Source organism: Chenopodium quinoa, unplaced genomic scaffold (assembly GCF_001683475.1).
Source record: "Chenopodium quinoa cultivar QQ74 unplaced genomic scaffold, ASM168347v1, whole genome shotgun sequence".
Taxonomy (NCBI): domain Eukaryota; kingdom Viridiplantae; phylum Streptophyta; class Magnoliopsida; order Caryophyllales; family Amaranthaceae; genus Chenopodium; species Chenopodium quinoa.
This window is the reverse complement of record NW_018744268.1, coordinates 2,935,701-3,007,789: the sequence shown is the minus strand read 5'-3', so window position 1 is coordinate 3,007,789 and position 72,089 is coordinate 2,935,701. Positions and strand designations below refer to the sequence as shown.

The 72,089-nt window shown below is 43.7% G+C and overlaps 1 long non-coding RNA gene across 1 annotated transcript; it reads right to left on the bottom strand.

The window, feature by feature from the left end:
- Positions 1–53,214: 53,214 nt before the first annotated feature.
- On the bottom strand, positions 53,215–55,464 carry LOC110694879. Its single transcript, XR_002505961.1, has 2 exons — positions 54,713–55,464; positions 53,215–53,604 (listed from the first exon to the last, which is right to left on the bottom strand). It is a non-coding gene; the product is annotated as an uncharacterized LOC110694879 (long non-coding RNA).
- Positions 55,465–72,089: the final 16,625 nt, after the last annotated feature.

The following is a 72,089-nucleotide window of genomic DNA, read 5'->3' as shown; positions in this document are numbered from 1 at the left end:
GTTTATTCGACTTGAGCTTTTCCCTTTCTCTCTAATTGGACGTGCCTTAGAGTGGATAGATAAGGAGGTGAAGCCAAACTCTTTGAGAACATGGGATGAAGTGATTAAGGAGTTTCTATCTCGGTTCTATCCACAAAAGAAGACGGCCGAAGCAAGAGCTCTTATTTAAAGCTTCAAGCAAAATCTGAATGAAAGTCTTTATGAGGCATGGAAAAGGTGTAAGGAGTACCAAAGAGAGTGCCCACACCATGGGATTCCTACCTATCAAATCATCCAAATCTTTTACGGTGGTTTAAGCCCCAAAAGCAAGTCTTGCTTGGATACCGGTGCCAGTGCCAAAGGCCCTATCATGAACAAAACGGAGGATGAAGTGGTGGACTTAATTGAATATGTAGTGAGATATCACATGGATTGGCAAGAAAGTGAGAGATAGTCAACAAGAAAAAGTGGTTCAACGGTTTATTCAATCGATCATCTCAATGCCATCAAAAATTTGTCCTCACAAATCTCAAACTTGGGAAAGGAGATGACTCAATTAAGGCAAAGATTGAGAGTTCTTCTTCACAAGCACCAATTTTTCCCTCCCCTAATAAGGGGATAGGTACATCTTCTAACTCTGCTCCTCCTTCAACTTCAACTAATATGCCATATGGATGTGTGTTTTGTGATGTATGTGGGTCATATGACCATGATTCTTCTAATTGTCCACATGCATTTGAGAATTGTGATGATGTTGATAATAATCATTATGAGATAGTGAATTTTGTTTCAAATAACAGCAATGAACAAAGATTTGATGGTCTCAGAAACTTTGGGAATAGAATTGCTCACCAACAAGGGAATTTTGATAATTATAACAATGGTGGTTATAGAAACCAAGGAAATCAAAATTTTTGAGGGAACTATAATACTCAAGGCTATAGTAATCAAAACCAAGGCAAAGGGTATGGAAACCAAATCCAAGGTCAAGACTATGGTAACCAATACTAAAACAATGGCCAAAATCAAAACCGGGGTAAATGGAGCAACCAAAATCGGGGGAGTTTTCAAAACAACAATCAAAGGGGACCCCCCTCCCGGATTTGCTCTAAAACTCAAGGTAATGGTGAGAATTTCTATGATCAACTTGCATCTTCTAATACTACCTTAGAAGAGATAAACAAGAACCAAACTAAAATTTTGAACACTTACATGTCGGTAAGTGATAAAAAGTTCAATGAGATGATGATTGTAGGCGACGTTCGAAGTGCGCCCACGTTAAAGAATGTGTGATAATGTTTGGCACTCATAGGAAGTGGGAATTGACATAATACGATTAGGGGCAAAGCAAAGTAGGGAGCCGCCAACAAGTTAAGGAACTTGTAAACCGTTCACGGATCATAAAATGCAACCACAAATAAAAGGAAAAAGATAGGCAACAACGATTGACCCGTGAAGGTTACACCCCATTCATAACCCATGAGATTACTAACTTCATATGATTTGGAACCACGAAAGGAGGATCGGGGATGATGGTACGAAGTGAGTCATGGAGTCACATTTGCTCGTATTGGCTTCTTCTCGATTCTTATTGTGAAAAGTGATTCCTCCGATCCCAAAGGCATGCAAACAAAGATTCAATTTGCTCCAAACTATAATTACGCTAAATTGGTTGAATATTAATGCAACACATAATTCTAATTATTAGTGATCACTTGATTAACAACAAGATTAAAAAGGAACCTAAGCCGGTTGTCTAAATTATCTTATTAGTTGTGATTTTCAATTACATATTCCCTTTAAACATGTAATATGGTGATCATAAAATAAAATAGAATCAACATTAATATTGGAAGCAATTTAACAATACATTGTTAGTCAAATTAAATACTACCTTCGTTTCTTTTTAGTTGACACGTTTTCCTTTTAGGAAGTTTTTTTAGTTGACACGTTTTCTTTTGGGGTAAATTTTTTACCATGCATTTATAAACTACCCCACATGCTTTTTCATTCTCTCTCACTCTCTCTCCTCTCCTTAATATATGTGCCTAAATCAAACACGTTAACTAAATAGAAACGGAGGAAGTATAAATTAACCTAATCATGATACTAGCAATATAAAAATAAAATAAGTAATTAGTTTAATTAATTACTCACATTACATGATTTGGGTATTTTTACCCAGCCAGCTAGCCTAATCCGAGCCAACCACGTGTCCCTAAGAGGAGCGCCCATCTGGCCCTTCCAGATGGCGACACGTGGCAGGCAGATTAGGCCCCCTGGGAATGGTGGCTTTCAAGGCCCAAATCCCAAGGGCCGTGCAAAAGCGGCGTGCCCTTTCCTTGGGCACAAAACCCTAGAAGGGGCACAACTTCTTAGAGCCCTATAAATAGGGAACATTACCCTCATTTATGGGGATCAGATTTTAAGGACAACTTTTATGACCTAACCTTGATTGAATACCAATCATTGGCAGAACTGTCACTCCTAAGAAACAGTACACTTGAGCTTGGAATCAAAGCAGATAACTTTATTTCCGCACGTTTTACTCTGAATACTTTACTAACTTAATCTTTGGAGGCGAACCACCAACCATCCGGCGGTTCGTTTGCTTTGCAGGTATAGGCGCCCTTAGCTGAATCCAGTCTTAGTGTTGTAACTCTCCCAAGGGAAAAAAACCCCCGAAACATTTGGTGCCGTCTGTGGGGAGAGTACCTCTGAGATGGCTTCACAAGTCCCTGTACCGAATCCTGAGACCAATCGGCCTCTAGAAAACATAGTGGTCCAAACGGACCATGACTTAGGGGACGACGCTGACGCTGAAACCTATGTGGATCCTAACAGGTCCCTTATCTCTAGACGCATCCGCGGTGAGGAAAAGCGGGAGCGTCACACTGATCAGGTGGGGCCAAGCAAAACTGCTGGTCAGCCAAAAAAGCCCTCGGGGCGGACGGGTGATCCTTCCCAGGCGTCTGGATCAACTCCCGTCACTCGAGATGAACTCATGAAACTCCTGAGCAGTCTCAGGGGTGAAATCAAATAACTTGCTTCCAAGAAGTCGCCTACTCCTAGAAAGGAGCAGTCGGCCAAGAAGCCAGCTTAAGCTGGCAAACAGAAGTCGGTCAGGGACCGCGAGCCGACTCCTCATCCTGCTCTTACGGAGAAGGCTCGGCCCCAATTCGACCTCACCAGCCTCCGTTTCCCAGAAACGAGCATAAGAAAAGCCATCCGGCACATACAGCCGGATGGTAGCAAGAAAACATTCTCTAATGCTCGACATTACATTGAGCAGAAGAAAACCCAGCTATCAAAGTCGGCTTCAACGTCGACCTACCATGATAGCTTTCAAAATACCTCTGCGAGGTATTCCCAGTCTGTACATGAGACTCCAGCAAGCAGCCCACGGGTTCAGTCTAGCCCTCATGTGATCTAGTCGGCCCAGTACATTGCTCCGCCATTGTACCAGTTGCCTACTTTGCCTTACATGCAGCCTGCCCTCTTTGGAGGCCAGGCGGCATACGGCTATCAGCCGATGGACTGGCAGCTCAGGTTGCAACACCTTGGAGATCAACCCTCTGCCTTCTCTAGGGAAATAACCAAAGCCGAATAGTCGTCCAAGGTTAAAAATGTTCTGGTTGGAACCTATGATGGGACCTCCAACCCTGAAGACCACCTGCTAGCATACACCCACCTCATGTATTTACAAGGGTTGGATAATGCCGCATGGTGTTGTTGTTTTCCAGCCACCTTGAAGGGCATAGCCCAACAGTGGTTCGGCAATCTGCCGACTGGTTGTATCAATAGCTTCAAGACGCTTGCGTTCTTATTCGCTTCAAACTTCTCTATGAACATCCCTGCCAAAAAGACAAGCCTTGATTTGGGCAATGTACAACAGGGAGATAGAGAAGGCCTGCGTTCCTATGTCAAGCGGTTCAATCTGGTACGAATCCAGATTCATGGGCTGTCTGATGAGGTCGCCTTCACAAACTTCTTTAAGGGTCTGAAGGACGGGTCTACTTTTAAGTATGAACTCGTCCGCAAACAAATTTTCACTCTGCAGGGAGCCTTACAAGAGGCGGAAGCCTATATACAGGAGACCGAACTCTGCTCCTCCAATAAGCAGTTGGACCCTAAGAAGTCCGACCGGCAGAAGGAGAGTCGGCCTGCTCAGCCGTCTCCAAAGCCAGAAGAGAGCAAAAAGAAAAAACAAATCTGGGCCACTGATAACTCTGATCAACCGGCCTAGAAGAAGAAAAAAGAGTGGAAATCGTACGTTCCAAGGTACGAGTTCCACAAGGACTGATGCTCCATCCTCTTGGAAATCAAGGATCGGCTGACTCTTGAGAAGCCAACCCCTATGAAAGGTTCCGCTAAAAATCGGAACAAAAACAAGCATTGCCATTTCCATGAGGATGTCGGCCATGACACGAACGACTGCTTCAGTCTCAAGCGGGAGCTCGATCGTCTGGCCGACAAGGGACAACTGAAGTCCTATGTGAAGTCCAAAGTGACTTCCAAGGTAAATCCGGGGCAGTCCAAGAAGAAGACTCCCCAGCCTGCTGTGAGTGCCAAAACTGATGAAGATCCAGTATACACAATCGCAGGCGGATTTGCCAGGGGTGGCCCGACCATTCGGGGCACCAAGGACCATCTGAGAAAGATGGTCAACTCTGTTGAAGAAGGAGAGGCGGCAGGCACATCCGCCTTCCCTAAAGTTGTCATCACCGAGCAAGACAGAGGCAAAGTTCGTTGGCCGCATGATGACCCTGTGGTCATTGAATGCAAGGTGGCCAACCAACTGGTTGGTCGAATTTTGATCGACACAGGAAGCTCCTCGTACGTCATCAACCTCAAATGCTTATCCAATCTCAAATACAAACCGGATAGCATGATGGAGGTCTCTCACACCCTTGTTGGGTTTGGTGGAGGACTTGCGCGCCCAGTCGGACGAATTGACTTACCCGTCCGCCTGGGAACAGGGGAGACGGTCGGCACATGACCATCCGTTTCCTAGTGGTTAAAGACCTCATAGATTATAGCCTCATCTTTGGCCGACCCACTCTAAATGAGTGTAAGGCCGTCATCATCCCTGCTCTCATGCTACTCAAGTATGAGAAGGATGATAGAACAGTCGGTTCCCTCAATGGGGACCAGAAGATGGCTCGAGAGTGTTATCTCTCGGACGTCAAGCCCACGGCCGCAGCATCCGGCCGGGGCAAGCAGACAATCAACCTCGACGATGTCGAGGAAGAACAGACGGCCCCACCAGCTGGAAAGAAAAAAAAGACTGATCAGCTGGTGGTGGTCAAAAAAGAAAAACAATAGCAATCACTAATCGGGGAACGGTCAGATGATCTCTGCCCCTAGCCTGTTGGCGAACACATTGATATCCCTCTAGACGATAGTCGCCCGGAGCGGACGGTTATGGTGGGGACGGTTGCATTTGCTAAGCTGGGTGAGAGCCTGCACCAGCTGTTGAGAGAATTCAAAGACATCTTTGCCTTTGAAGTGGAAGAGATGTCAGGCATCAACCCGGATCTCGCTGTCCACAAACTTGCCGTGGATCCTAAAAAGAAGCCCATCCGGCAAAAGAAAAGAAACCATGGCGAGGAAAGAAGTCAGGCAGCAGCCGCCGAAGTTAAAAGCTGCTAGACACCAAGTTCATTCGGCCGTTCAATTTCCCTGAGTGGGTAGCTAACGTTGTGTTAGTAAAAAAAGTCGAATGGAACTTGGCGCATGTGTGTTGTTTACACTGACCTCAACAAGGCATGTCCAAAGGATAGCTATCCACTGCCTAAGATCGACAGTCTGGTCGATTCAACAGCCGGACATGCCCAAATGAGTTTTATGGACGCCTATTCAAGTTTCCATCAGATACCCCTGTGGAAAAAAGATCAAGAAAATACGGCATTCGTCACTGATCAGGGGTTGTTCTGTTATACAGTGATGCCGTTTGGTTTGAAGAATACGCCTGCTACTTTCCAACGAATGATTAATACGGTCTTCATTAATTAAATCGGAAGGAATGTAGAGGCGTACATAGACGACATGATAGTCAAACCTAAACAACAGGCGGATCATCTTGCTGATCTCCGAGAAACATTCGCCACACTCAGGCGGCACAAGGTCATGCTAAAACCAAAAAAAGTGTGTCTTTGGTGTTGAGTCTGGAAAGTTTCCCGGATTTTTGATTGACCTAAGGGGAATAGAGGCCAACCCTGAGAAAATACAGGCGGTAATTGACATGCAGTCGCCCCGTACTGTGAAGGAAGTGCAAAAGTTAATAGGTTGCCTGGCGGCCTTGGGGAGATTCCTTAGTCGGTTAGGTGACAAGTGTCTCTACTTCTTCCAGGCAATAAAAAAGAAGACAAACTTTGAATGGGGGACGATGCATAGGCGGCCTTCAAAGCTGAAAACTCATCTGCACTCTTTGCCGAGGCTTGTTAGCCCTTTGCCAAAAAAGAAGCTCTCTATGTATTTAGCCGTCTCTGATCATGCCCTTAGTGCCGTTCTCTTAGCTAAAAGAGATGACATCCAGTTCTTGGTGTATTTCATTAGCCATGTTCTTAGGAACGTAGAGCTTCGGTACCCCATGGTTGAAAAATTTGGCCTTGCCCTTTACATGGCTGTCAAGAAGATAAAACCCTACTTCTTGGCGCATGCGGTAGAGGTTTATACTAACCAACCGATCAAGCAGCCACTTACAACCTTGGAGTCTTCTGGACGAATGCTTAAACGGGCGATTGAAATGCAAGGATTAGAAATCACTTACGAACCAAAGAAGGAAATAAAGGGGTAAGCATTCGCCGACTTTATTGTTGAAATGACAAGGCCGGTTGCACCGGACAATATTGACCAGGTTTGGAAAGTGTATGTGGACGGTAGCTCCACTACGAACGACTGTGGTGCAGGGATTATCTATCAATCTCCTGAGGGAGATAAGTACGAATATGCATTACGGTTCAAGTTCCAGGTCTCTAACAATGAGGCCGAATATGAGGCCCTGCTAGCCGGCATTCGGTATTGCAAGGCGACAGGGGCAAAGAAAATTGTCGCCTGCTCTGATTCTCAACTGGTCGTACTCCAGGTCAATGGAACGTACGAAGCCACTCATCCGGCCATGATAAAATATTTGCAGGCGGTCAAAGATGAAGTCGGGACACTTGAGGAGTTTAATCTAACTCAAGTACCCAGATCTTCAAACAATCAGGCGGATGCTCTGTCAAAACTGGCATCATCCGCCTCTTGTAAAACACCTCGGTCAGTTTTCTAGGAGGTCATGGAAAAGAGAAGCATATCTAATGAAGACTCCATTGGAATTCTTGATCGAAGCTCTACCTAGATGGACAACATCCGGGCCTATCTTGCAGACGGCACGCTCCCCGATTCACCCCAAGAGGCAGCTGTTCTGAAGAAGAAAGCGACAAACTTCGAGCTGAGACAAGGAGAACTCTTCAAAACTGGTTTTTTGAAACCCCTGTTGAAGTGTGTAACCCCAGAGAAGGGTAAATAAGTCCTCGAAGATTTACATGCGGGTTTCTGCGCCTCCCATATAGGCAGCAGGTCCCTAGCTGCCAAGGCTAGGCGGCTCTATTTTTGGCCTACTCTGGAGTCGGATGCCATGGAAATGGTCAGAAAATGTGACATTTGCCAAAAGTTTGGCAAGCTCATCCATCGTCCGACCACAGACTTGACGGCCATCCACAGCCCAATACCCTTTGCCAAATGGGGCATGGACATACTTGGTCCTTACACAGCAGCACCAGGTGGCAAGCGCTACATATTGGTAGTTGTGGATTACTTTACCAAGTGGGTAGAGGCGGATGCGGTAAAAAACATCAAGACCAAAGATGTCATCTCCTTCATATGAAGGAATGTTATCACTCGTTTCGGGGTGGCTATGTCTATGGTTTTTGACAACGGACCTTTGTTTGAGACGCCTCAGCTCAAGACTTGGTTGGGAGACCTTGGGGTCTCAAGTTTCTTTGCATCAGTCGGCCGACCCCAAGCAAATGGCCTGGTCGAAGCTTTTAACAAGTTAATCTTAGACGGGATCAAAAAGAAAATAGAAAGGGCTGGTGGCCTTTGGGCGGATGAATTACCACACGTCCTCTGGGCCATCAGAACAACCGCCAAAGGGGCAACTGGAGAAACCCCATTCCTCATGGTGTATGGTGCAGAAGCTGTCCTGCCCATTGAACACTATGAGCTGACTCTTCGAGTCATGTTATATGACGAAGAGGTAAACTTGGAGGCCATGCGGCTGGCATTGGACTCACTTCCAGAGCGCAGGGGCAATGCTGCCTTGCGCCATGAGATTTACCATCTAAGAATGACTCAGGCCTACAAAAAAAGAGTACACAAGCGTCCTCTCAAAGTGGGGGACTTTGTGCTACGGAAAATGGAGGCAGTCGGTAGGGCGAATGAGCAGGGAAAGCTAACCCCAAATTGGGAAGGCCCTTACTGAATCTATGATGAAGTTAGAGACGGCACCTACCGACTGGAAGAACCAGACGGTAGGCGTCTGCCTAGAACTTGGAATGTAGACAACTTAAAAAAGTACTACTTGAATTTTTGTAATAACTTCAAAGTTCTGATTAATGAGAATATGCCTTCATTTCCCAAACTTGTCTTCTTGCTAAATTTTGTAAATTATGCTAGCGTCGCCTGTACAAAGTACAGACGACCACCCTATTTTTTAGCGTCTGTCCCAACAGTAGATGCCCCATTCCGTCTGAAGGAGCCGACTGCACCAAAGCAGACGACCCTACTGATTTATTTTCTAGTTAAGTCCAACACTTAACAGCTATTTACCATTTTTATAGAGGCCAATGGCCGGATATTAATAAAACAATAGAGGCTGACGGCTACAGTCTGCTCCAACATGAGTATGACCAGCTACTCCAACATGGGATAGATAACCAACGATGTCCATTCGGGCGATTCGTCGAGGAGAAGCATCTCCCATTTGGGTGGCACATTGCTCTACTAATACATCAAACGGCCCTACCAAATGCTAAAAACGCAATCGCGGTCGTTTGAATAAATCGAAAGTGAAATCTAAAAGGCCAAAAGTCTTTTGAATTGTTCTAGTACAATTGAAAGAGGTCACTGTTTCATGATTAGAGGCTATCAAGGCATAAGGCCGGATGCGCTTGTTTTTGCTCTGGGGCAAGGCAGGCGGAGAACTCTTTCTAAATAAAAAAAAAAGCTAAGTCCAAAAACTTAGCATTATGCGTATACAAGGCTTATGGCCGAATGCGCCTGTTCTGCCTTGGGGCAAACCAGGCGGGATATTTTCTCTAAACAAATAAGCTAAGTTAAAACTTAGCATCTAATTTTAACGAGGCCTATGGCTGAATGAGATTAAAGAATCGGCTACTCTGCATGGCCGTCTGTCGCTTGATTTGGGGCAATCACCATAGTGATTGATTGGCTTAGAAACCATGCATACTCTTCTAAGTTTCAATAATTTCTAAGTCAATCAATCCAATCAACTGAAACCAATCGACATCCGCCCAGGGGCAAGAACATTCGCATACTATACGGGCTAAAATTCTATGCATAAAAATAAGCTTTGAAAATTTTTTAAAGCATGCATAAACACCAATATAAATAAAACCGGCCGAATGACCGGATGCTTCATAAAAAATAAACAATCGTCGAAATTGACGACTGCAAAGAGTTAACTGGCAAAGATACATTTTTACTCGGCACGCAGGCCGAAAGATCAGATAAATGGCCATTCGGCCGCAGAAAGAAATTATAAAAAGCTTAAGGGGCAGGGGAGTTATCAACATTGGCAGCCGCATCATCTCCTGCCGGCTGCTCAACATTTTCATCATCCTCCCCGTCTCCCTGATCGTCCCCAGAAGAGCCTGATGAGGAGTCGGACTCTTCGTTCTCAGCAGCAGCCTTGTTCGCCTCCTCTTGAGATTGGCGAAGAAGTTCAGCATTGAAATCCTCGTTAGCTTGATTAAACTTGGATTTCTAGGTGCTATAGTCAGCACCCGGCTGTACCACCTCCCATGCCATCCGCATGATGGCCTCATAGTCCTCCATCATTTGTTTGACAAGGGCCTCCTTCTCCTCCTCAGCTCGGGACTTGAACTTGGCCTTCACCTGCTTCTCCTGGTTCGTCAGGCGCACCTCTAGGCGGCCAACCCGCTCCTTGGCCCTCTCGGCCTCTTTCTTGGCCTCTTGCATAGGCTCAAGCTTTTCCTTAAGACCTTTAATTTTGGCCTTAAGTTCAATGATTTTGGAGCGAGCCGAATCCAGGTCCTTCTTTACCTACAGGTTGGCATCCGCTTGGGAATAAATCATATCAAGGGTCAGTAGCTCATTCTGAGCAATTTCAAATTGAGCTTGGTTTAAGGCGAACTCGGCTCGAGCTTTAGTGGCTGTTACCTGTTTGGACTTTTCCTGGATTGGCCTCCTTAGCCCCTGGATGCGCAACATAGCCTGGAGATGAGAAAAGAACCGAATGGTCAAGACCAGTCGGATATGTGCTTAAACAATAAGAAAATTAAGCTAACTCTTTACCTCACAGAGGTTCCCCAAGATGGCATCCAAGTTAAGGGTGCCGACTCCTCTTACGGACGCCTTGTCCTCTGGATCAAGCGCCCTTATCATCTCCTTGGGCATTTGGACAACAGTCGGCCTCTGCACAGGAGCTGCAAGATTAAAGTTAGCCCAAAAAATTCTAAGAAACTATCTTGATGTTGAAATTCAATGAAGAGGCGGCTTATACCGTCCGGCTGAACCTTCTCCTCTTTCCCATGACGTCTCTTCTCTCCTGCTGAGTTGACATCAGTGGTGGGTTACTTAAAGCCACCCTTCGATGCCTGAGTAGCATCCGGGTTGCTGACCTCCTTGTCAGCTTTGAGAGTAGAGCCGCCTCCTTTTTTGGGCTTGTGAGCAATGTGCTTCCGGTTCTTGCCGGATGCACTCACATCACCAGTCCTAGTCTTCCGGATTTTTGATTGGGATTGCTTGGAGGGAGAGGGTCTGGTGGAGCCACTCTGCATTAGCAAAAGGAAAAGGCGGGCAAAATTTGACCTTTGCTAAAAAATAGACCAAGTTTTATAAACAACTACCTTGGGGGTCGCAGCTGTTTTCTGCTCGTCACTCGCTCGATTAAGAACGTTCGAGCGATATTTCGCCGCAGAGACGGTAGCCGACTTCCTTGTTGCCGAGATCTTTTCCATAGCTTTGTCTGCACCAAATGCAGGAGTTAGACTTTATAAACAAACATTGAAAAGCAATTTAAAAGTTCCATAAAATCAGACGGCCGACTACCTCTTGGCATCTCAGAACTTAGCCCACAAAAGGCTAAGAACACCCCATCTTCTGGCCACTTGTAAAGGGGAATGTAGCTGTGGGGACGACTATTTTCTCCCTCTGCTCATTTGTCCAAACGAACACTTTGAACAAACCCCGGTCAAAAATTTCCTCCTAGGCTCGCCTAGGGAGAGGGGGAAAGGCACTCTTGCCAGCCAGGAGGGGCGGATCCTTGTTCCACCTATTGTATTTCTTGTTCATTCAGCTATTAGAGGAATGGACTATGTAGAACTTCGTTCTCCAATCCTTCCACTTGTTTTCTTTGCCGACTGCCATCATGTACCCCTTGCAGGTGGACAAGGTGTACCAGCCTTCGCCGCCCTTGGCAGGCGCTCGGCTGAGATAGTGCATGTGGGCGAATGCCTCAAAGCCGGGATCCACCTCCAGCATTTCACATGCGGCAACATACCCGATGATATTTGTTTAGGGTAATTTTACCCCGCCACGTGGTCCAATTAGAGGATGACACGTGTCAGCCTCAGGATTGTCCAAAGTGGACTAATCCCTGCTTGACACGTGTCACTCCAGAAAATAAGGGAAAAAGGCAGCCTTCAGGCCCAAATCCCGAGAAAGCCGCAAAACGGCGCAGCCCACCAATGATTAGGGTTCAGTGACCTAATCAGGGGCACAAATCCCAAAGACCCTATAAATAGGGAGATGTCCCTCTTTTTGAGGGCACGTTTTACCATTTATTACAACAGTATTCTCTTACATCAGAGAACGACCTGAGCTTTGAATCCAAGCAGATACCCACCTAAATTTCCGCACTTTATTCTCTCTCTTCAAGTTTCTAACTTATGCGTCGGAGGCGGAGCACCACCCAACCGGTGTCTCTGTTTGTTTTGTAGGTACAGTTCACTCCGGATCAGTCTTCGTGTTGTAACTCTCCCGAGGGACAAAACCACCCAAAACATTTGGCGTCGTCTGTGGGGAGAGTACCTCGAAGATGGTTCAAGATTCTGTACCACCCCCTAACCGTCTGGGCGAAGACCCAGAAGTCTTTACAGACCATGAGGATGAAGATCCTCAAGTCGAAACCTTTACAGCCGAAGACGGCTCTCTCAGAATCAAGCGCATCCGGCCCAGAGAGACTCTGGAGCGGGGTGCCTCCCAGGCGGGTGCAAGTAGACCCCCTGGGCAGCCGGAAGGGGAAACCCTTACGACAGCTGGATCAACGCCTGTCACCCGAGACGAGCTCATGAGATTCATGACAAGTTTCAAGGGTGAAATTAAAGAGGTGATCACCTAGAGCCGAGCTGGCCCAAGGAGAGGTCAGTCGGCCGAGAAGACTCCTCTGGAAAAGGGGAAGTCAGTCAAAGATCGGCAGCCCACTCCTCATCCAAAAGAGAAGGCAGCCGGGACCATTGATTGGTCCAAAATTCTTTTTCCTAAGGGGAACAACAATAACCCCCGCCGGACTTAACAACCGGTGAGAAGTAAGAAGTCATCTCTTGATGCCCGGGAGATTATCAACCGGAAGAGAAATCAGTAGCTGTCTGAGTCGGCTTCCACGTCAAACTTTCCTGATAGCTTTAACAATACCTCTGCAGGGAATGCATCCTCCTTGCATGAGAGTCAGACAGGCGGTAATACCGTCTGTTTTAGGGGTTTTTGTCTCTTGGGAGAGTTACAACACTGAGACTGGATTCAACAAAGGACGCCTACACCTGCAAAGCAAACGGACCGCCTGATGGTCGGTGGTCCGCCTCCAAAGATTAAGTTAGTAAGTGTTCGGTAATAAAACGTGCGGAAGTAAAGTTAATCTGCTCGGATTCCAAGCTCAGGTAAAGTGCTGTGTGTTCCTTGAAAACGACAGCTCTGTGGTAAGTGACGTGTTGTCTTGCATTGCGTGTATATTCTCTGTCTTGTCATAAATGGAAGAATGTCCCTATTTATAGGGTCCTTTTGGAAAGTGTGCCCCTCCTAGGATCTGGTGACCTAGAAATTAGGTCACGCTGCCTTTTAAGGGCCCCTTGGGATTTGGGCCTTGAAAGCCGCCAATCCTAGGGGCAATATATGCTCGACACGTGTCAGCATCTGGATGGTCCAACTAAGTGCCCCTTCCAGTGACACGTGTCATGCTCTGATTAGGCCACTTGGCAGGGTATAAAATACCCAAATTATTTGTCCATCACAGGGGTCACGTGTGTTGCACGTGGCACCTGTGACATGTGTTAGTATCTGAGTGGTCGGATTCAAAAAGTTACTGTTGGAAGGAAAATTTTTAGGGTTTTACCCCCCTATAAATAGTATGGTTTGACCCCCCTTTAGATTCACACCTTTGCGTATCTTTGGAGAATCTTGGACTTTTTGACTTAAAGAATCTCAAAATTCCCTAAGTGTTTTAACTTTTCAAGCATCCGACACTCGGCCAACTGTTCGACCGTTCTTCAGCCAACCAAGCGTCTTTCACCCTTCTTCTAAAGGTAACGCCTGTTTTTTCTTCATTTTACTCTTCATTTTCTCTTCTCTTTTTTTTTCGAAAAAATGGTTTCCCAATCGCATGCTGCACGACATAGGATAGTGATCAGCCGGTCATCGGGGACGGCTGAATCTAGAACTAGCAGTGCCAAATGCTTGGCCAAAGACCCTGCTTTGCAAACTTCTCCGAATCCGACCGTTTTCGTGTCTGTGCAGGACACTATGGCCAGAACCAAAATAACAACAAGACAATATAGCTCCGATTGAACTTTCTACCATTCGAATGGGTCGACTATATATTCAGACGACTCAATAAGAGTACCTCGAAGTTAGGTGTCGGAGCATCCTAACAACCCTTCTTATCTTCCTCCAACCCCCCCTATTACCATTCGCCCACATCTAGTGGAACTCCTAGTGATGGAATCCTAGAGGAGGCGGATGAACAATATCAACCCGGGCCTTCAGGACAGGCGCCGGAAGAGAGTCTGGGAGAGGACCCCGGTGGCACCAGTCGACGGTCCCTTAGCTCTGATGAGAGCTCTGATGACGAGTCAGCCTCGTCGTCTTCTTCAGAGAACGCCTCCATAACTTCGGAGGAGGCAAGAACGAAAATAGATTATGTCAGGGAGTCCCTGGCAGTGGATAAAGGGGAAAGCTGGACCGAGCCGAGCGCTTCCAGGCGCTTGGAGAGAGCCCCCTACTATCATCATGTTCCGCACAGCAGGCGGAACTCCATAGAATCCAGCCTTGCCAATTTTAGGCGCAAGGTCGTTCTGGGATATGGCTATACTTTGTCGGTCCCTAACAAGGACGACACCATTACCTGTCCGAGCCTGGCCAGGTATGAGGACATAGCATTCAGCTGCTATGAAGCGGCCTTCCAAGCTGGCCTCCACTTCCCTCTCCATTCGGCCATGGAGAGGATCTTGGATGGATACCAACTAGGTATCTGGCAACTTGTACTTAACTCCTGGATTAATATTCTGGGGTACGTTGCCGCCTGTGAGATGCTGCAGGTGGAGGCGAGCTTTGAAGCGTTCTCCCATATGCACTATCTGAGCAGGGCGCCTGCTAGGGGCGGTGAGGGCTGGTACACCTTGACCACTTGCAAGGAGTACATGATGGCTGTTGGCAAAGAGAACAAGTGGAAAGACTGAAGGACTAAGTTTTACATAGTCAAGTCTGCCGACAGCTGCCTGAACCAAAAGTATAATAGGTGGAATAAGAATCCACCTCTCCTAGCAGGCAAGAGTGCATTGCCGCCTCTTCCTAGGCGGGCAAAGGAGGAGATCATGGACAAAGGGTTGTTTACCGTGTCCGTGAGGACGAATGATGAGGGGGACAAGGAGGTCACCCCTCAATGCTATCTCCCTTTGTACAAATTGTTTGAGGAGGGAACGTTCTTAGCCGCCTGTGGGCTAAGCTCTGAAATGCCGAGAGGTATTCGGCCATCTGTTTAATATGCAATTTCATTTTGCTTTTCAATACTTGTTTGATGGTGCTAACACTTGTTCATTTTTGAAGACAAGGTAATGGAGAAGCTCTCGGCCTCAAGGAAGCCGGCTGTATCTGCTCCTCGATACAGATCAAATGTCCTAAACAGGGCAGAGGCAACCACCCACATCAAGGTGGATGAGCAGAAAACTGGCGGCACCCCCAAGATGAGAACTTGTTATACTTGCCATTTCTGACTAATGCTAAATTTGTCCGAATGATTTCTGACTTATTTTATCTTGTGTTGATGTAGGGTGCCCCTACCAAATCTCCCTCAAAACCATCCGACCCTAAAATCCAAAAGACAAGGGCGGGTGATGTGAGCGCATCCGGCAAGGGCGGCTGGAAGCACATTGCTCAGAAGCCCAAGAGAGGCCTAGACGCCTCTTCTCTCGAAGCTGATAGGGGGATCAGCAAACCGGATGTCCAGAGGACATCAAAGGGTGGATTGAAGCAACCCACCACTGCCGTCGGCTCAGCAGGAGAGATAAGGAGTCTGGGGAAAGAGGAGGAACCACATGACGACGGTAAAAACCATTCGCCTTTTTTGTTCTTCCATTTAGATGTATTTGTGTTATTTTTCTAACTCTCTTTCCTTCTCAGTCCTTGTGCAGAGGCCGACTGTAATCCAGATGGCCAAGTCCATGCTGAGGGCGGTTGATCTTGACGACAAAGCGTCTGTTAGAGGGGTCGACCTCTAGACTAGGATGACATCTTGGGGAACCTCTGCGAGGTATGAGTCTTAACTTGAGCAATTCTTTTTTTTTTTTTTTTTTTTCTCAAGTCTTTATCCGCCTGGTTTTAACCATTCGACTCTTTTTGCAGGCCATGCTGCGCGTCCAAGGGCTCAGGCAACCCCTCAAGGACAAGTCCAAAGAGGTAACAGCCGCTAAAGCTCGGGCCGAGTCCGCCTTGGATCAAGCTCAATTTGATATTGCTCAAAATGAGCTTCTGACACTTGATATGATGTATTCGCAGGCGGAAGCCAATATGCAGGTGAAGAAGGATCTGGACTCGGCCCGCCTGCACATCACTTCCCTTAAGAAAGAAATCACAAGTCTTAAGGAGAAGCTCGAGCCTCTTCAGGATGCCAAGGAAGAGGCCGAGAGAGCCAAGCAGAGGGTGGGCCGCCTGGAGCAGCGCCTCACCAACCAGGAGCATCAGCTGAAGACCAAGTTTGAGTCTGTAGCTGAACAAGAGAGAGAAGCTCTTGTTAAGCAAATCATGAGCGACTATGATGCCATCATGCGGGACACTTGGGCGGATGTGCAGCCGGACTCAGACTATCAGACTTGGAAATCCAAGTTTGATGAAGCCAGCAAAGCATTCGACGCTCGCCTTCTTGACGAGGCTGAGAATGAAGCTAGGGCTGCTGCTGAGGCCGAGGAAAGCTCTGGGTCCGACTCTTATGGGGAGTCGTCCTCTGGTGGAGAGGAGGAAGATCAGGTGGAGGAACGAGAGAAAAATGATGAAGAGCAGCCGAAGGGCAACAGGCCGGATGCCAATGAAGAGACTCTCCCCTGATCACTTGCTTTTCCGGCCAATGAAGAGACTCTCCCCTGATCACTTGCTCCAATGAAGAGTCGTCCTCTGGCGGCCGAATGGCCATGTACTTGCTTTTCCGGCCTGCGTGCCGAGTATTGATGTTTCTTTATCGAGCGAGGGGTCGGGTACTTTGACAATTTCTCTAGCTTTGCCAGAAAACAATCTTAACTAGTCGTTTGATGGCGATTGGTCTTTTTAATTTAAATCATTCGGCCATTTGGCTTAAGTTATTCATATTGTTGTCCTTTGCATTTTGAGTTTTTCATTGCATGTTTTTGGCTAAGTATTATAACCTGTATACCATGCGAATGTTCTTGCCCCTGGACGGATGTTGTGTGGTTTTGGTTTATTGGATTGATTGACTTAGAAATTATTGATACTTAGAAGAGTATTCATGGTTTCTAAGTCAATCAATCACTATGGTGATTGCCCCAAACCACTCGGCAGACGTCCATCCAGAATTGGCAACTTAAAGTTTTCATTCGGCCATTGGCTCAAACAAAACTCAAATTTCCAACTTAGCAAATTTTGCTAGGGGAAAACTTCTGCCTGTTTTGCCCCGTGAGCTAAAAACAGGCGCATCCGGCCATAGGCCTCTTTGAGATAAGATGAGTTTATAACATAGCAAATGTTCTTTAAAAAGAATTGTCCGCCTGTCTTGCCCCAAAAGCAAAGAACAGGCGTCATCCGGTCAAAGGCCTCATTAGGTGCTTAAGTTAACTCGTATATTAACAAGAATGTTCCGCCTGCTTTGCCCCTGGGCAAAAACAGGCGCATTCGGCTTAATGCCTTATTAGCCTCTACTCATGAAATAGTGACCATTTTCAAGTTGTGCTAGAACAGTTAGAAAATTCAGGCCTTTTAGATTTCACTTTCGATTAAAACAAATGACTGCAAATGCTGACTTAACATTCGGTAGGGCTGCTTGTTATGTTTGTAGAGAAATGTGCCACCCAAATGGGAGATGCTTCTCCTCGACGAATTCGCCCAAATGGACGTCGCCGGTTATCTGACTCATGCTGGAGCAGACGGTCATACTCATGTTGGAGCAGACTGTGACCATTCGGTATCTTTTTTTGTTTATTAATATCCGGCCATGGGCCTCATAAATGGTTGAGTAAATATTTGTTAACTGTCGATATTAACTTAATGAATTTCGTAGGAACGATTGTTCTAAAGCAATCGGCTCCTTCAGAAGGATTGGGGCGTCTGCTGTTGGGACAGACGCTTTCCAAACGCATTGGTCGTCTGTACTTTGTACAGGCGACACTAAGAAACTTTAAATAAAAAGACAAGTTAGGAAATGAAGGCATATTCTCATTAACAAAACTTGAGATAACAAAATTGAAGTCTTTACATTCGTACTTAGAAGTAGTACTTTTTCAAGTTGTCTACATTCCAAGTTCTAGGCACCTGCCTGCCGTCTGGGTCTTCCAGGCGGTAGGTGCCGTCTCTTACTTCCTCATAGCTTCGGTAGGGGCCTTCCCAATTTGGGGTTAGCTTTCCCTGTTCAGTCGCCCTACCGACTGCCTCCATTTTTCGTAGCACAAAGTCCCCCACTTTGAGAGGACGCTTGTGTACTCTCTTGTTGTAAGCTTGAGTCATTCTCAGACGGTATATCTCATGACGCAAGGCAGCATTGCCCCTGCGCTCTGGAAGTTAGTCCAATGCTAGGCCTATGGCCTCCGAGTTCGCCTCTTCATCATACAGCATGATTCGAAGAGTCGGCTCATAGTGCTCAATGGGCAGAACAGCTTCTGCTCCATACACCATGAGAAACGGGGTTTCTCCAGTTGCCCATTTAGCAGTCGTTCTGATGGACCAAAGGACGTGTGGTAATTCATCCGCCCAGAGACCACCAACCCGTTCAATTTTCTTTTTAATCCCGTCTGAGATTAACTTGTTGAAGGCTTCGACCTGGCCGTTTGCTTGAGGCCGGCCGACTGATGCAAAGAAGCTTGAGACCCCTTGCTCTCCTAGCCAAGTCTTGAGTTGAGGCGTCTCAAATTGAGGATCATTGTCAAAAACCATAGACATGGGCACCCCAAAGCGAGTGATTATGTTCCTCTAGATGAAGGAAATAACGTCTTTTTTCTTGATTTTTTTGACCGCCTCCGCCTCTACCCACTTGGTAAAGTAATCCACAGCCACCAATATGTAGCGCTTACCGCCTGAAGCCGCGGTGTAAGGCCCAAGTATGTCCATGCCCCATTTGGCAAAGGGAATTGGGTTGTGGATGGCCGTTAGGTCTGTGGCCGGACGATGGATGAGCTTGCCAAATTTTTGGCACTTGTCACATTTTTTTACCATTTCCATTGCATCCGACTCCAGAGTTGGCCAGAAGTAAAGCCGCCTGGCCTTGGCAGCGAGGGATCTGCCGCCTATATGGGAGGCGCAGAATCCCGAATGCAACTCTTCGAGGACTTCCTTACCCTTCTCAGGGGTAACACACTTCAACAGGGGTTTCAGAAAACTAGCCCTGAAGAGTTCTCCTTGTCGCAACTCGAAGTTAGCCGCTCGTTTTTTCAGAACAGCCGCCTGCTGTGGTGAGTCAGGGAGCGTGCCGTCTGCAAGATAGGCCCGGATGCTGTCCATCCAGGTTGAGCTTCGGTCAAGAATTCCAATGGGGTCTTCCTCAGATATACTTCTTCTTTCCATGACCTCCAAGAAAACTGACCGAGGCGTTTCACAGGAGGCGGATGATGCCAGCTTGGCCAGAGCATCCGCCTGATTGTTTGAAGACCTGGGCACTTGACTTAGATTGAATTCTTCAAGTGTCCCAACTTCATCCTTGACCGCCTGCAAGTATTTAATCATTGCCGGATGAGTGGCCTCGTACGTCCCATTGACTTGGAGTACGACTAGTTGTGAATCCGAGCAGGCGTCAATTTTCTTTGCCTTTGCTGCCTTACAGTACCAAATGCCAGCAAGCAGGGCTTCATACTCGGCCTCATTGTTAGAGACCTGGAATTTGAACCATAGTTGATACTCGTATTTGTCTCCTTCAGGAGACTGACAGATAATTCCTACACCACAACCGTTTGCAGTGGAGCTCCCGTCCACATACACTTTCCAAACCTGACTAGTATCATCCGGAGCAACCGGCCTTGTCATTTCCACAATAAAGTCGGCGAATGCTTGCCCCTTTATTGCTTTCCTTGTTTCGTAAGTGATTTCTAATCCTTGCATTTCAATCGCCCATTTGAGCATTCGTACAGAAGACTTCAAGGTTGTGAGTGGCCGTTTGATCGGTTGATCAGTATAGACTTCTACTGCATGCGCCAAGAAGTAGGGTTTAAGCTTCTTGATGGCCATGTAAAGGGCAAGGCCGAATTTCTCAACCATGGGGTACCGAAGCTCCGCATTTCTCAGAACATGGCTAATGAAATACACTGGGAGCTGGATGCCGTCTCTTTTAGCTAAGAGAACGACACTGAGGGCATGATCAGAGACGGCTAAGTACATGAAGAGCTTCTCTTTGGGCAAAGGGCTGACAAGCCTCGACAAAGAGTGCAGATGAGTTTTCAGCTTTTGAAAGGCCGCCTCTACATCATCCCCCCATTCAAAGTTTGTCTTCTTTTTTATTACCTGGAAAAAGTAGAGGCACTTGTCGCCTGACCGACTGAGGAATCTCCCCAAGGCCGCTAGACAACCTGTTAGTTTTTGCACTTCCTTCACAGTACAAGGCGACTGCATGTCGATTACCGCCTGTATTTTCTCAGGGTTGGCCTCTATTCCCCTTTGGTCAATAAAAAATCTGAGAAACTTCCCAGACTCAACACCAAAGACACACTTTTTTGGATTTAGCATGACCTTGTGCCGCCTGAGTGTGGCGAATGTTTCTCGGAGATCAGCAAGATGACCCGCCTGTTGTTTGGATTTGACTATCATGTCATCAATGTACGCCTCTACATTCCTTCCGATTGATTAATGAAGACCGTATTAATCATTCGTTGAAAGGTAGCAGGCGCATTCTTCAAACCAAACGGCATCACCGTATAACAGAACAACCCCTGATCAGTGACGAATGTCGTCGTTTCTTGATCTTTTTTCCACAGGGGGATCTGATCAAGGTATGTCCGGCTGTTGAGTCGACCAGACTGTCGATCTTAGGCAATGGATAACTATCCTTTGGACATGCTTTGTTGAGGTCTGTGTAGTCAACACACATCCGCTTAGTTCCATTCGGCTTTTTTACTAACACAACGTTAGCTACCCACTCAGGGAAATTGCACAACCGAATGAACTTGGCATCTAACAGCTTTTTTACTTCGGCAGCTGCCGCCTGACTTCTTTCTTTGCCGTGGTTTCTTTTCTTTTGCCGGATGTGCTTCTTTTTAGGATCCACGGCGAGTTTGTGAACAACGAGATCCGGGCTGATGCCTGGCATCTCCTCCACTTCAAAGGCAAAGATGTCTTTGATTTCTCTGATTAGCTGGTGAAGGCTTTCACCCAGCTTTGCAAATGCAACCTTCCCCACCTTAACAGTCCGTTCTGGACGGCTGTCGTCTAGAGGGATATCAATGTGTTCACCAGTAGGCTGGGGACGGAGGTCATCCGACCGTTCCGTGGTCAGTTATTGCTATTGTTTTTCTTTTTTGACCACCACCAGATGATCAGTCTTTCTTTTCTTTCCGGCTGGGGGGGCGACTGTTCTTCCTCGACATCGTCGAGGTCGATTGTTTGCTTGCCCCGACCGAATGCTACGGCCGCGGGCTTGACGTCCGAGAGGTAACACTCTCGAGCCGTCTTTTGGTCCCCATTAAGGGAACCGACTGTTCCATCATCCTTCTCATACTTGAGTAGCATGAGAGCAGGGATGATGACAGCCTTACACTCGTTAAGAGTGGGACGGCCAAAGATGAGGTTGTAAGCTGTGAGCTCTTCAACCACTAGGAAACGGATGGTCATGTGCCGACCATCTCCCCTACTTCCCAGGCGGACAGGTAAGTCAATTCGTCAGACTGGGTGCACAAGTCCTCCCCCAAACCCAACAAGGGTGTGGGAGACCTCCATCATGCTATCCGGTTTGTACTTGAGATTGGATAAGCATTTGAGGCTGATGAGGTCAGAGGAGCTTCCCGTGTCAATCAGAATTCGGCCAACCAACTGGTTGGCGACCTTGCACTCAATGACAACAGGGTCATCATGCGGCCGACGGACTTTGCCTCTGTCCTGCTCGGTGATGACAACTTTAGGGAAGGTGGATGTGCCTGCCGCATCCCCTTCCTCAATAGAGTTGACCATCTTTCTCAGATGGTCCTTGGTGCCCCGAATGGTTTGGCCACCACCGGCAAATCCGCCTGCTATGGTGTATACCGGATCTTTATCAGTTTCGGCACTCACAGCTGGCTGGGGAATCTTCGCATAGGACTTCGGCTGTCCTTTGTCGGCCAGACGGTCGAGCTCCCGTATGAGACTAAAGCAGTCGTTCGTGTCATGGCCAACATCCTCATGGAAATGGCAATGCTTGTTTTTGTTCCGATTTTCAGTGGAACCTTTCATAGGAGTTGGCTTTTCAAGAGTCAGCCGATCCTTAATTTCCAAGAGGATGGAGCAGCAGTCCTTGTGGATTCGTACCTTGGAACGTACGGTTTCTACTCCTTTTTCTTCTTCTGGGCCGGTTGATCAGAGTTATCAATGGCCCAGACTTGCTTTTTGTTTTTGCTCTCTTGTGGCTTAGGAGCCGGCTGAGCAGGCCGACTCTCTTTCTACCGGTCGGACTTCTTATGGTCCGACTGCTTATTGGAGGAGCAGAGTTCGGTCGCATGTATATAGGCTTCCGCCTCTCGCAAGGCTCCTTGCAGAGTAAAGATTTGTTTGCGGACGAGTTCGTACTTAAAAGTAGACCCATCCTTCAGACCCTTGAAGAAGTATGTGAAAGCGACCTCATCAGACAGCCCATAAATCTGGATTCGGACCAGATTGAACCACCTGACGTAGGAACACAAACCTTCTCTATCTCCCTGCTGTACATTGCCCATGAATCTGGTTTGGCAGGGATGTTCATAGAGAAGTTTGAAGCAAACAAGAACGCAAGCGTCTTGAAGCTATTTATGCAACCAGCCGACAGATTGCCAAACCACTGCTGGGCTATGCCCTTTAGGGTGGCTGGAAAGTAACGACACCATGCGGCATCATCCAACCCTTGTAAATACATGAGGTGGGTGTATGCTAGCAGGTGGTCTTATGGGTTGGAGGTCCCGTCATAGGCTCCAACCTGAACGTTTTTAACTTTAGCCGGCTGTACGGCTTCAGTTATTTCCCTGGAGAAAGCAGAGGGTTGATCTCCAAGGTGTTGCAGCCTAAGCTGCCAGTCCATCGGCTGATAGCCGTATGCCGCCTGTCCTCCTAAGAAGGCAGGTTGTATGTAAGGTAAAACTGGCGCCTGGTACAATGGTTGTGCCATGTACTGGGCCGACTGAATCATATGAGGACCAGACTGAACCCGTTGGCTGCTTGCTGGAGTCTCATGTACAGACTGGGAACACCTCACAGAGGTATTCCGAAAGCTATCATGATAAGTCAACGTTGAAGCCGACTCTAATAGGTGGGTTCTCTTCTCCTCAATTTATTGTCGAGCGTCAGAGAACGTTTTCTTGCTACCATCTGGTTGTATGTGCCGGATGGCTTTTCTTGTGCCCATTTCTGGGAAACGGAGCCGAGTAAGGTGAAATTGGGGTCGGGCCTTCTCCTTAGGGGCAGGATGAGGAGTTGGCTGACGGTCCCTGACCGACTTCTGTTTGCCAGCTTGGGCTGGCTTCTTGGCCGACTGCTCCTTTCTAGGAGCAGGCGACTTCTTTGAGGCGAGTTGTTTGATTTCACCCCTGAGGCTGCTCAGGAGTGTCATTAATTCATCTCGAGTGACAGGAGTCAATCCTGCCGCCTGGGAAGGATCAACTGGCCGCCCCGAGGGCTTCTTTGGCTGTCCAGAAGTTTTGCTTGGGCCTGCCTGGTCATGGTGGCGCTCCCGCCTCTCCTTACTGCGGGTGCGTTTAGAGATGAGGGATCCATTTGGATCCACATAGGTTTCGACATCAGCGTCGTCACCTGAGTCATGATCCGTTTGGACCTCTACGTCTTCTGGAGGCCGTTTGGCCTCTGGGTTCGGTACAGGTGCTAGTGAAGCCATTTCAGAGGTACTCTCCCCAAAGACGGCGCCAAATGTTTTTTTGTCCCTTGGGAGAGTTACAACACTGAGCCTGGATTCAACAAAGGACGCCTGCACCTGCAAAGCAAACGGACCGCCGGATGGTCGGTGGTCCGCCTCCGAAGATTAAGTTAGTAAGCGTTCGGTAATAAAACGTGCGGAAGTAAAGTTTATCTGCTCGGATTCCAAGCTCAGGTAAAGTGCTGTGTGTTCCTTGAAAACGACAGCTCTGTGGTAAGTGACGTGTTGTCTCGTATTGCGTGTATATTCTTTGTCTTGTCATAAATGGAAGAATGTCCCTATTTATAGGGTCCTTTGGGAAAGTGTGCCCCTCCTAGGATCTAGTGACCTAGGAATTAGGTCACGCCGCTTTTTAAGGGCCCCTTGGGATTTTGGCCTTGAAAGCCGCCAATCCCAGGGGGCAATATCTGCTCGACACGTGTCACCATCTGGATGGTCCAACTAAGTGCCCCTTTCAGTGACACGTGTCATGCTCTGATTAGGCTACTTGGCAATGTATAAAATACCCAAATCACCGTCCACTCTGGCCCTCAGATGATTGGAGTTGCACCGTATGTACCTACTCAGGTCTACGGCCAGTATCCCCCTCATTTCATACAGTCGGCCCTCTTTGGAGGTCAGGCGGCATACCAAAATGTCCAACCACTGGACTGGCAGCTTTGTCTGCTTCGCCTGGGTGAACAACCTTTTGCGTTCACCCAGGAGATAACCGAGGCGGCACAGCCGTCCAAGGTTAAGAATGTGTTGGTTGGTATCTATGATGGTACCACCAATCCGGAAGACCATCTCATGGCTTATACCAACCTCATGTATCTGCAAGGGTTGGATGATGCCCCTTGGTGTCGTTGCTTCCCGGCTACATTGAAGGGCATCGCCCAACAATGGTTTGGTAATCTACTAGCCGGGTGCATTGACAGTTTTAGGAAGCATGCCTTCCTATTTGCTTCCAACTTCTCAATGAACATCCCTGCTAAGAAAACAAGCTTGGACTTGAGCACCATTAAGCAGGGGGAGAGAGAAGGGATGCGCTCCTATGTAAGACGGTTCAATCTGATTAGAATTCAGATTCAAGGACTGTCTGATGAGGTAGCTTTTACAGAATTTTTCAAAGGTCTGAGAGACGGGTCAACTTTTAAGTTCGACCTAGTCAGAAAAGGGGCTTTCACCTTACAGGCGGCCTTGAGGGAGGCGGAAAGCTACATTCAAGCTACCGACCTCTGCTCGCCTGGAAGCCAGTCAGACTTTAAGAGGTCCGACAAGTAGAAAGACAGTCGGCCTGCCCAGCCGGTAAAAAAAAAGAAGATAGCAAGAAGAGAAAAGAAATCTGGGCGGTTAGTGATTCTGACCAGCCGTCCCAGAAGAAGAAGAAAGAGTTTAAACTGTACGTCCCCAAGTACGAGTTTAACAAGGACTGCAATTCCATCCTCATGGAAATTAAGGACCGGCTGTCCCTAGAGAAGCCGAATCCAATGAAAAGTTCCATTCAATCAAGGAACAAAAATAAATTCTGCCAATACCATGAGGAAGTTGGCCATGACACCAACGACTGCTTCAGCCTTCAAAGGGAGTTGGACCGTCTGGCTAACAAGGGAATGCTGAAGTCCTACATTTCCAAATCCCCAGCCGGGGCAAAGAAGAAGAATAAGGGTCAGTCCTCCAAGACTACCCCCAGCCTGCTAGTAGCTCGGATACCGACAAGGAGCTGGTCTACACAATAGCAGGCGGGTTCTCCTGTGGTGGCCCTACCATCCGGGGCACCAAGAGCCATCTTCGAAAGATGGACAAGGATGATGATGAGCAGGCGTCTGCAAGAACTTCCTTCCCAGATGTCTTGATCACTGAGAAGGACAGGGGCAGCGTCCGCCATCCGCATGATGACCCGGTCGTCATTAAATGTAAGGTTGCCAACCAGCTGGTTGGACGGATCCTTATTGACACTGGCATCTCATCAGACATCATCTGTCTCCGGTGCCTGCAAAAGCTAAAATACAACGTCAGCAGCATGGATCCGGTCACCTACCCCATGGTTGGTTTTAGGGGTGGGATGGTGTACCCAACCGGAAGAATTGACTTACCCATCCGGCTGGGAGAGAAAGGCCAGGGATGACATATTCTCGTCAGATTCTTGGTCGTTGAGGAGTTAACCGCCTATAACATTATCCTTGGCCGGCCGACCCTCAACGTAGCCAAGGCAGTAATCATCCCGTCTCTCATGCTCATCAAGTATGAGAAGGATGACGGCACTGTTGGTTCCCTAAATGGGGATCAGAAGACGGCCCGAGAGTGTTATCTCTCAGCCGTCAGAGACACTGTGGCCCCAGGCGTCCAGGAACCAATAGACCTTAACAATGTCAAGGATGCCGACCCAACGCCTTCCCCACCAGCAGCCGAGAAGAAAAGAAAGGCACCTCTGCTGGTGGAGGTAAGGAAAGAGAAGAAATAGCAATCACTAACCGGTGAACGGTCAGATGAGCTCCGTCCCCAACCAGCTGGTGAACCTATTGATATACCTCTAGACAACAGCCGTCCGAAGTGTACCGTGAAGGTTGGGACGGTTTCTTATGCTAAGTTGGGTGCAGACTTGCATCTTCTGCTGAAAGAATTCAAAGACATTTTTGGCTTTGAAGTGGAAGAGATGCCAGGCATCAGCCCGGATCTTGCTGTCCACAAGCTCGCCGTGTATCCTAAAAAGAAGCCCATCCGGCAAAAGAAAAGAAACCACGGTGAGGAAAGAAGTCAGGCGGCAGCTGCCGAAGTCAAAAAGCTGCTAGACGCCAGGTTCATTCGGCCTTGTAACTTTCCCGACTGGGTGGCCAATGTGGTCCTTGTTAAGAAACCGAATGGGACCTGGCGCATGTGTGTTGATTACACAGACCTCAACAAGGCGTGTCCAAAGGACAGTTACCCGCTTCCAAAGATCGACAGTCTGGTCAATTCTACAGCCGGTCACGCCTTGATGAGTTTTATGGATGCCTACTCCGGCTTCCATCAGATACCCTTGTGGAAAAAGGATCAAGAGAAGACGGCCTTCGTCACTGATCAGGGGTTATTCTGTTATACTGTGATGCCGTTTGGCTTGAAAAATGCGCCTGCCACTTTCCAACAGATGATTAATACGGTCTTCATTAATCAAATTGGGAGGAATGTGGAGGCGTACATCGATGACATGATAGTCAAATCCAAGTTACAGACGGATCACCTTGCTAATCTCCGAGAAACATTCACAACCCTCAAGCGGCATAAGGTCATGTTAAATCCAAAGAAATGCGTCTTTGGTGTTGAGTCTGGGAAGTTTCTCGGATTTCTGATTGATCAAAGGGGGATAGAGGTTAACCCTGAAAAGATACAGGCGGTGATAGACAAAGTCACCTCGTTCTGTCAAGGAAGTGCAGAGACTCACCGGTTGTCTGGCCGCCTTGGGGAGGTTCCTACGTCGGTCAGGCGACAAGTGCCTCTACTTCTTCCAAGCAATCAGGAAGAAGGCCAGATTTGAATGGGGGGATGATGCTGAGGCGGCATTCCAAAGGTTAAAAGAGCATTTACACTCTCTACCTAGGTTGGTCAGTCCTTTTCCTAGGGAGACATTGTACAATTATTTAGCCATCTCAAATCATGCCCTCAGTGCCGTTCTCCTTGCTGAGCGAAACGGCGTGCAGCTCCCGGTTTACTTCATTAGCCATGTTCTTAAAAATGCTGAACTTCGGTACCCCATGGTTGAAAAATTTGGCCTTGCTTTGTATATGGCTTTCAAAAAACTGAAGCCTTACTTTTTGGCACATCCGGTGGTGATTTACACCGACTAGCCACTCAAGCGACCAATGTCTACCTTGGACTCATCCGGGAGAATGTTGAAATGGGCTATTGAAATGCAAAGTCTTGAAATCACTTACGAACCAAGAAAGGCAGTGAAAGGTCAGGCGTTTTCCGACGTCATTGTTGAAATGACCCGTCCGGTGGCTGAGGATAATCTTGATCAGGTTTGGAAAGTGTATGCAGACGGGAGCTCTACAAAGAACGACTGTGGTGCAGGCGTAATCTACGAGTCTCCTGAAGGGGACAGATTTGAGTATGCACTACGCTTCAAATTTTAGGCCTCTAACAATGAGGCGGAATATGAAGCCCTGCTAGCCGGCATTCGCATGTGTAAGGCGGCAGGGGCCATGAAAATTGACGCCTACTCTGATTCTCAATTGGTTGTTAGCCAGTATGAGGGAAGCTACGAGGCTACTCATCCGGCTATGATCAAATATCTTCACGCAGTCAAAGAAGAGACCAAGGCACTTGAGTAATTCCGGCTGAGTCAAGTGCCTAGGTCGGAAAACAACCAGGCGGATGCATTGTCAAAACTGGCGTCTTCCGCCTGCCATGATACGCCTCGGTCAGTCTTTTGGGAAGTTCTTAAAAAGAGAAGCATCTATGAAGATCCCATTGGAATTATGGACCAAAGCTCTACCTGGATGGATGGCATCTGGGCCTATCTCTCAGACGGTACACATCCTGATTTGCCACAGGAAGCAGTCGTCCTGAAAAAGTGAGCTGCAAGCTTCGAGTTGAAAAATGGTGAACTCTTCAAGGTGGGGTTTCTGAAGCGTTTGTTGAAGTGTGTCACCCCAGAAAAGGGGAAGGAAGTTCTCGAAGACTTGCACTCGGGATTCTACGCCTCCCATATAGGCGGAAGGTCCCTAGCCGTCAGAGCCAGACGGCATTATTTTTGGCCCACTCTTGAGGCAGACGCCAAGGAGTTGGTAAAGAAATGTGACAAGTGCCAAAAATTTGGCAAACTCATTCACCGTCCGGCTACTGACCTGACGACCATCCACAACCTAATCCCGTTTGCAAAATGGGGCATGGACATTCTAGGTCCTTACACGCCTGCTCCAGGCGGAAAGCGCTACATCTTGGTGGCTGTGGATTATTTCACCAAGTGGGTAGAAGCTGAGGCGGTTAAAAACATCAAAACCTCATACGTGATTTCCTTCATCTGGAAAAACATTATCACATGGTATGGGGTACCTATGTCTATGGTGTTTGATAATGGTCCTCAGTTTGAGACGCCTCAGCTAAAAACATGGTTGGGAGATTAGGGGATCTCAAGCTATTGTTGGCCGGCCCCAATCAAATGACCAAGTTAAAGCCTTCAATAAAATCATCTCAAACGGCATTAAGAAGAAAATAGAAAGAGCCGGTGGCTTATTGGCCGAAGAGTTAATCCATGTCCTATGGGCCATCCGGACAAGAGTGAAGGGGGAAACCGGTGAAACCCCATTTCTCATGGTTTATGGTGCTGAAGCCGTCTTGCCCATTGAACATTACGAGCCGACTCTCAGAGTCATGCTATATGATGAGGAGTCAAACTGGGAAGCAATGCGCCTGACATTGGATTCACTCTCAGAACGCAGGGGCAATTCTGCCTTGCGTCATGAGATTTACCGTCTGAGAATGACTAGAGCCTACAACAAAAAAGTACACAAGCGTCCCTTGAAAGTTGACGACGTAGTGTTACGAAAAATGGAGGCAACCGGTAGGGCCAATGAGCTGGGAAAGCTAACTCCAAATTGGGGAGGCCCCTACCGGATCTATGAAGAAGTAAGGGACGGCACCTACCGCCTAGAAACTCCAGACGACAGGCGCCTGACAAAGGGTATTTTAGGTCGTTACTAAGACACCTCTATCAAATGATATTTGTGGTCCTAAACATGCAACTAAACGAGTATAGAGGCAAGTCAAGGGTCGAACACAGGGAAACGATTAAGCACTGCTATCTATCTCCTAAAGTTAATCTAGTGCGGTCAAGGAAAATAGTGGATGAATTAATGACTAAAGAGTATGTAAAATTAGTTAAAATAAATGCTAGGGGTAGGGGTCGAACATGCTATGAAGTCAAAGGACCTAGGCTTAGGGAAGTAGGTTTACATGCAAACCAAGCAACTCATACAAGGCAAAGTCAAGAGTACTCTCTAATCACCTATCGGGATTAAGAGCTTTCCTAGTTAACATGCACTTACACTATCGTCATAAGGCATGCAATACTAAGGTTAGACAATAATCAATCACCCAATGACTATTCGTAAATCACACTATCGTCATGATTTAATTCAAGTCACTCAACCACAACATGCATATGGCCATAAACATGGAGTAGCCAAAAAGTATAGGCACAAGGAAGATTTAATTGCAAGTATTCCAAACTAGCCTAGCCTATCATACATCAAATTCAAAGCATGTCTCCACCAAACCCCTAGCAATAAGAAAACTACTCACAATCCATAACCCTAACTACAATTACACTAATCAATAAAGTAATTAAGAAATTAATGAGAGAGATGATAATTTCACCAATTAAAGCAACAAAGATGGGAACTTTAAGCATATAACAAAAGAATAAAAAGAAGAATACCAATAGTTTCATTCAATACCAAGTGAGATGACAAACACCAATAGAGTTCCAAAATGCTTCCTCAAAATACCCAAAGTAGCTAAAATTGATAAATTGAAGATCTACACTAAGATCTATGGAAGAATTTCCAATACAAGAAAGCTAAAATCTATGCTAAGAATGTTCCTCTAAAGAGTATGCTGAAAGTTTCAATATGTGAATAATGAATGCTGCCTTCTCTCTCCTCTTCTCTGCTTTTTAAATCTGATTTCAGGTTACGGACCGCAGCAGACAGGCGCGCCCGCGCGCTAGATGGTGACGCGGCCGCTCCTCAAGAAGCGCGCCCGCTCAAAAATGGGTGTCACAGGATTGGGCCAGCTCAGCGCGCGCCCGCGCCAAGAAGTTGGCACCCGCGCCCAAGGTGGCGCGCCCGCGCCTATAGTTGCGCGCCCGATCCAAACTGCTGGTTCAATGCTTCGATCCTTGCTCTGGCTCCTTGTCAATTCGAACCGCAATCAATCTGCAATTACAAAATAGGAAGGCGAAGCGTAATACAACAAAGAGGGAGGGGAGCAAAGCCTACCTAAACCAAATTAAAACACATTACGCAACACATAGGTAGACTACTTAAATTAGGCAAAACATAACAAAAGCACACTAGGATGAACCGAATTATTGCTAAAACTACTAGAAAGAACTACCCTAGGAGTGACATAAATATCACTCATCAGCGCCTGTCTGCCTACAATCTGAAAATGTACTACTTCTGAGAATGTAAATTTTTTGTAAACAGTGAGTGAGTTAATGAAGATTCAAACTTTGTTTGCAAAATTGATTTGTTGTTTTTTTATTATCCATCCGGGTAATACCCAGACGGATTCTTCATTTACCTAACTAAGTTCGATACTTAGTAAAGGTTACATTTGTTTGACTGCCTGGGTAATACTCGGATCCCTTTTTTATTTAAGTTTGATACTTTGTTTATTTAACTAAGTTTGATAATCCTCCTAGGTAATACTCAGACAGATTTTTCATTTACCTAAGTTTGATACTTGGTATGATTCAATAATTGCCTGTCCGTCTGGGTAATACCCAGACAGACTCGTTTGTTTAAACAACTAAGTTCGACACTTGGTGTAAATCGGCCAATGATCCGATTAAAAACTAAGCACAAAAATGCTTAGTGGCTATATAACCGGTCCTAAACAAGACCAAAGGCTGAATTGGCCGGATGGTTGCTCATTTTATAAAATCGCCTGTCCCAGCATGGATAAAGGCGTCCGGCGACACCCCTCCGGGTGCAATCGTTGCAGAGAACAAACTATTTGTCGGTTCTACGTACTCATGCAGACGGCAAAAATTGAACGACCGAATTGGTCAACTCATAGCTGTCTGACCAGAATGATCTGTGTTGAACGATCAAGTTACCAAATACTGGATGCCCTGGGGCATCAATCGGTTTCCGGCTGAAGTTCTCACTTAGGTTATTTATTCCAAAATTGCACTCTCTATCCCAATTAGGGCAAAAGAGTTGTTCAATGGCTATGAAATCACTACCAAGACAGACAAAACGCCGCATGGGTAGTAACGGGAACACCTATTGGTGAACGGCTGTGCACTTGGTTTGGGGCAATCACTATTGTGATTGATTGACTTACAAAACGTGTCATGCTCTTTGCAGCATCAGACGTTTCCAAGACAATCAAGCAACTCCACTGGAAACCAATCACACAGCCGTCCAGGGGCAAGGACAGCCGGACTATTGATTAGTTAGGCAAAAAATCGCCGCATGCTTTTGATAAGTTCGGCAAAAATGAAAAATTAAAATTTGCAAGAATTAAAATTCAGACGCAAAATGATCAAAACCGACTTAGTCGGTGCATTTCATAAAAGTCCACCCAACCAAACGGTTGTAGTGGATTAAATGTTAACCGGACCTCATCCGGGAGAAAGAGAAATTGTCAATTAACTCGGCTCCTTAGCCGGTAAATACAAATATACTTGGCACGCAGGCCGGAAAAAATAAGTTTTGGCATATTGCCGCTGAATAAATAAAAGAAAAAGATAAAAAACAGAGATTGGCATGATGCCGCTGAAAGGTCACTTCTTGCCTGCAGACGGTGCCTCCTAGTCCTCTTCCTCGTCATCTGAGGGTATATCTTGTGTTTCACCCGGACCAGGTAGCTGAGGCGCGGAAGGCTCGTTGTTGGAGTTGACCCAGGCTTCAAAAGAGTCAGGCTCTGGCTCGCCTCTATTCCTTAAGTACACCACGTACTCGGCATAGCTGTGAGCCCAAGCGATCTTCATACGGGCGTCATTGTCAGCGTCACTTTCAGCAACTAGGCGGTCCTGCTCCGCCTCCAGGATTACTGCAAAGTTCTTCTGAGCCTGAGCAGCCTCCTTCTCTAGCTTCTCAACCCTGGCCTTCAGTTTGGTGTTCGCTTCAGAAACACCCTGAAGTGTGCCAAGGTCCGTCTAGGCCTTCTTGAGCACCTCATCAGCCTTTTTGGCGCCCTCATCCGCCTTCTCGTGGGCCTCCTCTGCCTTCTTCTGCGCTGTCTCAGCATCACTCGCCCGCTGTTTGGCCGTCTCCAGATCCGCCTCCAGCTGTTGGATTCTAGACGCCTGTGTTATTATTATTGCTTTAGTTTCAAGTTCATTTACGATAGTTGAGTGTAAAGCAATATTATCAGCGTCTATGGCGGAATTCTTGGCCCTTTTAACCTCTTCCCGTTTGCGGGAATAAGGACGTTTGAGCCCGTCCACTTGCAGCATAGCCTGCAAAAAAGCAAGCGGTATGAGTATTGCAGGCGGGATAAAACACTTGGAAAAAATAAAATTGGCAGGTTTCTTACCTCAGCCAGAAGGGATAGAATGCGTTCCAAATTGAACGTCTCTATCCCAGGGATATTGTCTTTATCCCTCTTCCGGACGGCGTCAAGCATGGCCTAAGCTTGCTTCTGGACGTCTGGCCAGCGGGGAGATTGATCTGCAACACAATCAATACGTGGTGAGTGCGAAACTAAGGTATCACCTATTTGTTGCCGACCGTCTGAAGACGACGTATGTTGAGAGTGGGATTTCACCCGCAAAGGCCACCCCAACTCAAGCGGGGATTCAAAAGGGTTCTTACCTTCAGAGCAGCCAAGCGGGAACCGCTTGCAGGCGTGGTGAACCCCCCAGTCGCTGTTACGGGGTTAACGAGGTCGAGACCCAGGCTGCCGCCCACCCTCTCGATCCGCCCCGCTATCCGTAATTGTTGTTTCCCGGCTAAGGTGCCAGGAGTTAAGGCGGAGGTTGATTTCTTCGATTTGTGGAGAATGGAGGGGGTCTCCTCCCTAGCCCATTTGAGTTGCTTCTCAAACGTCTTTCCAACCTCTCCCCCCTGCAAAAATAACCAAGTTAAAGTCACCATCTGGGAAAAATAGTCTTTATGACCAAATTAAGAAAGGGACAGGCGTTTATTACCTTGCCTTGACCTCAGCCGCAGCTTTTTCCACAAGATGTTTGCGGATGAGTGCGGAGGATCGCTAGGGAGTCTTCTCTGTTGGCAACATGTTTAAAGCTTCTTCTGCAAAAAAGAACGAGACTGATTAATATCATAAATCAAATCTGGTACAAAAGCACTATAGACGGATATAAACTCAGGCGCATACGTTTGGTAAACATGTGCCCTAGCCGTGCCCTAGCCCACAGGCGGCTAGGAAACACTCGTCCCTGAACCAGGCGCTTTTTGGGATCCAATTCTTGGGGACCTTTATTGTTTCCCCGGTTGACAAGGTTGCGTTTGTAAGGCCGAAAAAGTCTGCCTCAATGATCTTGTCAAAATCTTTCTCTGGGATCCGAGGAAGAGCACACTTCCGGCCCAGCAAGTCGGGCTTCTTATTGTACAGACGGAATTCATAATTCTCCCGTCTGCTTGGAGCTGACATCAGGTAGAACCTGTGTTTTCAGATGTCGAATTTAGAGACCTTGTCCACGGTCATCATGTATTGGGGATGCGTGGTTAGAGTATACCACGCCCTCCAGCCGCCTGGGCTTCTGCTAAGATAATGCATACTAGCAAAAGCCTCCCATCCGGGGTTAAGCCCCTGGAACTCGCAGGCGGAAACATACCCCAGAATGTTCGTCCAAGAGTTAGGGGTAAGTTGCCAGACTCTGAGGCCGTAGCCTCTCAAAATTGCCTTCACCGCCTGGTGAAGAGGGAAGCGAAGACCAGCCTTGAACGCCGCCTCATACCAGCCGAAATAGTTGTTGGCATTCTCTTGATCGTCCTCCTAGGCGATGGTGCCATTCTTAGGCGGCACCCGGATCTTATACCCGTCTCCTAGCGGGTGTATTTGAGTAAAATTCTTCAAGTTTTCCTCCATTTGGATCCGGTCCTTGGAGGAGACGTGAATGTTGAAGGGATCGTCCTTCTCCCTCCATTTTTTCCTTTCCTCGTCCTCACTATCCTGAAGCGGGGGTAAATCGTCACTGCTCTCAAAGGTAGAGGCAAAGCTGTCACTCTCCGTCTCCTCCTCATTTTGGGTAAAGGGGACAGAGACGGCCTCATCGCCGCCTTGGTCACATTCCTCCAAGAAGGAGTCAGCGGGAGTCGAGGGGGCACGCGGAGGGGATCTCTCCAGAGCCGTCTGATCTCCCTGACCAGACGTTTCTCCCTCAAGCGTTTGGTCGCCTGAGCCTTCGCTTCTGTAATTTAGATCAGTTGCCGTATGCATTATCCGAGCCATTGTGTCTTGCACATAAACGTAACTGGTCGGAATCCAAGGCAAAGGGTGGTCCCAACACCCCGAGACGGCACTTCCAGTCCTAGACTCAGCCGTCCCTGTTGACCGGCTGGACTCTAACCTAGGCTGTGCCGTGTGTTTTGGTGATGCATCTGTTTATTGCAAGAAATATGTACAAGCGGTAAAAAAAGAAAAAGAGCATAGAGAGGCAGAGACGGTACCTTTGGATGTGATATCTGAAGATAGGCGGGCTCGACTGGGTTGATGGAGAATAAACTTTCTTGCTTGCGCCTGACTCAAACGGATGACTCCTGCTCTCTCAAAGTTCTCTCTAGAAAATTTTTGTAAACGTACAAATTTATGAGGGTAAAACGACTATATATAGAGGGTAAATATGGGGGCATTCTCGTAATTTACTCGGAAGGTGAACGGTTACTCTTTAATGGTAAAATTACCGCCAATCAGAGCGTGACATGTGTCACAGATGCCACGTGGCGTGCCACATCACATCTGTGAGGGGCAAATGTTTAGGGTAATTTTACCCCACCACGTGGTCCAATCAGAGGATGACATGTGTCAGCCTCAAGATTGTCCAAAGTGGACCAATCCTTGCTTGACACGTGTCACTCTAGAAATTAAGGGGAAAAGGCGGCCTTCAGGCCCAAATCCCGAGAAAGCCGCAAAACGGCGCAGCCCACCAATGATTAGGGTTCAGTGACCTAATCAGGGGCACAAATCCCAAAGACCCTATAAATAGGGAGATGTCCCTCTTTTTGAGGGCACGTTTTACCATTTATTACAACAGTATTCTCTTACATCAGAGAACGACCTGAGCTTGGAATCCGAGCAGATACCCCTAAATTTTCGCACTTTATTCTCTCTCTTCAAGTTTTTAACTTATGCGTCGGAGGCGGAGCACCACCCAACCGGTGTCTCTGTTTGTTATGCAGGTACAGCTCACTCCGGATCAGTCTTCGTGTTGTAACTCTCCCGAGGGACAAAAACACCCAAAACACATAGTATCTAGCATGCAATTCTTCAAGAACTTCTTTCCCCTTTTCTGGTGTAACACATTTCAATAGAGGTTTAAGGAAACCCGCCTTGAAGAGCTCTCCGTTTCTCAACTCGAAGTTTGCTGCTTGCTTCTTCATGACGGCTGCTTCCTATGGTGAATCAGGAAGTGTGACGTCTGTTAAATATGCCCGGATGCCATCCATCAAGGTAGAGCTTCGGTCCAGGATTCCAATGGGCTCTTCATATATACTTCTCTTTTCAAGAACTTCCCAAAAGACTCACCGAGGCGTATCCCAGCAGGTGGATGATGCTAATTTGGACAATGCATCCGCCTGGTTGTTATCTGACCTGGGCACCTGACTCAGACAGAATTCCTCAACTGCCCCGGCCTCTTCTTTGAATGCCTGAAGGTACTTGATCATAGCCGGATGAGTTGCCTCATATTTTCCCTCATACTGGCTTACCACCAACTGTGAATCAGAGTAGGCGTCAATTTTTGTTGCCCCTGCTGCCTTACACATGCGAATTCCGGCTAGCAGGGCTTCATATTCCACCTCAGTATTTGAGTCTTGAAACTTAAACCGCAGTTCATATTCAAATCTGTCCCCCTCATGGGACTCATATATAATTCCTGCACCGCAGCCGTTCTTCGTCGAGCTCCCGTCTACATACACCTTCCAAACCTGATCAATGTTATCCGGTTGAACTGGTCATGTCATTTCAACAATGAAGTCGGAAAACGCCTGACCTTTCACTACCTTTCTAGGTTCAAAAGTGATTTCAAGACTTTGCATTTCAATAGCCCATTTCAGCATTCTGCCGGATGATTCCAAGGTAGACATTGGCCGCTTGAGGGGCTGATCGGTGTAAATTACCAACGGATGGACCAGAAAGTACGACTTCAATTTTTTGAAGGCCATATCTAGGGCAAGGCCAAATTTTTCCACCATGGGATACCGGAGTTCAGCACTTTTTAGAACATGGCTAATGAAATAGACCGGGAGTTGAATGTCGTCTCTCTCAGCAAGGAGAACAGCACTGAGAGCATGATGATCTGAGACGGCTAGGTACATATATAACGACTCTTTGGGCAGAGGGCTTACAAGCCTTGGCAAAGAGTGCAAGTGTTCTTTCAGCTTTTAAAAGGCCGCCTCAGCATCATCCCCCCATTCAAATCTGGTCTTCTTCCTGATTGCTTGGAAGAAGTAAAGGCATTTGTCACATGACCGGCTGAGGAACCTCCCCAAAGCCGCTAGGCAATCGGTTAGTCTTTGTGCTTCCTTGACAGTGCGGGGTGACTTCATGTCAATTACCGCCTGTATCTTCTCGGGGTTAACCTATATCCCCCTTCGATCAATCAGGAACCCGAGAAACTTTCCAAACTCAACACCAAAGACGCATTTCTTAGGGTTTAACATAACCTTATGTCGCCTGAGTGTGGTGAAGGTTTCTCGGAGACCAGGAAGGTGATCTACCTACTGCTTTGATTTAACTATCATGTCATCAATGTACGCCTCCACATTCCTCCCAATTTAATTAATGAAGACCGTATTAATCATCTGTTAGAATGTAGCCGACGCATTTTTCAAGCCACACGACATCATAGTGTAACAGAATAACCCAGCGTCCAACAGCTTTTTTACTTTGGCAGCTGCCGCCTGATTTCTCTCCTCGCCGTGATTTCTTTTCTTTTGCCGGATGGGCTTCTTTTTAGGACCCACAGCGAGTTTATGGACATCAAGATCCGGGCTAACGCCTGGCATCTCATCTACTTCAAAGGCAAAAATGTCTTTGAATTCTTTCAGCAGGAGGTGCAGATCTGCATTAAATTTAGCATGAGCAGCCATCCCAACCTTAACAGTACGCTCTGGACGGCTGTCGTCTAGAGGTATATCAATATGGTCTCCAACCGGCTGGGGAAGGAGCTCAGCTGACTACTCCCAGGTTAGTGATTGCTATTTTTTCTCTTTCTTCACCTATACTAGCAGAGGGCCTTTCTTTTCTTCCCGACTGCTGGTGGGGCTTGGACTGGGGCGGCATCCTTGACATTGTCAAGGTCTATTAGCATTTAAGGAACCAACAGAGCCTTCATCTCTCTCACACTATACTTAACTATGGGGTGCAAGGGATACAACATCCCTCTTACTTTGGTGGACAATTGGTCAGCTGTAAATGTGTGCCCATTACGAACTATGAAATACTTAGGCCTTAATCTTGAAAAAGATTTCCAATCAACAACACAAAGCATTAGGGTTTATGACAATTCAAGGAGATCGGTGTGTGGAACTGTTTAACTACCATTTACCATAGGCCCAATTCAAAAGATAGTTGAATTTCATGTCATGGACATCAAACCTACATTAAAACTTCTTCTTGGACGTCCTTGGATACTTGAGCTTGGTGCAATACCATCCTCGCTTCATCAAATTATTAGGTTGAACTATCAAGGTCTTCCTATGACAATACATGCTCCTCCTCTCAAAATAGCAATAAATGATCAATTGTTGTAGAAATAAACCATGATAATGATAAACAGGACTTGTGGGGATTCGCCGCGGAGGCAATTTGCACACTGGAAATGGAGGAAAGCCTTGAAAAACCACTCAAGTTTGATCCATATTCCACCCAAAAAGTAAACAACATTTTATTTAAGAGTTGTTACTTTCTTGGGATGCCTTTGGGAATAGGAATAAAGAAATCTCATTTACTTCCAATCCCAAAGAGAAGCTTTCCTTTTGGATTGGGATATAAACAAATCAAAGAAGAACTAGATTCTCACGTGACTAGGATCAAAGTTCGTAGAGACATCAATAAAAATGGATAATCACTTTACTTAGGGAGATAGAGGATTACCCATGCTATGAGTTTCCAAAACCATTAGTTCTGGAAGGTATCAAGAAGCCTGGATTCGAAATATTCCATGGTTGCTACTTCTTGAATGACGATTTCAAAATTGTTCAATCAAAACACCCAATCCAGGGTGCTATGATAGACAAGCATTCAACTTGCTATTTGGACTAGAGCAAAACCATGTTGCTACAATGACTAATCTGAACGCCATAAAAGATGAAACTTTTAACCCAGCCTCATTGATCACCTCGTCTAATGAAACCTTTGAGCATGGATGGAGTAAGTCTTTTTGTTGTAGCCAAGCCTAACAACTTGGTTATGGTCGTTTCTTTGGTTCAAGATGTGGCATCATGCATTGGTGCTATGCGTTCTATCCATGTGCAGCAAGATATTCAATCCCTTGAATTTCTTGTTGTTCTTATTAACTAGTTTATTCTAGTTCATTTTATGCTTTGAATAACTTGTAAACTTTAGTCTTATTTTAAGTTTGCAAATTAGTTATATTTTCTTTAGTTTCTTAAGCTGATTTAAGTCTGAAATTGTAATGTCACATTCACACAAAGTACAAGTGGAAGATACATCAAGAAGACATCCATTTAAGCTTGAGAAAGAATCATGGGATCCGAAATTCTTTTAAAAGGAATTTCAAAGCTTTGACTTTGGTGTTACAATCAGTTTCAAAGAGGAATTACAAGCCTTCAATTCAGCCTTCAAGTGGAAGTTTATTTCAGTCAGCATTGGGGTATCTAAAGGGCGTCCAAGTACATCCTTGTCCACATACATTCAAGCTTATTTCAAGGCTTGAAACAAGGAGGAGTTACACTTCTTTTGCTATTTGAATTTGGGCGTGAATAATGGGGTAATACACCTCCAAGTTGCTGCTTTGTTGAGCGTGAATCAAGGGGGAATTATACTCCAAGTTGCTGCTTTGTTGGGCGTGAATCAATGGGGAGTTATACTCTCTTATTTCTGATTTTATTTGGAGGTTACAAACCACCATTTCCTCTTTAATGTATCTATTTAAATAAGGATTATTTTATTAATGTATCTAGACAACATTAGCTGATTTGTACTTAGCTTAGGCGTGTAACAAGTGAGCTGAAAAGCCACTTAAGTTAGCTTGTACTTAAGGATGCTTGTTTACTATAAATAGCAAGCAAATGTGAATGAAAAAATTTAGATTATTTCGAACAAATAAATTTGTCTTACATTCGTTTCTTGGATTAGAAACAAAAACCTGAAATTCTTGGACTTGGAATTTCGTTCCTTTGCGTAGTTAGCTAGTTTAGGCTACTAGTTAGCTTGTGATCTTAGGAATCCAAACCGTTTCTTAGTGGTGTGACTTTATCTAAGAAGCCTTTGGTTCTTTAGCCTTAACTATCCCTTTGTTTATCCCTTGTGTATTTCGAGTGCTACTCCATATATACAACATTTGGCGCTAGAAGGAGGGGCTCTAGCAAAACACAACCCAAACACAACCCATGGCAAGCGTTACACCACCTAATTGGCAAGAGTATGTCAATAAGGTTGAGCAAGAGAAAGAAGATATGGAGCAACGAATGCAATATTTGCAAGATCAATTAAAAGATCTTTCTACCAAGTTGCGCCATCAAAGAGAGGGTTCACCTAATCACAGTGATGAAGAAATGAGTGAATCTAATTTCAATCACAATGAGAGACCTTTTCATGAAAGAGAAAGGTCACGGCCTAACAATGATATTAAGGCTGACATTCCGGAGTATGATGGCAAACTCGATGCTAATGAGCTTGTAGAATGGCTTAGAACGGTGGAGAGAGTGTTTGATTACAAGCAAACACCGGAAGAGAAAAAGGTGAAGATTGTGGCCTTGAAATTAAGAAAATATGCCTCAACTTGGTGGTCTAGTGTGTGCGCCAAGAAGGAAAGGCAAGGCAAAGAGAAGGGGAGATCGTGGACTAAGATGAAAAAGATGTTGAAACAAAAATTTCTTCCCACATATTATGTGCAAGAAAACTTTTCCAAGTTCCACAACCACAAACAAGGTACAAAATAAGTAGAAGAATATGTTAGGGAATTTGAAGGATTTGTCATGAAATGTGGAGTAGAGGAAGATGAACCTCAAACATTGGTGCGCTTTTTGGGAGGACTTGACCCAAAAATAGCCAATGTGGCCGAGCTACACCCTTACACCACCCTTGAAGAGCTCATTATCTTAGCACATAAGATTGAGCAGCAACAAAAAGCAAGAGGCAAAATTGATTCGTCACGTTTTGCATCTCAAACCTCATTTCCCCCAAAAAAGCAAACATCCAACTTCCCACCTTTCAAACCCACATCCAATCAGCCTACTTCTAAACCACCTTCACAAAACACCCAAAATTCCAACCCAGAACCATCCCCAAGAAGATGTTTTAAGTGTCAAGGCCTAGGACATTTGGCTAGTAATTGTCCAAATAAAAAGATTGTTACTTTGATTGAGCATGAAGAGGAGGATGAATTAGAAGTTGAAGAGGACAACAACCTTGAGGAGAATGATGAGTATGCGTGTCTTGGACCGGATGAAGGAGAAAGCTTGGTGGTTTGACGTACACTAAGAAATATGATTGGCAAAGAAGGGAGCTTGCAACGTAAGGCAATCTTGGCTATTTGATAGGCGTGTGATGCATGATGGGTATAAAAACACATATTCCTTCATTATGTATTGATCGAAAATACTCCTTACCCCTCTAAACCTCAAAAACGGCCACCCCACATCCACACCCCCCACTTCCCTTACCACTCTCATAAAATCAGAATTGCATGAGTATAAAGCTCACAAACCATTCATTTTGAGCCAACTTGATACCCCTTCCCAACCGTCACAAAAAGAACAACACCCACTCCTCACCCCTCTTCTCAAAACCTATTCTCATGATTTCCCTGAAGACATTCCCCATGTCCTACCCCCAAAACGTGATATACAACACAAAATTGACTTTGTTCCCGTATCAATGCTTCCAAACAAACCAGCCTATAGAACCACTCCAAAAGAAACCGAAGAGATTAGGAGGCAAGTTGAAGAATTACTGCCCAAGGGTCTTATTCGTAAGTCTCTTAGTCCATGTGCTTGTCCTACTTTGATTGTGCCTAAGAAGAATGGAGAATGGAGAATGTGTGTTGAAAGTAGATCAATCAACAAGATCACTATCAAGTACCGATTTCCTATTCCAAAATTGAATGATTTGCTTGATGATTTGCATGGCTCTAAAGTGTTCTCTAAAATTGATTCGAGAAGTGGCTACCATCAAATTCGAATTTTCGAAGGAGATGAATGGAAGACCGCTTTCAAGACAAAGGAGGGCCTCTATAAATGGCTTGTGATGCCATTTGGTTTGTCTAATGCATCATCTACATTTATGCGCCTTATGAATCAGGTTATGCAACCTTTCATGGGTAAATTTGTTGTAGTTTATTTTGATGATATTTTGGTGTATAGTAGGGAGGAAGAAGAGCATTCTATGCATTTGCAACAGGTTTTTGAAGCCCTTGAACGTGAGAAATTGTATGGTAACTTAGAGAAGTGTCATTTCTTCACTTCCCAAGTTATTTTTCTTGGCTTTAAAGTCTCATCACAAGGCATTGAAGTTGATGAAAAGAAGGTTGCTGCAATTTGTGAGTGGCCCACACCACAAACAATTCAACAAGTTCGAAGCTTTCATGGACTTGCTTCTTTCTATAGAAGATTTGTGCGGAATTTTAGTACCCTCATGGCACCTATCACCGAGCTAACTAAAAATCAGAAGTTAGTTTGGAATGACAAGGCTCAAAAGAACTTTGATGAGGTAAAACGACAACTTACTAGTGAACCTATTCTTGCTTTGCCTAACTTTGATGAAGTTTTTGAAGTTGAGAGTGATGCTAGTGGAGTTAGCATTGGTGCTGTTTTATCATAAGTGGGCCGTCCCCTTGCCTACTTTAGTGAAAAACTCAATGAAGCACAACGGAAGTATATCACCTATGATAAGGAGTTCTTTGCTCTTGTTCGTGATTTGGACCATTAGAGACATTACCTCATTTCCAAGGAGTTCATCCTTCATTCAGATCATGAAGCACTCAAATATCTTCAAAGCCAAAAAAACTCCAACCACGCCATGCCAAATGGGTGGAGTATTTGCAAGCTTTTCATTTTGTGATTAAGCATAGGAGAGGTGCCATGAACAAAGCGGCTGATGCACTTTCAAGGAGATACACACTCTTGAATTCTTTCAAAGCAAGGGTGATTAGTGTTAATGAAGTGAAAGCAAGTTACAAAAATGATCTTGATTTTAGTGATCTGTTTTTAAAATGTTCTAATCATGCTTACAAAGATTATTTCATTTTAGATGGTTACTTGTTTAAAGGAAACAGGTTGTGCATTCCAAGATCAAGCCTAAGAGAATCTCTTATCAAAGAGTTTCTTGAAGGAGGAATGGGGGGACACTTTGGCATAGAGAAGACTACTCTTCTTGTCCAAGAATACTTTCATTGGCCTAGATTGGTCCGTGATGTGGCGTTCATTGTGAAGAGATGTGTGATATGTCAAAAGGCCAAGATTCATAGTCTTCCACAAGGCTATCTTTTGCCCTTAACTATTCCACAAGCACCATGGGAGGATGTTAGTCTTGATTTTGTTGTGGGACTTCCTATTACCCAACGAAAGAAAGATTCAATAATGGTTGTTTTGGATCGATTTTCTAAAATGGCTCATTTCATTACTTGTCATTCCACTTATGATGCTACTCATGTTGCTAACTTGTTTTTCAATGAGATTGTTCGTTTACATGGTGTACCTAAATCCATGGTGAGTGATCATGATCCAAAATTTCTAAGTCATTTTTGGCTTACATTATGGAGGAAGATGGGAACGAAATTGAACTTTAGCACTTCAGCCATCCTCAAACAGATGGTCAAACTGAAGTGACTAATAGAACTTTGGGATCCTTATTGCGGTCTTTGGCTACCAAACGTCCCAAGCAATGGGAAGAGGTGCTTCCTCATGCGGAGTTTGCTTACAACTGTGTGCCTAGCAAGACAATAGTTTTGAGTCCTTTCGAAGTGGTGTATGCACCGTGCACTCCTATTGATCTGACTCCCATCCCATCACCAAACAAGTTCACCAAAGATGCCGAGGTGCGTGCAAAAGAAATCAAGTCTATGCATGAGTAAGTTCGTTCCGAAATTGAACAACCTAATGAAAAGACAAAGGCCTACTATGACTAGAAGAGAAAGGAGGTCCGTTTTCAACCTGGTGACTTAGTTTGGATTCATCTTCGAAAGGACAGATTTCCTTCCAAAAGGCGGTCCAAGGTTAGTCCTCGTAGTGATGGTCCATTTTCTATTGTTGAAAAGGTGAATGATAATGCTTACAAAGTTTAATTGCCCGGAGATTATGGTGTTTCTAGCACCTTTAACGTGGCTAATTTATCACCTTACTATGATGAGTTTGAGGAGTTGCCGAGTTTGAGGACAAACTCTTTTCAAGAAGGGGGGAATGTTGTAGCCAAGCCTAACAACTTGGTTATGGACGTTGTTTTGGGTGTTTTTGTCCCTCGGGAGAGTTAAAACACGAAGACTGATCCAGAGTGAGTTGTACCTGCAAAACAAATGGACACACCAGTTGGGTGGTGCTCCGCCTCCGACGCACAAGTTAGAAACTTGAAGAGAGAAAAAGGTGCAGAAATTTAGGCGGGGTTCTGCTCGGATTCCAAGCTCAGGATGTCTCTATCAAATAGTAAAAATGTGTAATAAATGGTAAAAACGTGCCCTCAAAAAGAGGGACATCTCCCTATTTATAGGGTCTTTGGGATTTGCGCCCCTGATTAGGTCACTGAACCCTAATCATTGGTGGGCTGCGCCGCTTTGCGGCTTTCTCGGGATTTGGGCCTGAAGGCCGCCTTTTTCCCCTAATTTCTAGAGTGACACGTGTCAAGCAGGGATTGGTCCACTTTGGGCCCTCCTGAGGCTGACACGTGTCATCCTCTGATTGGACCACGTGGCGGGGTAAAATTACCCAAAACATTTGCCCCTCACAGATGTGACGTGGCATGCCACGTGGCATCTGTGACATGTGTCACGCTCCGATTAAAGTAACCGTTTACCTTCCGGGTAAATTACGGAAATGCCCCCGTATTTACCTTCTATATATAGTCGTTTACCCTCATAATTTTGGTACGTTTACAAAAAAAATTTCTAGAGAGAACTTTGAGAGAGCATAAGTCATCCGTTTGAGTCAGGCGCAAACAAGAAAGCTCGTCTTCCAAAGACCCAGCCGGAACCGTCTTTGCCTCTCTCAGCTCTCTTTCTTTTTTCACCACTTGTACATATTTCATGCAATAAATGGATGCATCACCAACACACACGGCACAGCCTAGGTTAGAGTCCAGCCGGTCACCAGGGACGGCTAAGTCTAGGACTGGGAGTGTCGTCTCGGGGTATTGGGACCACCCCTTGCCTTGTATTCCGACCAGTTATGTGTCTGTGCAGGACACAATGGCTCGGACAATGCAGATGGCGACTGATCCAAATTACAAGAGCGAAGGCTCAGGCGGTTAAACGCCTAAGGGGGAAACGTCCGGTCAGGGTGACCAGACGGCTCTGGAGAGATCCCCTCCGCGCGCCCCTTCAACCCCCGCTTACTCTTTTTTGGAAGAGTGCGACCAAGGCGGCGACGAGGCCGCCTCTGCCCCCTTGTCCCAAAGTGAGGGAGAGACGGAGAGCGACAGCTCCGCCTCTACCACTGAGAGCAGTGATGACTTACCCCCGCTTCAGGATAGCGAGGAGGAGGAAAGGAAAAAAATTGAACGAGAAGGACGATCCCTTCAATATCCACGTCTCAAATGGAAGAAAACTTAAAGAATTTTACTCAAATGCACCCGCTAGGAGACGGGTATAGGATCCGGGTGCCGCCTGAGAATGGCACCATCGCCTGGGGGGACGATCAAGAGAACGCCAACAGCTATTTCGGCTGTTATGAGGCGGCGTTCAAGGCTGGCCTTCGCTTCCCCCTTCACCAGGCGGTGAAGGCAATTTTAAGTGGCTACGGCCTCAGAGTCTGGCAACTTACCCCCAACTCTTGGATAAATATTCTGGGGTATGTTGCCGCCTGCGAGTTTCAGGGGCTTAACCCCGGCTGGGAGGCTTTTGCTAGCATGCATTATCTTAGCAGAAGCCCAGGCGGCTGGAGGGCGTGGTATACTCTAACCACGCATCCCCAATAAATGATAACCTTGGACAAGGTCTCAAAATTCGACGGCTGGAAACACAGGTTCTACCTGATTTCAGCTCCAACCAGACGGGAGATTTATGAGTTCCGTCTGTACAATAAGAAGCCCGACTTGATGGGCCGGAAGTGCGCTCTTCCCCGGATTCCAGAGGAAGATTTTGACAAGATCATTGAGGCAGACTTTTTCGGCCTCACAGACGCGACACTGTCAACCGGGGAAACAATAAAAGTTCCCAAGAACTGGATCCCCAAGAGCGCCTGGTTCAGGTACGAGTGTTTCCTAGCCGCCTGCGGGCTAGGGCACATGTTTACCATACGTATGCACCTGAGTTTATATCCGTCTGTAGTATTTTCAATCGAAATTGATTTATGATATTGACCAATTTCTTTCTTGTTGCAGAGGAAGCATTAAACATGTTGAAGACGGAGAAAATTCCCAAGCGGTCCTATGCACTCATCCGCAAGCAGCTTGCGGAAAAAGCTGCGGCTGAGGTCAAGGCCAAGGTAATAAACGCTTGACCCTTTCTTAAATCAATCTTAACCATTTTCTCCCGGATGCTAACTTTGACTTGGTTATTTTTGCAGGGGGGAGAGGTTGGAAAGACGTTTTAGAAATAACTCAAACAGGCTAGGGAGGAGACCCCCTCCGTTCTCAATAAAATCAAAAAATCCACCTCCGCGTCAACTCCTGGCGCCTCAGTCGGGCATCAGCAGATACGGATAGCGGGGCGTAACGAGAAGGTAGGCGGCAGCCTGGGCCTCAGCCTCGTTAACCCCGTAACAGCGACCGGGGGGTTCTCCACGCCTGCAAGCGGTTCCCGCTTGGTTGGCTCTGAAGGTAAGAACCCTTTTGAATCCCCGCTTGAGCTAGGGTGGCCTTTACGGGTGAAATTCCACTCTCAACAGACGTCATCTTCAGACGATCGGCAACAAATAGGTGCTGCCTTAGTTTCGCACTCATCACGTATTGATTGTGGTGCAGATCAATCTCCCCGTTGGCCAGACGTCCAGAAGCATGCCAAGGCCATACTGGAAGCCGTCCGGAAGAGGGATAAAGACAGTATCCCTGGGATAGAGACGTTCAATCTGAAACACATTCTATCCCTTCTGGCTGAGGTAAGAAACTTGTCAAATTTAATTCTTTCCAAGTGTTTTATCCCGCCTGCCATACTTATACCGCCTGCTTTTTTGCAGGCCATGCTGCGGGTGGACGGGCTCAAACGTCCTTATTCCCGCAAACGGGAAGAGGTAAAAAGGGCCAAGAAGTCCGCCATAGACGCTGAAAATATTGCTTTACACTCGACTATCGTAAATGAACTTGAAACTAAAGCAATCATTATGACACAGGCGTCTAAAATCAAGCAGCTGGAGGCGGATCTGGAGACGGCCAAACAGCGGGCGGCTGATGTTGAGACGGCCCGGATGAAGGCGGAGGAGGCCTAGAAGAAGGCTGATGAGAGTGCAAAAATGGCTGATGAGGCGCTCAAGAAGGCCCAGACGGACCTTGGAAATCTTCAAGGTGTTTCTGAAGAGAACACCAACCTGAAGACCAATGTTCAAAAACTGGAGAAGGAGGCTGCTCAGGCTCAGAAGAACTTTGCAGCAACCCTGGAGGCGGAGCAAAACCGCCTTGTTACTGAGAGTGACGCTGATAATGACGCCCGAATGAAGATCGCCTAGGCTGCCCTATACCCGGACGCGGATTATGGCGTCTGTGCACTGGCTCACAGGTACGCCGAGGACGTGGTGTACGTGAGAGAGAAGGGTGATCCAGAGCCTGAGTCCTTCGACGCCTGGGTTAATGCCAACAATGAGCCCCTCGTACCTCAGCTACCTGGTCCGGGTGAAGCGCAGGAGATACCCTCAGATGATGAGGAGGAGGACCAGGAAAAGCCGCCTACAGGCCAGAAGTGATTTTTCAGCGGCAGTATGCCAATCCCTCTTTTTAATTTTTTCTTTGGTTCTGCGGCAGTATGCCAAAACTTTTTTTTCGGCCTGCATGCCGAGTATATTTGTATTTACCGGCTAAGGAGCCGGGTTAATTAACAATCTCTTTCTCCCGGACGGGGTCCGATTAACATTTTAATCCACTACAACCGTTTGGTTGGGTGGTCTTTATGAAATGCACCGACTGAGTCGTTTTGATCATTTTGCATCTGAATTTTATTTTTTGCAAATTTTAATTTTTCATCTTTGCCTAACTTATCAAAAGCATGCGGCGATTTTTCATTTTTGCCTAACTAATCAATAGTCCGGCTGTCCTTGCCCCTGGACGGCTGTGTGATTGGTTTCAAGTGGAGTTGGTTGATTGACTTGAAAACGTCTGATGCTGCAAAGAGCATGATATGTTTATAAGTCAATCAATCACAGTAGTGATTGCCCCAAACCAAATGCACAGCCGTACACCAACAGGCGTTCCAGTCACTACCCAGACGGCGTTTGTCCGTCCTGGTAGAGATTTCATAGCCATTGAACAACTCTTTTGCCCCAATTGGGGTGGGAAGTGCAATTTTGGCATAAATAACCTGTGAGAATTTCAGCCGGTGACCGACTGATGCCTCTGGGCATTCGGTATCTGGAAACTATCGTTCTTCATAGGTCATTTCGGTCGGACGGTTATGAGCTGACCAATTTGGTCGTTCAATTTTTGCCGTCTGCATGGGTACGTAGAACCGAAAAATAATCTGTTCTCTACGACGATTGCACCCGGAGGGGTGTTGCCGGACGCCTTTGTCCATGTTGGGACACGCGATTTTATAAAATGAGCAACCATCCGGCCATTTTAGCCTCTGGTCTTGTTTGAGACCGGTTGTATAGCCACTAAACATTTTTGTGCTTAGTTTTTAGTCGAAGTATTGAATTTACACTAAGTATCGAACTTAGTTGTTTAAATAAACGAGTCTGTTTTGGTATTACCCAGACGGACAGGCAATTATTAATCTTACCAAGTATCAAACTTAGTTAGGTAAATGAAAAATCCATCTAAGTATTACCCAGGCGGATAATCAAACTTAGTTAAATAAACGAAGTATCAAACTTAAATAAACAAGAGATCCGAGTATTACCCAGGAGGTCAAACAAATGTAACCTTTACTAAGTATCAAATTAGTCAGGTAAATGAAGAATCCGTCTGGGTATTACCCGGATGGATAATCAAACAACTTACATTCTCAGAAGTAGTACTTTTTCAGATTATCTACATTCCAAGTTCTAGGCAAGCGCCTGCCATCTGGAGTTTCCAGGCGGTAGGTGCCATCCCTTACTTCTTCATAGATACGGTAGGGGCCTTCCCAATTTGGAGTTAGCTTCCCCAGCTCATTGGCCCTACCGGTTGCCTCCATTTTTCGTAACACTAAGTCGTCAACTTTCAAAGGACGCTTGTGTACTTTTTTTATTGTAGGCTCTCATCATTCTCAGACGGTAAATCTCATGACGCAAGGCGGCATTGCCCATGCGCTCCGGGAGTGAGTCCAATGCCAGGCGCATTGCTTCCCAGTTTTCCTCTTCATCATATAGCATGACTCTGAGGGTCGGCTCGTAAAGTTCAATGGGCAAGACGGCTTCAGCACCGTAAACCATGAGAAATGGGGTTTCACCGGTTGCCCCCTTTACTGTTGTCCTGATGGCCCATAGGACATGAATTAACTCTTCTACCCATAAGCCACCGGCTCTTTCTATTTTCTTCTTAATGCCGTCTGAGATGAGTTTGTTGAAGGCTTCAACTTGGCCGTTTGCTTGGGGCCGGCTAACAGATGCAAAATAGCTTGAGATCCCCTGATCTCCCAACCAAGTTTTTAGCTGAGGCGTCTCAAACTGAGGACCATTATCAAACACGATAGACATAGGTACCCCATACCGGGTGATAATGTTCTTCCAAATGAAGGAAATTATGTCTGAGGTCTTGATGTTTTTAACCGCCTTAGCCTCCACCCACTTGGTGAAATAATCCACAGCTACCAAGATGTAGCGCTTTTCGCCTAGAGCAGGCGTGTAAAGACCCAGAATGTCCATGCCCTATTTTGCAAACGGGATTGGGCTGTGGATGGCCGTCTGGTCAGTAGCCGGACGGTGAATGAGTTTGCCGAATTTTTGGCACTTGTCACATTTCTTTACCAACTCCTTGGTGTCTGCCTCAAGAGTGGGCCAAAAATAATGTCGTCTGGCTCTGACGGCTAAGGAGTTGCCGCCTATGTGGGAGGCGCAGAATCCCGAATGCAAGTCTTTGAGAACTTCTTTCCCCTTTTCTGGGGTGACACACTTCAACAAAGGCTTCAGAAACCCCGCCTTGAAGAGTTCTCCATTTTTCAACTGGAAGCTTGCAGCTCGCTTTTTCAGGACGGCTGCTTCCTGTGGAGAATCAAGAAGTGTGTCGTTTGAGAGATAATCCCGGATGCCATCTATCCAGATTCTCTATCCTTAGAGAACATTGCAGAATGAGTCTCGGATTTATTTCCTTTACTACTTTGATCATCGTCTGTTCTAACTCGATCAAAGTGGGGGCTAACTATAGACATCTACTTTTGGCCTCCTGTCCCGACAGGAAGTGCAAGGACGATAAATAAATCCATCTTCGTGTTGGATCAAAGTGAAGAATACTTATGGATAACTGGTTAAGCCACAAAACACAAAAGACTAGCCCAAATTAAGGATAAAAGCCAAAACACAGGTCCAATTAACTAAACCTGATCATAATTAGGCTTAAGCCCGTGCTTAAAACCTAATAATGACAGGTTTAGGAGCGCCTAGGTTAAATTTAAGTTGCGCGCGACACCTATCGCAACCTCCAGAGTTGCGCTGCGGAAGATTTAGAATTATACGGAAAATATAAAATCGAATCTTACCTTAAAGCCGCGCGCAAGACAATTAGTTAAGCTGCCCATAGCAGCGCAACCTAATCACTGCGCTGGGATTCCGCGCGCAACTCCTGCTGCGGAAGAATGCTCGTAACCCTAAACCTAAACATTCCTTTTAAATACGAGCTTAGACCGAGGCTTAAACAGACAGAAAATAACCTAAAACTCTGGCGAAATACTTGTGAACTTGTGCAACCTAGCCCCTCTTGTCCTAAACACTCACCCTTTTGATATTTTGTTACTACGGTGGAGGTTCCCCAACAAGAAGGAGTCCATAAGTGTTCTAAACGAAGATCTAGCAAAAAGAAGTGGTAAATTCCCGAGCACTTAGTTAAATCACCTTTATTTTCTTGTTTAAAAGTACCTTAATCAATTAATTAGTGTTGATCACCTTTATTTTCTTGTTTAAAAGTACCTTAATCAATTAATTAGTGTTGTTTGATCACTTTTAAAATAATTAATTAATCAATTCCACATAGTATCTTGCGTTAAATAAATATTAGAATTGAATTAAATAATTGTTGGTAGATCACTTAAGCCAAGGCGAATATTGTTTATTTTCTTGTCCTTTTCACAAATTTGATTAAATAAGAATAACGACATTACGATGTAATTCCTACGTGAATTAATATGTGTAAATAAAATCAACTAACATAGTTTTAGGTATCGTGTTGCATATATTGTTTGGTGATGCAATTGTAAAAAAGGAAGAGCTATTAGAGGTCGTACTAGGGCTAGGATAACGATTCCCCTCTAAAAGGAACGTTATTTAAGTACCCTCGCTTCCGAACTCATTTATGGTTTATAGACCAAGTAGGGCATGGGTAAACTTATGATTCGTGCTAATTATTCCATGAACTCCACATGGAAGAAAGGCATGAACGAGGTTTATGAGTTTTTCCTAAAACTCATTGGCAACTCCCTACTTGTTTCTTACAAAAAAGCGTAATGATAGAATCAATTCTAATTCAAGGTCCCCCAAACAGTCACGAATTCAAATCCTACTACACCCTAACAAGTGTAAAGTACTAGGCTTTTAAGTGGCCATGGGCATTTAAGGAGAGGACCCCTTACGATGGGAACCCCCTCCTTACACAATCCAAACACTTCACTCCTTTCTTTTTGCGTCTTTCTTTTTCATGATAAAGTCGGTACCCTCCACAAACAATGACGAAATTTTTTTGATAGTTTTCATTTTCGATGTCACACGAGCACAATCATAATACAATGCACACACTAGTCATGTATGTCGAGTCAAGTCGTATCAAGTCATCTCCGAGTCGAGTTTGCACCTTGAGTGGAGTCTAACACATGTGCTAGAACACATCGAGTCACAATGAGTCAAATGACACCAAGCCTTAGGTAGGTCAGCCCTAAGAAAAACATGAGAAAAGTCCTATAGTCTAAATATAGATGCAGGAACACTAAGTCCAAAGCTGAACGAGCGGAAAAAGCTTTGACTTGGATTCAAGCGCATTGCAAAATAAACAACGCAACACTACCCCAACGCAGCACTATACACCTTAGCACAACGCGATGCACCTTGACGCAGCGCAATAGACCTGTCGCTACACGATGTCATTGTCGTTGCGCGATGGCATTGCCGTTGCGCGATGGCTCTGATTCGCCCGCATCAGCCTTCGGTGGTCTTACAACTTTGATTGGTTGTCCCGCAACTTATCCATTTTAGCCTCTTGATGAGCATATGATATTTATTTGCTTGGTAATCGGCCCAATTACAACTTGATAGAAGATCGGCCTGATGACGATCATATCAAATGAACAGCTTTGAAATTACACCTTTGATTAGTAGTCAGCCTGATTACAACTTGATTGATCACTACTACAAAAATAGGCTAAGAGACCCGTTAAAACATGCCTTAGATACCTTTTAAAACTTGCCTTAGAGACCCGTTTAGGATGGGTCTCTATCTCAGGGGTCCCTTCGTTAAAGAGACCCCTTCATAAAAAATAAAAAAAAAAATAAAAAACAAACTCGTTAAAAGAGATAAGGGGTTTTTTTGGTGTGGTGTTTGATTGATGCATTTAAAAGGAAAGAGACTAGTTATTTGTAATAGGGGGTCTCTTTAAGGGGTGTCATAAACCCCATATGTCAAGTAATGGGTCTCTTTAATCCCTTTTATTTTATAAAAAATATTATTTTAATTTAAATTTTTATTTTTTTACGCTAAAATGAAACTGCTGATTCTTTTCTATCAAATTACCAAATTAAAATTTAATATCAATAATATTTCTTGTAAAATAGATCAATAATGCTATACAACATTACATAGTTACAGACCTAAATTTACATGTATAAAATTAAAAAATATAAAATTAAAACTTGTTGATTCAACAAGTTATATAAACTACAGTAAATAATTTCTAACCAAACTCATAGATCAATTCATATTCCATTCAAGCACACCAAAATCCTGTAGTCAACAAATTCGCAAATTGTGATTCTTTGGTTACAAATTACTCAAGATGAAAGCGAATAATTATGTCTTCCTTCCCATAATTGAAAATTTTCGTCCACCATCTCCGATCCATCCAATCCAATTCAATTACTGCAATAATCAAGAACAAACCACACTAGAAATGAAAATACCTGCCATAAGAACAAAGTGATACAAAAATTGAGAATGAGTTAAAATAGAAAATAATCGTTGATTAATATAGATTTTAAACACTCCACGATGATGAAATCCCCAAAATCAAAATCAGGAAAACTCAAACCCAAAGCAGTAAATCTAAAAAAAACATTAATTGTTATCTACCCCAATTGCAAGAACACCTTCGTTCCTTGGAAAAAAGCCATAAACAAAAAGCACATAAACCTCTATCCTAACCGACATAATAATTACATAGTTTAATTCCACGAAAAACAAAAGTTATGAAGTATATCATATACGGAGTATTATTTATGAAGTATACTCCGTAGTTCATCACACCCGCAATAATCGCACCTCCATTACAGTAGCCTCATCACTACTTATCGCCACCAAACGCTACTACTCACCACCCGCACCACAACTATCAACACCGACCACCCCAACGGCCACAAAGCCACCATTGCCGCCCAACATTAGGCCAAAAAACAGAGCAAATCAAGAAACCCATTGTCGAATTCAGTCCTTTTAACCCCAAAATTTCCTAATTGTACTTCGGATCTCCATTTTCCAATATTTGAGGCAAATTTCCTTTTCTATATTCTAATTTAGATAGTGTTTTTTTATATATTTTTCTGTAATAGATTTCGATTGAAAACTTTTTTTAATCAATAATTTTTGGGAAATTGATGATTGAAAGTCCACTTACCAAATCATGTTATTTGATGACAAATTTTTTGGAAAAATTAGAAACAATAATTCTAATTTTCATCAATTTTGATACAATAATCCCAACTTCATATTACTTTAGAATAATTTAAACTTTGGGGTCTTTTTTTTCTACAATCCCAAACCGTTCAAAAAAAGTCAACAACCTTTAATAAGAGGTCACCGTGACATGTGTCAGATTGTCATTGGTCCAAAAATAAATTAAATTAAAAAAAATATAAAATAAATTAAAAATCAGAAACCAAAAAAAAATAAAATAAAAAAATTGATAACGCACAATTTCATGGTTGAATTTTGCAATTTCACAATTAAAAAAGAAGAAGACCACAAACATCATGGTTTAATCCCAGCATACCATAGAGCGAGAAATTAATATACCGTAGAGTGCGAGTTCCATGAGCAATATAGTTGGAGTCTCTTCAACATTTTAAGAAAGCTTGAACAGAGAAAGGCCAGGAAATGGAAGGTTGTTGGCGAATTTGGAAGAGAAATTGAGGATTTTTATTTGGGGGTTAGGGTTTTGAGGAGAGAGAATGTCATAATATAAATATGTTGAAGATGTGAGGAATATAAAATTAATAAATTAAAAAAAAAAATAAGAGTAATAAGAAGTGGTAAAAAGACCAAGTGTGGAAATAAGGACTAAAGAAGATACCCATGAAATCTGATAACGAGTTTCATATCCCCCTCGCCTATTGTTCTTCCATTAAGTTTGTGGGCCCTAGTACACTTAAGAGACTCGTTGAAGGTATAACCAGGTCTTTTATATCTCATACTACCTCTGGTTCACTTTACTTGCAACTATTTTCTTTTTAGGCCGGTCCACTTTATTTACAACTTTCCCATTTCTTTCCTTTTTTAGTAACTTTTTAGTGGTAAAATTACTATTTTACCTTTACTTGTTTTTTAAAAACACCCTAATTACAAAACTGATTTTATCTAATTAGCTTAAACCCTAACATTAATTAAGTTATCTATTTTCACCAAAATCAACCCCTTAGCCACCAAAACCAATTCCAGCCACCTTCATCCTCTTTCATCTTCCTCCTCATCACCATTGTTCATCAAATTTCTACATCTTCTTCCTCATCCCCATTTTTTCTCTTTCTCCTCCTTCAACCATTCCTATTATTTTTCCAGATTTGTGGGTTTGTGTGTTCGTGGGTGTGTGGGTTCGTGGGTGTGTGGCTTCGTGGGTTTGGTGGTAGGTGGGTGGTTATTGTGGCTCGCCGGTGGATTTCTGTGTTGGTTGTTTCGGCGGTTGGGGGGATAGTATGTGTCGTTTCGGTGTTGGTTGTTTCGCGGTTGGTGGTTTCGGGGTTGGTTGTGTCGGCGGTGTTGGTTGGGGTTTCCAATCGGTGGGTTGGGGTTTCCAATCGGTGGGTTGGGGTTGGTGGGTTTCAAATCGGTGGGTTTCGGGGTTGGTGTTTCGGTGTTGGTGGTTTCGGTGTTGGTGGTTTCGGTGTCGGTGGTTCGGGGATCGTGGGGTTTCTGGGGCCGGTGGGTTGTTGGGGGTCAGTGATTTGGTGGTCGTGGCTGGTGGAATCAGTGGGCTGGTGGAATCGGTGGGTTAGGGGTCGTTGGGTTTGTGGGGTCAGTGGTTTGGTGGTTGTGGCTGGGTTGGCTGTGGCTGGGTTGGTGGTCGTGGCTAGGTTGGTGGTGGTGGGTTTCTTTTTTAAAATTGGGTTGAATTTTTTTTTTTTATTAATACTTAATTGTATACCCTTATCTTTCAATAAACATGTTTAGGAAATTTTGTCTCGGCCTCCGCAAACCTCCTCAGAGTTGCAACTAAAGTGGACCGGAGGTAGTATATTCTTACTTCCATCAAAGTGGTGGGCCCTGGGATATATAAGAGATCCGTTATTTTAAATGTTGGATCTCTAACATAAAATAGACCCCTTTCTTAAATAACGGGTCTTTTAAAAGGGGTAAGTGATAAGGGAATAAACACGTCGTTAAATGTCTATCCCTAAATCAAATACAATTTATAAAACCTAAACAAACCTTATACAAGTATAAAGCAAGCATAGGGGTCGAACCACAGGGAACGAGTGAACACTACCAAATGCTATCAACAATTAAGCTAGTCCGGAATAGGAGGTAAGTAAACTAAAGTCTAAAGATGCTAAAACAATAAATAAAATACTAAGGGAAATGGTTTAGGCATAGCATTCACTTGAACATAAACAAATGCATAGAAGATTTAATTAATCATGAACTAAACATGCATAAATATCGATATAAAGGGTCCAATCTAGCCACTTGTCGGGGTCAATTGGCTTCTCCTAACATAGCCTCTATGCTTCCACATTAGAACCATATACTAGGAGGTGCTATCAAATAATGATAGATATAAATGAACCTTGCTAGGTCCGCTATCGTATCTTCTAACAATAATTCACTCCCAATCAACTAACACCATGCATTTTGCAAGTAGATTGAAGAATATCAAGCATATAAAGACTTTAATCACAAATAAAACAATTCCAAACCCTAGAACATGCTTAAGATCCAACTACACCACAACCATCCCCTTAATGGGGAAAATTACTCACTAATCATGCTAACAACAAGATTAATTAACAAATAATCAAGAATAAAAATGATTAACAAGATATACTAACAACTAAAACAATAATCAAAAGAAAGCAAATAAAATAGAGGAGAGAGATTTAGAGATTCTAATTCATTGAAGATGAAAGTCTACAAACAAGATGTTTAATCTTCTTCTTCAAAATCCAAGCTAAACTGGTGAAACCCTCACTTTCTCTCTCTAAACTACTCTAATCCTAAGCTAACCCTAGAGAGAGAAGCTCTCCTAAAACTAATTAAGAAAAATAGAATAAGAGGTGATTTACTAATTAACCCAAAAATGGGTATTTATACAAAGCTAATAAAAAATTAAAATAAAAGAATAAAAGAAAAGGGAAAATAAATTAAAGAAAAGAAAGTAAAGTAAAGAAAAGAGAAAGGAAAAAGGAAATAAAAAGAGTTAAAAGGAAAAAGAATTAAGAATAAGAAAATGAAATAAAAAAATAAACCCAAAAAAATCCCCCAAACCGTCAGACCATCAATTTCCCTTCTTCTTCGATTTTTAGCTGCTCTAAAATGGGGGATGATCCCCTACTTTGCGCCTCACCAAATTAAACCCACAACCATCATCATTGAATCACCACCACTTATCATTATTGAAAATCGGTATCAAGCAAACACCATCATTTGATCTTCATTAACAACCACGTGAGAAGCTCGTTAAATGGTTCGGTCGAACCGTGGGTTGGTGTAGCCGAACTATGGGTGTGTTCGATCGAACCATTGGTGTGTTTGACCACACCTCTTCAAATTAGAAAACTTTGAATGATTCTGACTCTTTTGGCACTTTTACTTCGACCGAACTTCTTAATAGTTTGCCCAAACTCGATTGGTTTGCTCTTTGCTCTGATTTGGAATGCAATGGTGGCCGGAATATGCGTTGCTGCTACTGTAATTGATGTTGGGTGCTTGCGGTTGGTGGTGTTTTCTACAAGTTGTGGCGGTGAGGGAAGGTGCGGCAGCAATTGTTGTGTTGGGGTGTCGAACAGGTGTTGCGCGACTATTGGAGCTGTTGGGTTGGTGGAGATAGCAGCGCTAATAAGGTTGTGCGCAGCTGGGCAGTGCTGCTATAAGAGGCTGGTGGTTGCGGATTGGAGAAGGGTGAGCAGGAGAGAGGTAAGGTGGGTGAGGTTTGATGGAGATTGATGGTGGGTTGCTGCTATGTGCGGTTATGGTTGGGCAGTGTTGTTAGAAGGATAACAACTGGTGGCTGAAGGTGGTTGAGTTGAGAAAATTTGGTGTTGCAGGAATGGGTGAGTGTGAATTGGAGCAGGGGAGCAGTGAAGTAGAGGGAGCAGGAGGAATTAGCTGGTGTTGTTGTGGTGGAGGATAAGGGAAAGGTGGGGTGATGGATAATGGTGGCAGCACAAAATAACAACTTAAAGCTACAGTTTGGTCAAGAGTATGCTACACTTGAGCTTTGAACCTTGAACCTTAATCCGAATGCAAACCTACACACGCAAAGAAAACTGAGGAGAGGATCGGGACATAAATTAAAATAACTAAATTAGAAATAAATAATAAAAATAAGAGAAATAAAACTAAAACTAATAAAATCAACCAAATAAAGTAAAAGCACCAAAAATACAAAAATAAAAAGAAACTTTATTTAATAGGAAATAAGAGAATAAAAGGGAAAAATACGAGAAAACAAGCATGAAAAGGACTCTAAATCTACTCCCTAAGGGTGACATCAATGTCACTCATCAAATTCCCCCAAGCTAAACCTTTGCTCGTCCTCGAGCTAAGCTAGAGCAAAAGAGAACAAGATGAAATTATTAAAAGCAAAAGAAACAAAATAGAAACAAAGAGAAATAATGTACACTAACTCACTGCCATAGGAATCACGGATGCATTTAGCATATGCATCAAGCCCTTTAAACCCCCATGTCGCCAAAGAGGAAGAGTAATCTCTCGTGAGGGTTTCCTAAGAGGTTTAACCCACAACTCTTGGCAACACATAACATTCAAGGCAAAGATGATATCAAGAAAACTCAAGTTTTGATATTTCAAACCAAACACAAACAACGGGCTAATTGCACAAGAATGCAATCATTTCTAGGCATCAAAGGTAGCCAAGCAAAAGAACAGCCAAGTTTGGTACACACATAAAGCATGCAAAGGGTAGAGAACTTAGAGGGACTTACACTCCTTAACTCCAAACAAACTTTCGCATCCTCACTAGTTTTGCATCCACTTTTAAGGTGATATCTCGAAATTCCTCGAAGGAACTGGAAGAAATAAAAAATGAAAAACATTTAGGCTACCCGACATCTTGGCATCGATAGCTCGCTCAATAGGCTTGGCTTGATTACCCTCCACCGGTAGTAACTAAATCTCACTAAGGTCAAAAGGTCTTAAAAGGGTTAAAACGTTTAGGTTAGGATAAAGGGTGTAGAAATAAATTTGGAAATTGGTGGTAAACTTAGAAGTGAAGCAAGGTTGATCATCCCTCAATTCAAACTCAATAAACTACCAACTTTCAAATAAAAAATTCTAGCAATAGATCACAAAGTAACTCCTCCCCTAAGCTTATGCTTTCAACCAAACAACAAATATTTTTGTATTTTCACAATTTTTTCACTTTTTTTCATTTTTTTTTCATTTTTTTTTATTCTTTACTCTCGCCTCTTTTAACTTTGAGCGGCCTTTTCTTTCATTTCCTTTCTTTTCTTCTCATTTGCTCAAACCATTCAACATAACAAAGATAATCACAAGTACCAAAATTTGAGTTTCTCACTTCTTTTTCATTCTTTTTCTCACTTTCATTAACCAAACATACAAATCAATCCCAACAATGTTTCACAAAAACTGATAAAGGTGAAAATAAAGCAAAGGTCATTGGTTTGTAATGTGGTTATGCCAAAGAAGGGAAAATGGCTCAAATTGGGTTACTAAATGAGCCAATGCAAATGAAAAATAAAAGAATAGAAAGTAATAAAACAAAACAAAAAAATCCTAATTACCTTTGTCTTCCCCTAGGTTGGTTCGGTCTCGATCTCTGGTAGAATAAAGCAAAATTCTCGATATGAGCTAGCAATGCCAAGGATCAAAATGCCACACATGCAAGAAATGTAGAAGGCTAGAACAATAAATATACATCCTCACAAGAATGACGGTAGTGGAATAGCAAAAATCACCTTACAAGCTTCAACTAGCTAGAGAACGACAACCATCTTACCACAAACCAAGTGAGCTAAGGTCTCATAGCCCTTAAGTTCTACTACCTTGGCACTCGCTATATGTGTGAACCAACCTCGACATCCAAGTGCATGAAAACCCCTAACAACTAGGAAAGAGAGTATTCTAGGTGCTAAAGCCCAAATATGTCCAACTTCGAAACAAAACATTTTGAAACCTTGCCTTGAATGCCATAGAAAGACACTATACACACACATATTCACAAAACCAACAATACTCATGAATACATATACAATTGTGCAAGATGAAAACATGATCAATCAAAGCTACATATACCAAAAGTCAACTCAATAAGGCGCTCATGGCCATCCAAAATAGAAAACCAATCTCAATAATTAATAGACTTTGGCAAGTATGGGATAAATAAATCAAGCAATCAAGAGACTATGGATTAAGAAAGCACCAAGAAATATAGATAACCCCCCCAAGCTAGCGAATAGCTACTCCCCCAAGCTAGAATGGAGCATTGTCCTCAATGCTCAAAATAAAGGCACAAAAGGAGGGAGGGAGGGGAAGAAAGAAGCCACATCCACATAACAAACCATATTCATTCAATTCACATGCATATAAAAAAGCAAATCCAAGATGAGGGAAGAAGGAAAGAGTAAACCAAATGTGAGGTGGGTGTTGAAACCCGCAGTTGAGCACATTGTCCACATTTTCATCTAATTCCTCGTCTTTGTGCTTTTCCAAATGCAAGCATTCATTGGTGTGCTTCTTCTCAAGGTTCTCAATAAAAAATCCTTTCACATGAGTATACTCATCAAGTACTTATACACATAGAAAAGAAAATAAACAAAAATAAGGAACGTAAAAGAAAGAAAAGAAAGAAAGCAATAAAACACGGGTTACTTCCCGAGAAAGGCTTTCTTAACGTCCAAGCATGACCAATCTAGTAAATAACCCGACAAAGAACGCAAAAGCTTGTCATATGCACCGGCAAACACATCAAGAAATAGAGCATACGCGATGCTCATATGACAAGAAAACACAAAGTACAAGGAGACTTTATGCTTGAGAGAAGGGGAAAAGAAAAAGTAAAAGAATCAAAAGAAAAATCAAGAAAATAAGAAGAAAAAGTAGAAGAAGAAAAAGAAAGATAGGGAGGCAAGCTCTCCTCACAAAAATCTTTATGGTTGACATTATAACTCTTTTCCTTGTAAAAAACGAAAGTGTTAGGGGCTTTGGAAGCATGAATAGGAAGAGGATCCCTAAGAGGCTCTTTGAGAAAAGAAGGGAGGAACATAGGATAGTAGGGGATATGGTTAAACCTTTGGGAGAAAGGTGTATGAGAAAGGGGAAAAGGGGTAGCTACTCCCTTACAACAAGGTCTCACATCACAAATGAGGGAGTGGAAATCAATCATGGAATCCTCAAATGAAGAACCCTCACGTTCTATATCTCCCTCAAGCTCAAAACTCCAAAGGATTCAACCTTGACCTCATCTTTACCATCTTGAACAACATCTCCCATCAATTTCTCAAGGACTACCCTCTCAAAATCAAGAGTGAATGGGGGCAAATTTCTCTCAAACTCATCTCTCTCTAATGAAGCATTATGAATGAACTCACTCAAAAGGTTATGGGCTTTCGTTTGAGACTCAAGAAATATTTGTGCCATAATCTCAAATGAGTCCAAATGATCATAGATAGACGAGTCAAAAGCTTGCTCATTGGAATCATCTAGGAGACTATGGGGCACACATTTAGAATTCATGCAAAAATCAGATGCATTATGAGAAAGAACATGCACTTCATCATCGTTAGAATGTACCTCATTACATTGAGCTATAGAGGGAGGGGAGTTGAAATCATGCATTACATGGTCACTATGGGGAGCATCAAGCACATCATGGGAATTCATATTAGACAAATCATGACAATTAGCATCAACATTAAAAGCATGAGAATCCCGAACATTAGTCTCATGATTGGCCCTCTCCCAATCATAATTATCCCTAGCTAACAATGAATAGAAATCCCAAGCTTCATCTGAAGAAATATTTTAAAATCCACCGTTTAACATATTGTCGTCCACTCCTCTAAAATGCTCATTTAATCCTAAATTAATGAGTTCACAATAATCACCCTTGGTAAAACCTTTAACACCGCCTAGGAAATCCTCAAGTCTATTAAAATATACCCAAAATAGTTCATTATCAAATTGAGGAATAGAAATACAAGCCATTTTTTCAACAATACAAAACAAAACAAAAGGAAAAAAAAAACAAATCAAAAGAAAATTACATACAATGGACTAGTCTCAATAAGATAACAAAACGGTAATGGAAGTCGTTACCCGGCAACAACGCCAATTTGATAAGGGAATAAACGCGTCGTTAAATGTCTATCCCTAATTAAAATACAATTTATAAAACCTAAACAAACCTAATACAAGTATAAGGCAAGCATAGGGGTCGAACCACAAGGACCAAGTGAATACTACCAAATGCTATCAACAATTAAGCTAGTCCGGAATAGGAGGTAAGCAAACTAAAGTCTAAAGATGCTAAATCAATAAATAAAACACTAAGGGAAATGGTTTAGGTATAGCATTCACTTGAACGTAAAACAAGGCATAGAAGTTGAATTAATCATGAACTAAACATGCATGAATATCAATATAAAGGGTCCAATCTAGCCACCTGTCGGGGTCAATTGGCTTCTCCTAACATAGCCTCTATGATTCAACATTAGAACCATATACTAGGAGGTGCTATCAAATCACGATGGATATAAATGAATCTTGCTAGGTCCGTTATCGCATCTTCAAACAATAATTCACTCTCAATCAACTAATAACATGCATTTTGCAAGTAGATTGAAGAATATCAAGCATATAAAGACTTAATCACAAATAAAACAATTCCAAACCCTAGAACATGCTCAAGATCCAACTACACCACAACCATCCCCTTAACGGGGAAAATTACTCACTAATCATGCTAACAATAAGATTAATTAATAAATAACTAAGAATCAACATGATTAACAAGCAACACTAACAACTAAAACAATAATCAAAAGAAAGCAAATAAAATAGAGGAGAGAGAGTTAGAGATTGTCATTGATTGAAGATGAAAGTCTACAAACAAGTTGATCAATCTTCTTCTTCAAAAATCCAAGCTCAACAATGTTGAAACCCTCACTTTCTCTCTCAAAAATATTCTAATCCTAAGCTAACCCTAGAGAGAGAAGCTCTCCTAAAACTAATTAAGAAAAATAGAATAAAAGGTGATTTACTAATTTACCCAAAAATGCGTATTTACACAAAGCTAATAAAAATAAGAAAAATAAAAGAATAAAAGAAAAGGAAAAATAAATTAAAGAAAGAAAGAAAAGAAAATAAAGAAAAGAGAAAGGAAAAAGGAAATAAAGAGAGTTAAAAGGAAAAAGAATTAAGAATAAGAAAATGAAATAAAAAATAAACCCACAAATCCCCCAAACCGTCAGACCATCAATTCCCCTTCTTTTTCGAGTTTTAGCTGCTCCAAAATGGGGGATGATCCCCTATTTTTCACCTCACCAAATTAAATCCACAACCATAATCATTGAATCACCACCGCTCATTATTATTGAAAATCGGCATCAAGCAAACACCACCGTTCAATCTTCATTAACAACCACGTGAAAAGCTCGTGAAATGGTTTGGTCAAACCGTGGTTTGATGTAGCCAAACTATGGATGTGTTCGATCAAAACATGGGTGTGTTTGACCACACCACTTCAAATAAGAAAACTTCGAATGATTCTGACTCTTTTGTCACATTTACTTCGACCGAACTTCTCAATAGTTTACCCCGAACTCGTTTGATTTGCCCTTAGCTCTGATTTTGGATGCAATGGTGGCCGTAATATGCGTTGTTGTAGTTGTAATTGATGTTGGGTGCTTGCGGTTGGTGGTGTTTGCTACAAGTTGTGGCGGTGAGGGAAGGTGCGGCAATAATTGTTGTGTTGGGGTGGCGAACAGGTGTTGCGCGATTATTGGAGCTGCTAGGTTGGTGGAGACAGCATCGCTGATAGGTTTGTGTGCAGCTAGGCAGTGCTGCTGTAAGAGGCTAGTGGTTGCGGATTGGTGAAGGGTGAGAAGGAGAGAAGTAAGGTGGGTGAAGTTTGATGGAGATTGATGGTGGGTTGCTGCTAGGTGCGGTTGTGGCTAGGCAGTGTTGTTAGGAGGATAACGAGTGGTGGCTGAAGGTGGTTGAGTTGAGGAAATTGGGTGGTTGCAGGAATTGGTGAGTGTGAATTAAAGCAGGGGAGCAGTGAAGTAGAGGGAGTAGGGGAATTAGCTGGTGTTGTTGTGGTGGAGGATAAGGGAAAGGTGGGGTGATGGATAATGGTGGCAGCAAAAAATAGCAACTTAAAGCTACAATTTGGTCAAGAGTATGCTACACTAGAGCTTTGAACCTCAAACCTCAATCCGAACGCCAACCTACACACACAAAGAAAACCGAGGAGAGGATCGGGACATAAAATAAAATTAACTAAATTAGAAATAAATAAGAGAAATAAAACTAAAACTAATAAAATCAACCTAATAAACTAAAAGAACCGAAAATACCAAAATAAAAGAAACTTTATTTGATAGGAAATAAGAGAATAAAATGGAAAAATACGAGAAAATAAGTATGAAAAGGGCTCTAAATCTAGTAATCTACTCCCTAAGAGTGACATAAATGTCACTCATCGGTAAGTGTAGGGAATATTTCAAGCATTACTCTAAACTTGAACCCCATTGTGATCATACACTAAAGTACGGTGGCGTCCAAAGGGAAGGAAGCTAGAGCAAAAGAGTCGCCAACAAGTTTTAGGAACTTGTAAACCGTTCATAGGGTGAAGGTTACACCCTTTAACGATCAAGGAGATCATTAACTCCAATAGGTCTTGAACCATGACTGGAAGTTCGGGGATTAAAGTACAAATCCAACCTAAAAGAGATTGAACCTGCCCTAATAATAGGCCTCTACTTTATTCTTCTCGTATTCATGTGCGCTTTCTGACTAACATACAATCAATAGATTTACCCTTAACCTGTTTAATCTATATTGGTTGAATATTAATGCACATATAAAACTATTATTGGCGATCACTTGAGTTATAATCAAATTAACCCTAAACATGATTATTAATTATCTTATTAAGCGTGATTACAAGTACCAATTCTTTTTAAATATGCATAAAGGTGTCATCAAGCAATAAATAATAATAAGCATCAAGCAACATGATATTAACAAATTACATATAAGTTATCCGTCAATTAACAAATAACACGAAATAATTCGTAAATTAATAAATTACGTAAAACAATTCGTAAATTAAAAAATTACTTGAAACAATATATTAATTATCAAATTTCATGAAACAATTCGATAATTAACAAATTACGTTAATTTATATAATTCAACACAATAGTAATCATCATCATAATAATAATTATAACAATTATAAAAATAATCATGTTAGAACATAATAATAGCAAGATCCTAGATGTAGACACTCATTTGTGTCTCCCTAAAACCAAACCCAGTGATGAGTACCTTTCACGTCGAATCATAATCGAATGAAGTGAAAGTGTGGAAAATTTAGTGTTGCGGTTAATTTTTAATTCTTTTCTTTCTCTCTGTTTTTGAAAATCTATTTTAAGAAAATAGCCAATCCAGTTTGGTTTGGTCCATAGTGAGCGTCCAATAATAGTGTAGTTGGGTCGGGTTCGAAAAGAGCTTTCCAACAATATATTATAAGTCCAATTCCGATGAATAATGAGGAAGTTATGGCCAAAATTACTAAATAGGGCCCAGTTTTATTTTAATATGCGGCCCAATGATCTAGAGGAGGGCCTATTATGATTTATCATTCCTAATGCAATTAGGATTGATTATAGGCTTCTAGAGTCTTCTAGAAGGTTCTTTTAAATCCTAATTTAATTAGCCTTAATAAATTGACTTTTAAGAGTTTTATTTAGAATAAAAGAAGTGTTCTTAAGGAAATTACAGTTTTACCTCATCGTACGCTTAAATTTTATCAAAATAAAAAAACGCGTGGAAAAACTAATTGCAGCGCCGCAACTACAGTACGCCTGGCAACAGACCTGGCGTCGCGGTGACACGTCTAAGCCAAAAGTATCTTTCTTGAATGCACCAGGATGGCCCCAAGATTCAGCCATTTTCTTCTTGAGTCCAAGGGTCATTCCAGGGAAATGACCTTGCTTCTTCAGAATGGCATTGATATTGGTGTTTGAATAGGGATCAAAGTCGAGATGGCACTTTTCCTCCTCTTCGATCACAAGAACATCATCAAGTGAAAACCCCCAAAGATCTTCATCCTCTTCGTCATGTTCAACATGGACAATAGGAGTATCAATAACTTGAATGCGCATAGGAGAAGTATCAATAGTAATCGGAACCCCTCCAACGATGGCTTTCACCTTTTGGTGCAGCGATGATGGAATCGCCTTTAGCTCATGAAGCCAAGGGCATCCTAACAACAGATTGAAAGAGGCCTTAATGTCCACCACCTGAAATTTGGTGCGACGTTCAATGACCCCAATAGTTATATTCAGTATGATAGTACCCACGGCTTGACGACGAGTATTATTATAAGCGCGAATCCCTTGAGTGGAGGGAGTCAATTCTTCATTCTTTATGCCCAACTTCTTTGCAGTATAGAGTGGGCACACATTGATTGTAGAGCCATTATCAACCAGGCTCATAGGAACATTCATCTGCCTACACACCACAGTGAGGTGTAAGGCCTTATTATGTTTGTCCCCTTTCGGGGGCAGATCCTTATCAAAAAACGAAATCAAATTGCTAGTACTTGGCAACTCAGTAGTGAGAAACTTGACCAGTCCTTGAGGAGTCATGTCATCATCAACTCCTATCTTCACCAGAGCATTCATCACAGCCTTTCGATGCTCGTGGGAAGTGGCCAAAAGCTTCCATACATTCATCTCCACCTTGGTCTTTTGTAGTTGTTTGACCACATCGCTGTTCACAGGGTCGATGGGATCAACTATCGGATGTGATTGTGGTGGAGGTGGAGGTGGATTAGGTTGTTGCAACCGTCCACTTCTAGTGAGAACCTTGACCTCAAAGTCCCCCCAAACGTCTTCACTGGTTCCAAGAGATGAACAGGCTATATCCTTGAGATAGACATCTTCATCATCACTATCCCAAATTCCATTCACTTCTTAAGTACTTGAGATAAATACAACTTTTGGCAGAGGTTCATTCACAGGTTGGATGAGTATCGACGGATCAAAGGAGACTTCATCTCCCATGATAGCCAAAGCATCAGAAAGAGGACCTGTTTGAATGTTAGGCTTCTTGCCCCCTGGAGGGACAGGAAGTTGATTAGCATCGATCAGGTCTTGGATTGCATCCTTCAGCCTCCAACACTTCTCAGTATTATGACCCTTGCCTTGATGAATCTTACAATAAGCATTGGGGTCATAGCTAGCGGTCCTATTCTCTGGCCGAGGTTCCGGAAATGGCCCGATTGACATAATCAGTCCTTGGCCATGCAAACGGTCATAAGCAGCATCATAAGTCATTCCCAAAGGCATGTAAACCCTCCTTTGCCTTTGGAATCTTTGAGGAGGAGCACTAAGGGCCAACACATAATTGATATTGATACTGTTGGTAGCATTATTGGGCTTAGAAGACGAAGAAGAAGGAGTGTCGTTCTTCTTGTTTTTCCAAGTGCTGTTATTATTGTTACTACCAACAGACTTCATTAGTTCATCTTCGATATTGATTCCAATATCGTATACATCTTCAAAGGTACTCAGAGACAGAAACTTCAAGTGTTGCTTGTACATATGAGTCAGATTGGCAATGAACAAGCGAACCATTTCTTTCTCCTTGGGGGATCCACCAGGAGCGCAGCTGTTTCCCTCCACCTGCTTAAGTAAGTGGTGAAGCCTTTATTCTCTTTCTGTTTGAGAATGGAGAGTTCACGTTCAGAAATCTTGGTCTGAATGTTACATTTGTAACGATTCGTAAAGCTTTCAGCAACATCCTCCCAGGTCGCAACATGTTTGGATTCCAAAGAATAGAACCACTGTTGACAGGCATGCTCCAAGGAAAGAGGGAACACCGTAGGGAAGAGTGTCACATCTACTCCCTTAAGAGCCATAGTTGTAGAAAAAGCCTTCAAATGGAAAAGCGGATTATCAGTAGGCTTGAATTTGGGAATGTCAGCAATGGAAAACTTCTCAGGAAGCTTGTCTCTTATGGACGAAGAGGTGACAGGCTGTTCCACATAAGTGAACTCTTCAGACCTCTTGCTCATCTGTTCCTTAATCTTGTCCATTGCAGCAGTAGTGACATTGTTTTGATTGTCTTGTTCTACCGTGCTGACTCTAGTGGTGAGTGTCTGCATCATGTCAGACAATCTTTCAATTGCCCTGTTGAGGTTCTCGATGTCTTCCTTAGTGGCCATTGGTTGAAAGTAGACTGGAGATGAATCTTGTGGAGATTATTGAGGTGGTTTCCTTGTACGCCTCTTTGGTATAAGAGGTTGTTGAGGTATGGACTCAAACTGTAACAATCTACCCCTGCTTCTTGACCAAGTGCTGTGACACCGAAACAAACACACCTTTAATGACCAAACTTAACCTTAACCCATCCGGAAGAATTTTTTTTTTATTAAAAATACATAATTTTGAAATTTATTTTTTTAAAAAAAAAAAAAACATATGGGAGGATACCATCCGACTTACTCCGAAAAAAAAACGACACAAAAACAAGACTTCCCTAAAATACGGTAAAAAAAAGTGGTGCACGACTTAAAGCAAAAAAGTGTGTGAACACGACATGTGAGTGATTAAGTGAGGTTATAGACGCGTGTTTTGACCGTATAGCTAGACATGACACCAAACTGGACACAACATTCGCACAAAAATCGAAAAAAAACTGACAGGACACTTTTTTGGGCACCGTGTCACGGTGCAGACTATCGTGACACGGTGCAGTCTACCGTTAGACGGTAGACAGCCCCGTGTCACGGCATTGTTCACCGTGGCGCGGCAGAACATGCCGTGACACGGTGCGCAGTTCTAGGTCAGTTTTGTGATTTTTCCATACTTTAACCGATTTTAGATCCGTACTAATTACTATGTGAGAATAAAAACCCTCGGTCATGGGTTAAACAAAAGAGCAAACACATGAAGGTTAGCACCAAACAACCACATAACATTTAGGCACGATAATATAAAAAAGTTCGCAACCTAGAGTCAAGATCCATGTTCAACTATTGGTCAAGCTTTGGGTGTCAAAAGGGTACCATGGTTAAGAGTTTGGACGCGTTAGCAAGGCAGCCTCCTTTGAGGGTGTATGCCAACGGGCGGCTCCGCGAGTTCGTGATGAAATTGAACTCGACTCCATGGTTTGGGTCAATTTAATAGCTCGGATGAACCCTTATTGCCATGAGCGTTTTTGGGTCGATAGAGCTTATATTCCCCGGGGCTAAGACACATGTAGAACAAAAACTTTTTTTTAGAAAAATTGAAGGAAGTCGACTGTGAGGAAAGAAAATAAGCCACCGGACTGATTTTAGGACTACGGCAGATTCAACCGTGGCACGGCAGTCAGAAGATTTGACTGGTGCCCTGTTTTCCTTCGCGCGCAACCAAGTTATCCAATTTTTCCTACGGGACAGACCTGAATGCGACGTTAAAACGTCTATGCAGATGCAAAAATGCCAAATTAATCACAGGAATATTTTTTCAAGAATCTTTCAAGTCTCATCCACTCATCTTAATTAAATACCGATCACTCAAATCGATAAATAATTAAGAATCCTCCCCAGCGGTGTCGCCAAATTGTAGGCGTCGCTCAAAGTGCACCTACGTTAAAAGCATGTGGTGATTATGCTTGACACTCATAGGAAGTGGGAATTAACATTACGATTAGGGACAACGATTAGGGACAAATAAAGTAGGGAGCCGCTAACAAGTTTTTAAGAAACTTGTAAACCGTTCACGGATCAAAAAAGACAACCACGATAAAGGGACAACGAAGGCAACAACGATTGACTCGTGAAGATTACACCCCATTCATAATCCATGAGATTACTAACTCCATATGGTTCGGAACCACGAAAGGAGGATCGGGGATGATGGTACGAAGTGAGTCATGGAGTCACATTCGCCCGTATTGGTTTCTACTCGATTCTTATATTGAAAAGTGATTCCTGCGATCTCAAAGGCATACAAACAGTAATTCAATTCGCTCCAAACTATTATTTAACTAAATTGGTTTAATATTAATACACACATAATTCTAAAATATTGGTGATCACTTCAATTAATAATAAGATTAAAAGGATCTTAAACCGGTTGTCCAAATTATCTCATTAGGCGTGATTTTCAATTACATATTCCCTTTATCATGCAATATAGTGATCATAAATATAATAGAACAACATTAATATTAAAACCAATTTAATCACAATTCCAACAACATAAAATCGTTAGAAAAATAATAAAAACAAAAGGAGCATGATCCTTACTTTGATTCTGTTTGTTTGCAACTACAAAATAATAAACGAGTTGGTAACTTCAAGGAAATAATAAAACAATAATTAAGTTAAATTAAATTAAATAAAGTTGATTTTGGGGCCAAACCCTCAAACAATTCTACCTTTCACGCCTTGGCTTAAGGACAGAACCACGATTCAAATATGGAATCCTTTGAGTGCTTGAAGAAGGAATTTTGAAGTGAAAAATGTAGGCTAGTTTTTAGGCTAAAGCATAGAAGAGTAAAAATAAAATTAGAGAATTACTCGGTGCCCCGTACATCAGAAATGAGGGGGTATTTATAGGGGAAATGTGCTGAGGGAGCACACGGAACCCTAAAATGATAAAAACCCTAAAAAATATCCCGTGACACGGTCAAACTGTATCGTGTCACGGGAAAGTGTACCGTCTGACGGTGGAGCGGGATTTTGGTGTGACGCGGGAAATTTTCAGAAAACGGGATAAAAAACGCGTTAAGGGTTTACGCGGAAAAGACACGGAATGTCCGGTGTCACGGCAGATCTCCCGTGTCACGGGAAATCCCACCGTCAGACGGTAAGGATTCCAGTGACACGGTAGGTACCTGCCGTGGCGCGGGAAATTCCAGCCTGTTTTTCCGTCTAAATACATTTTTAACCCTAATTTCCTTCGGCATTTTAAGTTAAGTGCCGATTGATAATTTCGGGCTTTTTCTGACTTTTTATTATTTGGGCTAAAATAAGAAAATAATTAAATAAAAATAAATAAAGGGTTTGGGCCAAAAATAAATAATAAAACAATAAAATAAAAAAGGCTTGGGCTAAAAATTAATTAATAAGTTTGGGCTGAAATTAAAACTATGCCTTTACCAAACATCAAGACTAATCCATGGACTGTTCAAAAATATGAATTTAATAAAATACGATTTTGTAAGCACTCTCGGGATTAAATACTGAACCTGACCAATAGTGGTGGTGAAAGGTTGTTCATCATCGGGTTTGGTTTTGGGGAGACATTTTTAGGTGTCTACAATATCCTAATAGTGGATGGAGATGAGCCGGGAACTTACAAGCAAGCTATGACAAGCTCTGACTTTGCAAAATGGCAAGAGGCCATGAAATCCAAAATGGACTCCATGTTTGAATATCAAGTATGGGACTTGGTTTATTTACCCGAAGGTTACACACCTATCAGATGTAAATGGATTTTAAGTTGAAAATCGAAAAAGATTGAAATGTATTCATTTACAAAGCTAGACAGGTAGCAAAAGGTTACAGGAAAAGTCACGGAGTTGATTATAATGAAACCTTTTCTCCAGTTGCCATGCTTAAGTCCGTTCGGATCCTTCTAGCGATTGCTACATATTAAAATTACCAAATATGGCGATGGGCGTCAAAACCGCCTTACTCAATGGAATTTTGGAAGAAACTGTGTACATGACAAAGCCTAAAGGTTTATTCGAC